This window comes from Aulostomus chinensis, chromosome 21, assembly GCF_037954235.1.
Source record: "Aulostomus chinensis isolate RoL2024-O1b breed Wild chromosome 21, RoL_Achi_v1.0, whole genome shotgun sequence".
In the NCBI taxonomy this organism is placed as follows: domain Eukaryota; kingdom Metazoa; phylum Chordata; class Actinopteri; order Syngnathiformes; family Aulostomidae; genus Aulostomus; species Aulostomus chinensis.
Window position 1 is genome coordinate 9,265,920 of NC_141340.1, and position 60,948 is coordinate 9,326,867.

At 42.1% G+C, this 60,948-nt stretch overlaps 8 protein-coding genes across 12 annotated transcripts; 4 read left to right on the forward strand and 4 right to left on the reverse strand.

Annotated features, from left to right (window-relative positions):
• Positions 1–626: 626 nt before the first annotated feature.
• Positions 627–3,166, reverse strand: LOC147241589 (uncharacterized). Its single transcript, XM_086192356.1, has 7 exons — positions 3,067–3,166; positions 2,775–2,919; positions 2,530–2,643; positions 1,444–1,588; positions 1,122–1,270; positions 903–1,042; positions 627–787 (listed from the first exon to the last, which is right to left on the reverse strand). Exons 1-7 carry the CDS (start codon positions 3,164–3,166, stop codon positions 627–629), a joined length of 954 nt encoding a protein of 317 aa, XP_086048482.1.
• A 2,876-nt stretch (positions 3,167–6,042) lies between these two features.
• LOC147241590 (nanos homolog 2-like) lies at positions 6,043–7,134 on the reverse strand. The gene has a single exon (XM_086191522.1). The coding sequence runs from the start codon at positions 6,855–6,857 to the stop codon at positions 6,375–6,377; it is 483 nt and encodes a 160-aa protein (XP_086047648.1). The 5' UTR covers positions 6,858–7,134; the 3' UTR covers positions 6,043–6,374.
• A 1,736-nt stretch (positions 7,135–8,870) lies between these two features.
• On the forward strand, positions 8,871–15,259 carry kpna1 (karyopherin alpha 1 (importin alpha 5)). 3 transcript variants are annotated; one of them, XM_086190722.1, is made up of 14 exons: positions 8,871–8,956; positions 9,765–9,898; positions 10,072–10,185; positions 10,511–10,610; positions 10,732–10,826; positions 10,938–11,069; positions 11,184–11,272; positions 11,370–11,469; positions 11,590–11,753; positions 12,124–12,202; positions 12,285–12,410; positions 12,498–12,625; positions 12,801–12,976; positions 13,067–15,258. In XM_086190722.1, the coding sequence occupies exons 2-14, from the start codon at positions 9,773–9,775 to the stop codon at positions 13,252–13,254; spliced, it is 1,617 nt and encodes a 538-aa protein (XP_086046848.1). In that variant the 5' UTR covers positions 8,871–8,956; positions 9,765–9,772; the 3' UTR covers positions 13,255–15,258. The 3 variants fall into 3 exon arrangements, with proteins under 3 accessions (XP_086046848.1, XP_086046847.1, XP_086046849.1); XM_086190721.1 differs by having other exon boundaries at positions 8,930–9,051; positions 13,067–15,259; XM_086190723.1 differs by lacking the exon at positions 8,871–8,956 and adding an exon at positions 9,089–9,317 and having other exon boundaries at positions 13,067–15,259.
• Positions 15,260–15,748: 489 nt separating this feature from the next.
• Positions 15,749–18,432, reverse strand: fam162a (family with sequence similarity 162 member A). Its single transcript, XM_086190724.1, has 5 exons — positions 18,262–18,432; positions 17,579–17,680; positions 17,049–17,163; positions 16,574–16,682; positions 15,749–16,414 (listed from the first exon to the last, which is right to left on the reverse strand). The coding sequence occupies exons 1-5, from the start codon at positions 18,302–18,304 to the stop codon at positions 16,298–16,300; spliced, it is 486 nt and encodes a 161-aa protein (XP_086046850.1). The 5' UTR covers positions 18,305–18,432; the 3' UTR covers positions 15,749–16,297.
• A 342-nt stretch (positions 18,433–18,774) lies between these two features.
• Positions 18,775–21,967, forward strand: mix23 (mitochondrial matrix import factor 23). 2 transcript variants are annotated; one of them, XM_086190726.1, is made up of 5 exons: positions 18,775–18,903; positions 20,078–20,203; positions 20,272–20,418; positions 21,153–21,212; positions 21,287–21,780. In XM_086190726.1, the coding sequence occupies exons 1-5, from the start codon at positions 18,853–18,855 to the stop codon at positions 21,335–21,337; spliced, it is 435 nt and encodes a 144-aa protein (XP_086046852.1). In that variant the 5' UTR covers positions 18,775–18,852; the 3' UTR covers positions 21,338–21,780. The 2 variants fall into 2 exon arrangements, with proteins under 2 accessions (XP_086046852.1, XP_086046853.1); XM_086190727.1 differs by having other exon boundaries at positions 18,813–18,880; positions 21,287–21,967.
• Positions 21,968–27,398: 5,431 nt separating this feature from the next.
• LOC147241594 (cystatin-B-like) lies at positions 27,399–28,502 on the reverse strand. The gene is made up of 3 exons (XM_086191065.1): positions 28,331–28,502; positions 28,150–28,251; positions 27,399–27,607 (listed from the first exon to the last, which is right to left on the reverse strand). Exons 1-3 carry the CDS (start codon positions 28,394–28,396, stop codon positions 27,479–27,481), a joined length of 297 nt encoding a protein of 98 aa, XP_086047191.1. The 5' UTR covers positions 28,397–28,502; the 3' UTR covers positions 27,399–27,478.
• A 1,865-nt stretch (positions 28,503–30,367) lies between these two features.
• LOC147241595 (thiosulfate:glutathione sulfurtransferase) lies at positions 30,368–34,690 on the forward strand. Its single transcript, XM_086190725.1, has 4 exons — positions 30,368–30,561; positions 32,888–33,004; positions 33,097–33,259; positions 34,462–34,690. The coding sequence occupies exons 1-4, from the start codon at positions 30,453–30,455 to the stop codon at positions 34,514–34,516; spliced, it is 444 nt and encodes a 147-aa protein (XP_086046851.1). The 5' UTR covers positions 30,368–30,452; the 3' UTR covers positions 34,517–34,690.
• A 1,979-nt stretch (positions 34,691–36,669) lies between these two features.
• drd3 (dopamine receptor D3) lies at positions 36,670–60,275 on the forward strand. Of its 2 annotated transcripts, none has more exons than XM_086191597.1 (8): positions 36,670–37,175; positions 38,812–39,138; positions 45,232–45,344; positions 49,125–49,261; positions 51,905–52,098; positions 54,328–54,390; positions 56,201–56,579; positions 58,447–60,275. In XM_086191597.1, the coding sequence occupies exons 2-8, from the start codon at positions 38,848–38,850 to the stop codon at positions 58,608–58,610; spliced, it is 1,341 nt and encodes a 446-aa protein (XP_086047723.1). In that variant the 5' UTR covers positions 36,670–37,175; positions 38,812–38,847; the 3' UTR covers positions 58,611–60,275. The 2 variants fall into 2 exon arrangements, with proteins under 2 accessions (XP_086047723.1, XP_086047722.1); XM_086191596.1 differs by having other exon boundaries at positions 36,671–37,175; positions 58,386–60,275.
• Positions 60,276–60,948: the final 673 nt, after the last annotated feature.

Consider the following 60,948-nt stretch of genomic DNA (forward strand, 5'->3'; position numbering starts at 1 on the left):
AGTGTGAAAGGGGCTTAATAGGTGTCTTTAGCTCACAGAGATGTTACTCCTGCATCCTTTCTTTGTGAGCCATGAACTCGGTCATCCCCAAATTCTTTAATTTAAGCAAAACACACAAAAAACCCAAAGTATAACATTTAGTATTACGCGGTAGTGCTGAACATGACCAGCTGTCTAATATGACATTCACAATAGCACCAAACAAGACATTTTAAAGGTTTTTTCACACAAATCAAAGAGCTTTTGGATTACTGAATATATGGCTGGATTAAGAGGATGTGGATTATACAGGGTGATGCCCTTGAGACTTTGTAGTTTAACATTTTTAGACAGTTTTGCTGTTGTTTGTCAATGGTGGTTATTGGGCACCATTAGCTTCAAGCTAAATATATGTTGTGATCTCTCTATGCATTCTGGAGTCAAGGAGGAAAAAAAGAAGTAATATAGAAAGGAAAGATGTTTTAATGTCTCGAGACACTTAATTATGAGGAGCCGAGAGACAAAATTCACCCTTTTGTGTTCTCAGATGGCTTCATTAAAGCCAAATATCTTAATTACAACCTGTGTAAATCTTTCAGCACACATCGTAGAGAATTCTCATTGTAATGATGCAGAGATGTTTATATTCAAGCTGCAGTCTCAAACATATTTTTCTTCTGCTCAGCTTTCTCCATGGGAGACATGACGTCTGGGTCTTCATCTTTGTAAAGTGGGTCTCTGTTGTGTCTCCGGTAGGTCAAAACAAGCCGCAAGGGAAACATGGCACAGGCTGCACACAACAACCCAACTACAGAGGAGGGAACAGTAGAGGGACAAATTACAAGCACATGTACACAAACGAAATATTGACATAATAAACATTTAAGCTGTGTAACTGATCAAAATGAAAGTGTGATTCCTACCAACGAAGATGGCATTGCGACTTGGAGCTGCAGGATCATAGTTTTTGGTGTAAACCCCCGTCAGCGCCCAGATCACGGTAGGGTAAACTGTCAGGATGTACCTCACATGTTTTTCAAAGACTTTATTTTCTAGGAAGAACCTACGAGAAGAAACGCACGTGCTCCGGAAAAAATACTTCTCATTAACGTAGTCAAGGTAGTACTGTTTGTTATTCTTACCACACAGACAAGACGACGGCCAGAAGAGAGAGGGAGATGGTGGCTGAAGTCGTCTCAGCCACGTTGGCCTGGCTGGTCATCACAATGGTCAGGTTGATTAGACACGCAATGGTGGTCCATGTTGCATAAGTGGCGATGCCATTCTGAACCTGTGGTTGAGACCAAAAATGAGGAGTCATGAAGAAAATCAGATGTGTGTGTGTGTGTGTGTGTGTGTGTGTGTGTGTGTGTGTGTGTGTGTGTGTGTGTGTGTGTGTGTGTGTGTGTGTGTGTGTGTGTGTGTAGAGGGGAGGTTACCAGGTCACTCAGCTGCCATACTCACCAACATCCGTATAATCCACAGTTCTCTTGTGTGGTGCTTGTTGAGCCAGGCTCCATACTTGTGGAGCCCTTGGCAGCAATAGAAGAGCGTGGCATAGTTAGCAAAGACGATAAGAAAAAGGAAAATTGCTGCAGCCACCATCAACCTTGAATAGAGAAAATGAGAATTAGTATCGTTCCTGTTTGAATGCAGTGAATCTGTAAGAGCAAACTGAACTCTTTTTTTTTTTACATTCATTTTTGGTGCATCCATCTTCAGAATTGTTACACGTGATTTACTGTGCAGATTACTTTTGCCTATCCTCAGAGCAGTACTTCACATAAAAGGGTATTTTGCATTTCAAGCACACTCAAATAAATGTCTTGAGCTCACAAAGACATTTTTTTTCTCTTCTGTATTACTTTATGAATCCAGATTGCAGTGAAAGCCAGTGATGTATATGTGGCTTGAAGCTACTGGTGTGTCATAACCACCAATTATAGTACAAACAACATCAAAAGTAGCCCAAAACTCTCATCATCATCATCATCCGGACCCAGCGCTGCTCAAGTCTCTTCACCTTTGCTCATCATCTGTCATTTATGATGAGGAAACAATGCAGTAAATACGTAATTTATGAGCTTTTTTCCCAGTTGTTTCAGACTTAAAGAAAAAAATCCACATTATTTTCAGTTCATGCAAACTCCACACAGAAAGATCCCGTGCTGGAGCCAGGGCTCAAACCCAGAACCTTCTTGCTGTGAGGCAATAGCGCTAACCACTGCTCCACCGTGCCGCCTGCATCCTTGGAACTGATTATCAAATTGTTGAGAAGTAAAATGAAACATCTCTCCTTTTTCTTGGGATTTATATACATTACACTTGTTTTTTTGTTTTGTTTTTTTCCTAGTTAAGTTAATCAGCTCTATCCAGTACTTGATCTCGTCTTCACCACTTTTTCTTATCTAAAGAGAATATTCATTCAGAATCAACATGATTATAGCTACACTTTAAGTGAATCATTTGCTTGCACCAATAGAATTATCATAGTTTCTCAATACGATGAAATAAACTGTTCTTTGTGTTGATCAGTAGATGTTGTCTCACCTGTTGTACCAAATAAACAACCATCCAACATTCAGTCCCAGATTCACACACCAAGATGCAAAAAATCCATATGACAAAACAGCAGGACTGCAGTAGACGTAGCCATGGGCATTTCTGGAGAGAGATAAGAAAGGGGCATTTACATGATTGCACGGTACATATCTGCACGTATCAGTGCAAAAGAACAAAAACTGTATGTCTCCATTTGTGTAATCGCTTGAGAAGAAAGATAGGCTGGTTCTCACTTCCTAAAGATACCAGACAGGATGTAGACCAATGAGGCACCCAGGAAGGCGTAAATGAGTGGCCAGATGTAGAAGGTCCATCTTGATGGTGTGATCTCAGTAGTAAACTCATCTGAAATATTTTTTGTGGTCCGTGTAAAGGGATCTGGGGGACACAAGTTCAAAAAAACAAAAACAAAAAAAAGCCACAAAAATGACAAAACAAGTATATTTCTGTAACAGCAGAACTCTGAAGGAATTCAAAAATATGCTATATGTTGCAAAAAATTATGCACATATGTGGATTACTTACATTTTCCTGGTGCTGCCAGACCTGTGAATACCATGGTGATGATGAAGGAAACCACAGATGTCACAATGGCAAACAGGAGCTTAACGTTGTGTTCTGCCATAGCTAATATACTGCTGATCTGTAATTGCAATAATTAAAATGTATAACAATCACGTTTGTACAGGAGCCTTGATAAGACTAAATGGTAAATGCCGTTGTCGACAAGTTGCTTTTATTTAGCGAAAGGGGCGGTTGCGAGATTTTTATGGCCCACTTCTGTGAAATGTTCACTAAAGTTTTCCTGTGACCCCAAATGATGGCACAAAACTAAATCATATCTTTTATCAAAGATGCATAGGGATTTACTCTTAGAAACAAATAATAAAAGATAGACTTTGTCCCTATTTAGCAATGGATTTTTTTATTATCAACTCTTCACATCAGTCTATGACCCGGCATGTAAGCACAGTATATTATTAATATTTAACAGATGAATGACCTACATTTGTAAGGGCTTATAAAATGAGACTTGGAGTTCATTCATTCTTCAAGGATGTATAGCTTTCACTGTCAGACAAGCAAACGGCATTGTTATTCATAATATAGCCATTTAAAATGCACTCCGGCATCCTCCCACGGTCCAAAGACATCAAGAGGGGACGAGGCTGATTGATACTCTAAATTGACCGTAGGTGTGACTGTGAGTGTGAATGGTTGTCTGTCTCTGTGTTGGCCCTGTGATGGACTGGTGACCTGTCCAGGGTGAACCCCGCCTCTCGCCCAAAGGCTGCTGGGATAGGCTCCCTGCGACCCTTAACAGGATAAGCAGGAGAAAATGGATGAGTGGAATTTAAAACATATTGTTTACTGAGTGAAATGTTATTACCCTGTACTGCCTCTAATCTCCCTCCTTCTTTTCATCCTGCCCAGCCTTCAACAAAATATCTGCAGTTTTGCAGTAATTTTTCCCCCTCAAGCCAGCAACTGTAACTGAATTTATTAGATGCTACCTTACTCACACTTATCTTACTCATGATGTGCTATACTATTAAGTTTATTACTATATCACCATTATATTTTTTCCATGAACCAGACACAGTTTGCTTACTGGGAAAACAGGTCAACCAAGGACACTGTCTCTCTGCCCTGTGTCACCTAGAAAAGCAGGACAGGATGCTGTTTGTTAACTCTAGCTCCACCTTCTATACCCCTCAATGACCTGGTCGCAACCTTTTCATCAACAACTGGCTGTGCAAGTGGTTTCTGGACTTTATTACCAGCAGACCACAATCAGTGTGCATGGGTATGCATTTCTTCTCCTCCATAGCACTGAACACTGGAGCACCACAGGGCTGCATACTGAGCCCATTCCCTCTTAAGTGACAACATCATCTTCATCAGGTTTGCAGGTGACACCCTTGTGACAGATCAAATCAGAAGGACAAAGGCTGCGTCCGAATTGCCAAGTTGGTCGGATCGTAGGTCGTAGAGTAGGTCGTAGGCTGTCCGAAACCACAACTGGCGCGAGTAGCGACCTACTTCGCAACCTAAATTCCAGCCTAAACACGCCCATATTGTAGGTCGGTTCAGGTGCATCCTACGGAGCTACCTATGGCCCACAATGCACTGCAGACTTCTTCTTCGTCCCCTAAAAACTTGTGGACGCGCAAGCCAAGTTTGCGCCAACAGTCTCCCATTCTTATGCAACACCAACATTTATAGTCATTGTTGATGACTAAAGGCGTGTTCACACCAAACGCGACGGGGGGTGAACACACCTTTACAGGTGCGTTAATGTGCTTTATAAAAGAGAATGAGTGAAAGGTGCGTTCAGAGTGGAGTGCAGTACGACAGTCAGGCCAGCAGTTGGGGGCTTTCGTTGTTGCTGTCTACCTATTTGCGGTATCTGTGCTCTGCCAGCAGAGGTCGTGCTTCACCACCAATCTTCTAGGGTGTCCGAATGGTACCCCCATATTTAGGTTGTCGGAGTAGGCTGTAGCGGTAGGTCGAAGCAGTAGGACGTAGGCTGCCACTTGGCAATTCGGACGCAGCCAAAGAAAGAGGTGGAAAAATAGTGCCAGGACAACAAGCTTGTTCTCAGCACAAAGAGAATAAGCAGCAGCCTGGTCCTGGATTTCGGGAGACTGGAGCGTAACAGTCATAGGCCCAGAACTGATGAACACACAGGACTTACTCATCTCCTCAAACTGAACTTGACCCTGAATACCACACACTCAACCCAACACTAAAGCACAGTTTTCAAATATGCCCACACCAAACAAATGTACACACCCACAAAAAGTCTTTCATTGTGAAAATAACACCATGATCTTTCCTATATTCTGAATATGTATTCTCTTACTTGTAACATACTTTCAAGTGCAATGACAGTATCTTGCTTTTATCTCATATTTAGTTTTCTTTTGCTAAATTTGCTATTTTGTGCTATTTCATGCTTTGTATTTGCTTGTTATATTTATATTTTGTACTTTTATGGCAACTGGGCATCTACATGTAAAGGTGCACTCTAAACAAGATTTACCTGTATACTGATTATTGATCGTATCGGCACTTTACAAGTGTATACATATTACTTCTACTGGCATTTCAGATGCACATTTTGCACTTTTTAACCAAACTACATCAGTTCATGCCTATTTGCTGAGTAGTTTCTTTACATATTGAAGTTTTACACTCAAATATCAAAAGACATATTTCAAAATGCCCTTGAATTACGTGAGGAAAATTACTTTCAAATATACCATAGACACACTGGAATAAACGGAGTGGATTTAAAAAATGATGTCTCAAAATTAACATATCAATTTTGATGGAGAAGTAGCCCTAACGAGAGTAAAAATGGGTTTTTAAGTGACATGAATTTTTATTATGTTAAAATTGAACATAAATGTGAATATAAAGAGTATACGTGCAGGTTTTTGCAAGGATATATTTTGAAATATTATTACAATTATCAGTAAAATGATATACCTCTCTTTGTTCCACTGTCAACTATTGAGCAACAACCGTTTACTTGCACATCAAGGAAACACTGCAACACCAAAACTTTTAACAATTACACAAATAGCCTTTTTTTTATTAATGTATAAAAGCAGTCAGAAATATTTTTCCAGTTTGCAGTCAGGCAAAAATCTTACAATCTTGACTCTTGGTTTGCAGAATGGCACGAACATTTATGAATAAACAACCAGTTAGAAAGTCAAACATTAAACACATCTGGATCACACATCAGAGTCTATAAAACATGAACCCACGGACGGAAACATTTAGGGAATTATTTACAGTCTCTTGGGATTTATCCTCAGCAACTACCAGAGCCGGGAGCCTGCAGGCAAAACCCTGGCAGCTTCCTGCTGCTGCGCCAGCGGGCAGTACCTACGTGTGTGGGCGTGGTCCCCGGTGGCTTCACAGATGGGACAAGTGTAGTTCCAGAGGATGGGGCAGACCACCTTCCCGTCCTCAGATTTCAATTTGTGTGATCGGTATACTCTGGAGGATTCCCCGTTGTGCTTGCAGAAGCGGCAGTAGTCTGAGGAGGTACCGTTGCAGCTGGTGTCCGACAAGCTGCTGCTGCTCACCGAACTCGTCTCCGCGGAGTCCCTGCGACTCACCCACCGGGAAACTTGGATGTGGCCCCGTTGTTGCTTCACGGGACCCTCGGTGTCTCTGCGATCCATGTCAATCCCGTCGCCCAACTTTTCCAGCATTCGTCCCAGGTTCATGTAGTCGCGCCACATGTCGAAGCATTTGCCGCCAGAGATGAGGGAGCTCTGCTTTTGCATGGAGGTCATGTTGGGAATCAAACATTCGTGCAGAAATTGAGCGCATGTTGGAGAGTCCCATATTTGTAGATTCCTGAGACGGCTCTGAAGTGCAACAATGTCGGTGGCGCTGAGACAGGCTGGCTGGGTCACGACCAGAAACTTGCGGCACACCTGGCAGGTGTTTCCAAAAATAGCCTCCTACTGCGCAGGTTGGATGGTTGCCTTTCATCTCTAAAGCCTGTAAATTTGGTTTAAGTGGTTTCAGGAGTCATAGATCCTCCTGGAATACGCCAGACTATCAGGATCTTTCATCAACTGATATAATGGTTTCACATGTCAACATTGTCACATTCATTGTGGACGATGTTCGGCCTCCATGAATGTCTGTTGAAAATAAATGCTGATTCCATTTTAATATAATAAATCGATAGTAATTCATCCATCAAAGTCTTGCTTCTGAATCATCTTTAGACCACACTTCTGAATCAGCTAAAAAAAAATACACATGAATAGAGCTTTTAAAATGATGGAGGTTAAAAGGTGAGCAATGGGTGAGGAGGAGCCTGACACCTGTTTGTGATGGGGGGGACAGACATTTTTGCATCTCCCTTGATACCTTGTCCCCCCCCCCCCTTCTGTCCCTCTCAGTAATACACAAAAACTTCACATTTTTATGCAGATTGCCATTTTATTCTGCTCGAACCTAATCAGATGATATTTCATTGATCATTCATTTTCGAGGGCTGGTGATGAAGACTGAAGTGAAGAGAGTGTCCGAAGTGGTAATTTTACTTCAGTTCAGTGTCAGCGTCATCCATACTTAACTTAAAGAACTTGCATTTTAAGGACCTTTGCTTCTTCCTCTTTTTTCTTTAACCACTCTATAGATTTTAACTGAAATATTGTAGTTTTTACTCCAGTATACTGAAGAACAGTTACTAATTACTTTGTATTATTTTCTTCGCAATATTTTGCCACAATCAATCTGAATGTAAACTAAAAATTTAAACCAAGTAGTCCATGGGCAACACCAGATTTCGGTACCACCCAAGGTGGCAAACGTTACTTATATTTTTGAATAGATACATCTCTGTAGATGAAATTTATATGATGAGCCCTTCCTGGCTGACAGCTGTGTCACAGTATCAGCTCATGAATCAACCACCCCCTAAGGTAAACTGCATGTTAGATGCCGCTGCATCCAGGTTTAGGCTCATGGTTAGGAAATTTCTCATTGTTCAATAACATTGTGCTTGCTGTCACTTTAAAGGGGGCCTCCTTAGCTTTCATTCAAACCCAATTATGAACCTTTCTGACAAATATGGGGGTCCCTGGAGCTCCTCCAACCATCACCAGCACGCACGTCTTCGCAATGTCCACCTAAACTATGTTCATTATTTTAGCCCTGTGGCATCTTGGAACACCAGGGACACAATACACAAAATACTACAATACTCCCATGACTGTAAGGTTCCAGAAAATGTATAATATACCCATATTATCTAATTGTGAGAGGTGATTGTGGGCTTTAATTTATTCCAAGTCAAATATAACCACAGAAACTAAAATTTGGTCATACGGTGGTCTTTATAGGCTGGCGAAACCTGAAATTTTGGGCTGTGGCCAGAGGCCTAAAACTTGAAGACCAATTTTTGAGAAGATGTTTCTACTTTTTAACAGAGAATTTATTCTCAAGGAAAGGAACTGCTTACTTCTTCAACAACAATGACGATTATTTGTCTTCGTTTATATATATATATACATATACAGGTATTTGTCATTGCTTACAGCTGATGACCTACCTGGTGCCAGAGGTCCTTACAAATTTCACTGTGTCACACTGTTCTCTGTCTGCCCGTTCATTTGTTTATGTATTTATTTTATGTCGCCAAGCAGCTTGTTGGTGAAATGTGAGTAATGTATGTTCAGGTCAATCAAAAATTCTTAATATATTGTATTTTGTAAGAGTATTCAATTTATTTACACAAAACGCCCCCGTAGGTGGGGTGGAGCGTAAATATCTAAGGGGGTGTCGCTTCATATCGCGCAGGCGCAGTGCAATACCGGCGACGGTTTTAAGAACTGTGGCCTAACGAAGAAGGGGATTACAGAGCCCAATTTGACAGGTCACAATCGTCTAATTACATTATATTTCTGAGAGACTCTGTGGTAACACTCCTTTTTCCGATAATTCTCCCATCGTTGATGTTAGCAACGTCTGGTAAATGCCGTTCAGTCTCGGTTTTGCCGCATCAGCTCTCGTTATATTTCAGAGCTAACGCAGCTAGCAGCCGATATTTAGCTAGCTTGCCCTCGACAGCAGATTATGCTAAGAACGGATGTGACACTAGCAGGACGAGGGTATGATGACAGTACTTTAGTACAGTGTTTTCCCGCGTTCTGTCTCGATCAAGGGAGGCAATACTCAATCCTCAGAAATATGCGCTCTATACCAACTTGACGTATCTGTACAAGCTAACCAGCTAAGTAAGCTAACGTTATTATCCTCAGATGCCCTCGTATGTTTAGCTGTATTTAGTGAGATCGATGGTGGCCTATGTACCTAAGTCACTTCAGCTGCAGTTGAAGCTTCAGTCACCTTGTAGGTAGTTTAATTAATGTGTTCGGAAGAGGTGTTTATGTATATTTCAATGTGAAGACTGTAACGCGTGGTGCTGCTTCTCTACGCTGGTTTACATAGCATTTGTAATAAATCAGCAAATCCTGAAACACATTCATTTAATCAGGACATTATCATTTTTGAATGGAGGACTTAATGCTTGCTATTGTGTGGTGCTAAATGGTGAACCTGTGAGACTGATGTCATGGTTGATCAGGATAATGTAGATGAATATGTTAAACGTATTCACTCTGGTTTGTTTAAGGCTGTGTAACTAGCACGTACTTGATAGGAATATTTATGCTTCTTCTCAGGCTACACAATGAGTCAGGGTAAGGACAATGCACGACTTAAGAGCTACAAGAACAAGTCTCTCAACACAGATGAGATGAGAAGAAGGAGGGAAGAGGAAGGTCTGCAGCTTCGCAAACAGAAGAAGGATGAACAGGTAAGGGTTGAATAATCCAGACCTCCTCAGCTGTGCTGGTTTCTGTTGGCTTTAGTGTGGAAGAAGGTAAAATGAAGGAATTTTGACTACTGTAAAAAAAACTAATAACCTGATTTAGTCTTAAATCACTTATAAAGATGGTAATCATGTATTTATATACTGTCAAATTCCAGCTGTTTAAGAGGAGGAATGTTGCCACTGTGGAGGATGAGGCTGCCCTGGAAGAGGACAGAATGGCCGATAGCGGCTACCTGGAGTCCCAGGCTAACAACATGGACCCACTCATGGTGAGAGAGAGTAAACAAATACAATGATTTTAATACATTGGAGAAAAAAAATCATGCTTACAGAGCCATAACAACAAGAATTGTAAAATTACTGCCCCACCTTCGAGGCTGTCACAGTATGCACAGTTGTAGTTTGATATCTGCAGATTGTTGCTAGGTGGTGTTCGCCACTCAGCAGGTAGGGAAAAACTGATTAGATTTGGGAACTCCCTGCACTAAAGCTCTCACCCCCGGAGGTGACACATTGTGCACAAACATAATCAGTCATTGATTTCATTGATCATCAGCCCCAGTCTCAACACCATTTAATCCCTCTTCCTTGCAGGGTGGGGTGATCTCTGAAGACATGACTCAAATGATCTTCTCCAGTTCTCCTGAGCAGCAGCTAATAGGTACTCAGCGCTTTAGGAAACTCCTTTCTAAAGGTAAGGAGCCCGTGTTTATTTGGATTTAGGCAAATGTTGTGATCTTTCCTGTAATGCCGTATTCAGTATGGTTATGTTAATTTCTGCCACTTTACTAATTTCTACTTAATGTATCGCACAGAACCCAATCCACCCATCGATGAAGTCATTGCCACTCCGGGGGTGGTGGAGCGCTTCGTTGAGTTCCTGAGGAGGAGAGAAAATTGCACATTGCAGGTACATTTCCTACAAGTCTAAGTGCACAACATAATGTTTTTTTTTATGTGCGCTGAAAAACACAAGGAAATAAATTAATATAATTCATTTGTATTTTGAATCTTATTTCAGTTCGAGGCTGCATGGGTATTGACCAACATTGCGTCAGGTACATCCCACCAGACGCGGGTGGTTATCCAGGCTGGAGCTGTGCCCATTTTCATAGAGATGCTCAGCTCTGATTTTGAAGATGTACAAGAGCAGGTAAGAAGGATTTATCATCACTGCACCCTGTTAGCTAGTTGTAGCCTCTCTCTGAAGGAGTTTTTTTGTGTGTTTTTAAATTCGTCTGACCTGAATAATTGCTTTGGCCCTCAGGCAGTGTGGGCGCTGGGTAACATAGCAGGAGACAGCACAGAATGCAGAGACTTTGTCATAGACTGCAACATTCTGCCCTCCCTGGTGCAGTAAGTAACAAATCTTGGAGTGCAGAGTATTCCTGTACACATAGATTACAGTTTTAACATTGTGTATCCTCAATACATTATAAAACCCATCTCGCAGGTTATTGGCTAAGCAGAATCGTCTCACAATGATGAGGAACGCAGTGTGGGCGTTGTCAAACCTGTGCAGAGGAAAGAACCCACCCCCCGACTTCACTAAGGTCATTTGGCAAGATTGACATATCAAGATTACACCTTCACGTTGCTTACACACCTCTTAAGGTTACAAGCTGTGTGAACCTACGTCTTCTGTCTCCTCCTCTCTTTGTCCACCGGTGCAGGTGTCCCCATGTCTTAGTGTGCTCTCCTGGCTGCTGTTTGTCAATGACACAGACATCATGGCTGATGCATGCTGGGCGCTCTCCTACCTATCCGACGGCCCCAATGACAAAATCCAGGCTGTTATTGACTCTGGAGTTTGTCGCAGGCTGGTGGAGTTACTGATGTAAGTCTTAGTGTTACAGGAGTTTAAATTACAATATCTTATCATTTAACTGGGTTTTTTTTCACAGCAAATATAATAGGCACAAACTTCATTCTATTCATGCAGACAGTGTTTTAGGCAGTCATTACAGCTAAGCTAACTAGCAGTCAGTCGTTCGGCGTCTGTCTGGAGCTTCTCATTGTATGCAGAAACAAAGGATGGGGATCTGTCTCTCAGGCACTAAAAAGGATGAACATTGTGTGTATTTAACCCAAAGTTTGTGTCGTTGTTGTTGTTTTTTTAAGCAAGGGCATAAATTGAAACATTTAAGGCTTTAGAAAAAGAAAAAAAACCCACGAGTGTTAAACTTCTATCGGGAACTTTGTTTCAGGCACTCTGATTATAAGGTGGTATCTCCTGCGCTGAGGGCTGTTGGTAACATAGTCACCGGTGATGATTTACAGACACAGGTAACATCAATACACACCTAAAGTGATTCTTTCTATGCACAGCGTGGTTAAAAGTGCTTGACTGTGGTGTCTTTGGTTCTAGGTGATCCTAAACTGTTCAGCACTGCAGTCCCTGCTGCACCTTCTGAGCAGCCCCAAAGAGTCCATCAAGAAGGAAGCCTGCTGGACAATCTCAAACATCACTGCAGGGAATCGAGCACAGATACAGGTGTGTGGCGTCCCACATTGTGAAAAATGTTTACTCCCAGAGTTCAGCAAGTCAGCTTTTCTTATCTCTTTCTCTCACTCTGGTAAGATGGTGATTGAGGCCGGCCTTCTGCCTCCTCTTATCACCATCCTGCAAGTAGCAGAGTTTCGAACAAGGAAGGAGGCAGCCTGGGCCATCACCAACGCCACCTCAGGGGGCTCCGCAGAGCAGATCAGGTCACACCTTGTTCCTTGGTTATTATTTGAGACTGCATTTTCAAAGTAAACCATGGGATTTGGGAAATGAGATGTTTCACTCAGTGACAAAGATATTCATTTTTAAAACTGTAGAACAACCATTTTTTGACATGTACGAAACAATCTTTTTTTTTTAATATATTGCGCCCTACAGGCACCTCGTGGAACTCGGCTGCATTAAACCCCTGTGCGACCTTCTCACGCTTATGGACTCCAAAATCGTGCAGGTTGCTCTAAATGGCATTGAGAACATCCTGCGACTGGGTGAGCTGGAGGCTAAGAGGGGCGGAGGCATCAACCCCTACTGTGCACTCATTGAAGAGGCCTATGGTGAGGAGGACACGCTTGCTGAATGATGAGCCACGACATACCAACCCTGTGTTGACTGTTAACCTCCATCTTGAACTCCTTCCGTCTCAGGTCTGGACAAGCTGGAGTTCCTGCAGGGCCACGAGAACCAGGATATCTACCAGAAAGCTTACGACCTGATCGAGCGCTACTTCAACACGGATGAAGAGGACGCGTCTCTGGCTCCGGCCGTGGATCTGCAGCAGCAGCAGTTCCTCTTCCAGCAGTGCGAGGCTCCGATGGAAGGCTTCCAGCTATAATACTCGATCCTCCGTGCTCCAACTTCATCCTCAGCTCTGCTCATTTCTCTCTCTCACTCCTCCCGCCGCCGTGACCATGGGCGACAACAACCCCCTAGGCTCCCTTCCCTCCCTTCCTTCTCGTTGTCGGAGAGATTGATTAAATCATCATGATCATGGAAGTTTAAAATTACCGGAGCACGTGTGTGTGCACACATCCAGCGTGGGTCCAGTTCTGCAGTCTTGTCAGCCAGTTTGTGAAGGTTTCACTCATCATTCTGTCCTGCACTGAGCTCACCTCTGCATCTGTTCCTCAGTACCCGAACCCCCTAAACCGCCATCCCAGGCCTCAGTATCTCCTAAAAATTGTCCCTGTAACACTATTCCCATCTTGATTTCTGGATTTCCCCCTCAGCTCATCCCAAATTTGATTGCCGACCACCAACTCTTATGTGGGATATCATAGGACTGCATAGATTGTCTGATTGAAGCATTACTGACTCGCAAGACAGAAAATTAATATTTTACTACCTACCCTCCCACACACAGACACACACACACACACACACACAAAACACAGACACACATGGAGAAGAATGATCTAACCTTAACCACTGGACTGACAGCTGTGGTCACACGACTGAGCCTGCCACACGGGGGCCGCGTGGCCAGTCCCAACCCAAGTACTCAACTGACCTGTACGAAAGGCACTTAAACGACTCAAATACAGAGGCGAACGTCCTCACCCTCTCGTCATCGGACAAGTGACCACAGATGGACAAATTAGGAACTTGACTGTGTTGCTGAGGGGTGGAGCTTGTCAATGACAAACCAGGCTGCTTTCGCTCCCTCCTGGATCTCATGTCATGCATTCCTCCATCCAGTAATGGGACTCTCTCTCCACCTGCTCAGGCTCCATCCTGTAGAGTTTTTTGACTGCCTCCTGCCTCTGGTGTGACGTGAATAATCCCACTGAATGATGGGAAATTGCAGTCTTCCCTCGCACTGAGACAGTTGGATAGACTTGGACGTGACAACAACAACAACAAAAAAAAAAGACTATATTTAACCCTGGAAACTGTCCAGCAGCAGACCAGCGGGGATTTTTTTATTATCTTAACCATAATTTCATTTCATTCGCAGCACTTTAGTTCAGGACTGATGCCAGCTCATCGAGAACATACAGTAGTTTTTACATTAACTATTTAACTGGTTGATGACACGGCTCTTCCCTTCTCAGGAAGCCAGGTGTAGTAAAGAGGTGTGGTCTATGTCTTCGGACCCTTCTGCTATGACAAAGGTTTACACCGTCAACTTTAGGGACTCCAGCAAACTGTTAGCACACTAATTTGAATCAGACAGAGCACCTCAACTCTACCAATCCGACTGGAAAATTGGCCACGTCAGCTGTTAGCAGTCAATCATGACTTCCCAAAACCATGTTCAGGTAGACATTGTCTAATTTGATCCTGCCAAATTATCCAACAGATTGAATCCGTTTTGGGGTCTGATGCTGTTATCTTTTAGGTCTTTATTTTTTGTGGTTATGGGCTAGCATCTTTCATGTTGCTGATGGTGCCATAAGTCTACAGAAATCCTTCCAGATAGTTCAAACAAAATCCAGAATAAACTTGAAAATACTGGTGTTCACCCTAGTTAGTTCAACTGAATGTTTACCGAGTTCTCTACATTGCTTACTTTTGTCTGAATCTCAGTGAGAGATGGCCAGCTCTACATGTTCATTACTGTTTGTTGTCTTGAGTTTGTGCAACTGTCCCCTGTTATGCCATTTGCATAAAAGCCGTTTCATGAAACTTTGTAGTCAGTTTCATTGTAGTTGGTCAACAGCAGATTAACTACGGAGGCCTGGAGTGGCCATTGAGGTTTTGTTTTGTTTTTTTTGCATCAGGCCAGAGAAAAAGTTCAGACTACAAAATAGAGATTGTCCCCTCAATATAATTATTTTTTAACCACAAGATAGAACTTACTTCAGCGTAAAATAAAACTGACAGAAAAAGTTAGACCTTGTAGCAAATCGAACAATTTATAATTTGTGGCCTTAATAACTACGTTGGGAGCAGGGTTTTTTTCCTGGCTTCAAAACATTTCTTCAGCAGCCACGAGATAAAACCCATTCTCTAAATTGAGTTACTTGAGGGCATGGATAGAAATTTGTTCCCTCAATGTAATTTATGGTCATAAGATATAACTTATTTAAAAATAAAAAAGTAACTTGAGTGAGTAGGTTATATCTTGTGGCCTCTATTTTTTTTTTTCCTTTGTGGCCTCAAAAAGTATCTATGGCCACAGGATTGAACAAAAATATAAAATAACTCAATTTTAGTTAGAAATTTAGTCTCCTGACTTCAAAGTAATTTTTTTTTCCCCACTCAAAACTATTGTACAGCAAATTCATGTTAATGACTAAACTAAAACTTCATAACTAGTGGGACTAAAACTACATAAAGCAAGAAGTATGAGTACTGAAGATACCACTTACCACATGACACGCATATCAGAAGTCAACTATTACTTTATTAAACTTGCTGACTTTGGTTCTGCCTATATACAAACAGATGTGTAATTACATGTAAATCAGGACAAGACATTCTTGGTATAAGAAACAGAGGAAACCCTTCGGGGCTCAGGCTTTCCTCTTTCTCTAGGTGAGTTAAAAACCAGGATCACTACGGCCTTTCTGTTGGAGAGGTATGTGCTGGGAAAGAAGTCCGTTCTTGTCCGAGAATGATGTTCATCCTACACAAAGATATAAGTTGAAGTCATCTCTGCTGATAACTGCGCCTGGTACCTCAAAAAAAAAAAAAAACCCTGCATCTTTATCTTCATAAATCCCCGCAAAGGATAAAACAATGCATGTCTCTTAAAGTATCCATAATCGTGTTCAACCGTCAAACCTGCTGGTTGCCATGGTGATGTTAGACTATTACTGAAATCTTTAGCCGGCTGGTGCTACCCTCAAAAAGGACTGTGATGAATACAGCAGGAAGAGTGACACTACTGGCCCAGTATTTGAGGGAAACAATGGTTGGGTAGGAGCTGTTCATCACTGAGCCTTGCCAGACAGCGCCAGAGAAGCCTCCCTCTCCTTTTGGAGTTCCTCTCTCCATTTAGCCCTCTTCTCCATATTTAGATTGGTCAGGGATTGTTGATCGTGGGCAGCCTGCAACATTGACAATGTTTGAACAGAACAGCAGAAACTTTTACCAGAACAATTGTAAAGGACAGGTTCTTTTTCATTCTAGGTGTTCCATCCAGCAACTGTCCAACCCAGAGTTGAACAATGCATATCAACTCAAAGCACTCCTCTATTGTCACTCACCTGTCTGCCTAGGAAAATCATCAAAAAGCAGGCTCCTATTGTGGCCGCCATCATCACAAAACAGATTTTCACTCTCAGTTTGTTTCTGGCAGCCTCAACCATTTCAAACCTGTGACACAAACAAGGGTGCAAACACTCATCAGCTGATGAGAAATCTATGCCAGTTCAGACTGTCAGCTCTAAAAACCCACTTGATGTGGGGTCTGGGTTCCTGGTGGGGCACTGTCTGGAGGGTCTGCTGTTTGTATGCGTGACAGTCAGGTTTTTGTTTTTTTTGTTTTTTATCAAAGCAGCACATCAAATGCGATCTCCGCCCTGATGTCAGTAATTACCACCAGTTGTCTTGCAGGAGCAGCCACCCACAGTAGCGCCAGTTTTAGCTAGCTCTGTTCCTGTAATGTCAATTAACTTAATCAAGCAAAAGAGCCAATCAGACTCCAGGGAGGTCTGGTATAAACAGGAAGACCCTACTTACGACACAAGCTCTGGTATCTCATCTGTACTTTTAAATCGTCCCGACCAAACCAAAGCCTTCTTGTCCAGCTTGGAGGGCCGGGTGCCTGGGATTTTGAACCCTAAACGCTGAGATGCTGCAGGAAAAAACATAGCACACAGCAATAAACTATACAAATCTGTCCAAAACAAACAGCAGAGAAGCTAACATTCACAAGCCAAGTCATTAGCTGCATCACCCTAATCTGTGACCCCTATTTCCTGTGTCCCTTCTTCCTTTGGGAAGCTTTCACACGCTATCTATGACAAAAAACATTTTGAGAAGAAAAAAAACATTGAGTGAAATTCATTTAATAATGTAAAAACCCATTTAATTTATCTCCTTTAATTACAATCCTTCAATCCAGATTAAAGGAAAACATTACTTTGACAGGGTTGTATAAGAAAAATCAACCAAGGACAACCTTGGAACACTCAGTCAGTCATTCATTCACGTGTAAAAATATGTTATGAGTGATTAAGTTCTGTGATTTAATTAGATCAAATCTCTACCTGGTGGTGGGACTGCAGGTGGAGGATCTGCTTTGACCTCCTGCGGTTTGTTGCACATCCTTCTGTAGCTCCATGTCTCACTAACGTGCCTGCACCTCTGACCTGCTCAAAACCGGTAAAAGACGGCAGAAATACCACAATTAGTCCATGGAAACTTAATTAATTAACAACCGTAATTGGAGTAACTATTAAAAGCTCGTCTACCACTTAAAGAAAAAAAAACAATAAAAAAAACAGTGTAATTTGACTTTGGGCTGGTAGTTGCACAAGCTTTTTCAATAAATCAGCTACCATTTTTAAGCATCTCGCAGCTTGACCAGAAAAGTGAAAGGAATTTCAAAGTGTCCCAAAATGAATAATTCAAAAATCACACGTAACTTTACAATAACAAATATATACATGGTTCCGATGTTTGTAACGCTTTAAAACAGGTTGCATACTGTTGCAACACATTTCACAATCCTAACAGAAACGTCAATGTACCTTTCATAGTCATTTAAAAACTAGCAGCAGCCCAATCAGGGGAAAAAAGCATCAATAATTGTCAAATATGTTAGCCAAGTTATGTAACGTTGCCCTGACACATGCAGCTGCTAATACCCCGTTCACAAAGACGAGTTGGAAAAGGTGTGTCAGCCTGGCAAATACCAATCGAGGTGTACATTTTAGATACTAATACGTACCTAAGATGTTGCGAATGGAAAAACGAGACGTTATGAAATTCATGTCGTGTTTACTTCCTAATCAAATATTCAATAAATAAATCAAGCCGTCTAGCCGTGCTCCATGAAAACACAGCACCTCCTCTTCGGCTGCTGAAAGTCAACTAGCCATAATAGTGTCGCTGTGTTGCAAAATGCCTAAAAGGATCCTACGTCAGAAGTAGAGGAGCCCGCATCGTATGCCTGATGAAAAAATACAGGTATTGTACCGCTTCCACTTGAATTACATGTAGTCGCTGTGACAGTAGTTTTAGTTATTTTGTGGTACTTTTATTTTTATCATTACATAAGAACTAGTGTGGGTTAGACCTGGGGATATATATACGCGGTGAAAGGTAGCGTTCCATGTCAGGTTATATAACGCTAAAAGTTGAGACTGTTGATATATTAAAACCATGTGCGTTTTCGACCAAGATGTCCCGAGTTCCGAAATTAATCCGTTGACACCGAAAATCTAAATAAGAACTATGTCATTGGGTTGTTAAATTTACAGAAGGCACTTTCTTGGACAGCCTCCTCGCGCTTGCGCTGGAGAGGACCCTGCAATCCACTATGGCGGCGCCCGGTGGAACTTTAAACTGTGAGGACTTTTCATTGTTTCAGGTAATTTGAACGAAGGATTCTGTAATGCATGCAAAACCTTTCACGCAATTAAAGCGAGCCTAAACACAAAAACCCGCGTTTTCGGAGCCTTGGCGGCGTGTTTCGCATATACTCCCCCTAGAGCAGAGTGACCCCTCCTGATAATGCAGTTCACACTGCTCAGAAGGAGTTTCAACAGGCTACCAGATCAATTCCCTTCTCTTCAGGATATGTCAAACAGTTGTCTCTTGGGTCACGAGTAGACGTGTTTACATTAAGTCTCTCTTTGTATAAATTTGAAATTATATCAGGATGTTTTCATTGAGTGAATTATGGAAGTTGTGCAATGTACTTGCATAACCTAAAGTTATCTTCATATGTAAACTTGGTGGAGGAACTAAACCTTGACCTCTCCCCTCTACTCTCCTTTCATATTCATTGAGAAAAGGTCTGTCCACAGTGACTTGAAAGACAGAAACAACGCTCTCGGGTGCAGAGGGAGTAAACCGAAATACTTTATCTGCAAGAAAAAAATGCAAAGAGATTAGTTTCTGTGATACATGATGATTGAAATTGGAGAGGGCCAACCTTGGTCTGATGGCAATGGTGGCTTGGATCAGCCTCATACAACTACACGTGTGAGATGGCCTTGTGAGTAGGCCTTTTATTGCCAGAAAACCTGGTGGAACGATGTGGGGGTGAAACTATTAGGTTGCAAACAATCTTAGGGAATTAAAAGGAATAAAGTGCATGTTGATGTAGTTTATACTCTCTTATACATGCATAAATGTAAACTTTATTTTGATGAGCAGGCACATATTAAAATGACAATTCTAACTCTGTTTATCTGTGAATAGAATTTAAATATCCTCAAAACCCCTGCTGTAGAGTTCAGGATGCTAATAATCTGTGCTTGTGATGGAAGACTGCCCAATCAAATACAGCTAGTATAGATTACCCCTAAAATGTCCAGTTTACTCTGCGAGTTCTGACTAATTTGAATGGAAAGTTTCCAACTCTTGCATCAACAAAAAAGGAGAAAATTCCCAACTTTACCATTGAGCATTTCAGAGACTTTAAGAACTTTTACCACTCTGAATAATGATTGAAATGTTTGGCATTTGATTTTCTTTCTAGCTTACATTAATTTCTTGAATGATGCTTCTGACTGTCACTGTGTGTGTGTGTGTCTCAGGAGGTCCTGAAGGCCATGCGTACCATAGATGACCGCATCATCCATTCCCTGAATACGACTGTGCCCACAGTCTCCTTCTCAGGCAAAGTGGATGCGACACAAACATGCAAACAGCTCTACGAATCAGTGAGTGTGACCATTACAACTGAGTCTCTGTTTGACTTCCCGTCTCATGTTGTCCGTGTGCTCCACAGTTGATGGAGGCCCACCTGAGCAGAGACAAAGCTATCAAGGCCTGTATAGCCCAAACGTCTGAGACGGTGGGAAATTTACGTGAAGAGAGAGCGAAGGACAAGGACAACCTGGTGCTCATCAAACAGCTCAGAAAGGAGCAGACCAAAGTAATTCATCTGTCTAATAACTCATCTGTAAAAGCAAAGCTAGCCATTGTTCTTAGCTTTGTCTACATATTGTTGCTCCTCAGGATGTGGGTAAATGTTAAATCCACAATTTGCCAGTGGTTCATCTCGTTTGCCACCATTATGAGTCAAACAAGTAATGAAATGTCTGTCTGTTTAAGCACCATTTCTTTAATAGAAAGTAAAAAGAATTTGTTGATAAGTTTGGAGGAGAAACAGGGACTTTTGGTCACTGGAAAAGTTCAGTCTAAGTCAACATTGAGACTCTGCAAGTACTCAAAGTTCATTTCAAATCACAATTTTGGCTTCCAAAGAAGAAGACAGAACAAACTGAGGTAAACGATTATTGTGCAGTGTTCCATTTCGCAACGACTGTAATTTGTTTTCTCCTGGTGTTAAAAAGCCAGTGAACCCTCGTTCTTTCTTGCTATGAAAAAAAAAAAAGTAAGATGTGGGACCTGGGTTAAAAAAGTCAATTAGATTGCATCATGGGAAATGTAGGACCCAATGTTTTTGGAGCTTAACCATGAAATTCCAGCTTGTCTTTGTAAGATTTTTCAACATTGTGTTATTGATTTGCCTCTTGGGAGTGTTAGCTATGTTTACAGGGCTGCAATTGAGAAATATCTATCTACACATATATTAGTTTTATATTGAACATTCCATCGTCTAAATCTCACCGCTTGGTTCATTAATGGCATCTTCCTCTCCTCCAGTTAAAGCTTATGCAGTCAGAGCTGAATGTTGAAGAAGTTGTCAACGACCGAAGTCTGAAGGTTTGTGTACTGTTGCTAATCCCACAATGTCCTGATTGATGTTTTTAACAATGATGTGACTCATTTTACTCCAGGTTTTCCGTGAACGCTGCAGGATCCACTACACGCCTCCTACAGCGAAGTGATGAGAGGCCTTGAATCAAGACTGGAGCTGAAACAGAGACGTGCCACTGCCTCCGTCGGCGCGTCAACCTCGCCACTCTGACCTCCTCTTCACCACACGTACTTGTTCTTTGCGATTATTGTCTCGTCTCTCACAGCCGCTGTAAAACAGTCATCCGTGTGTTTCAGTAATGGGAAAAATTGTACAAAAAAAAACACAAACAGTTTTTTAAGATGATAATGAAATGTTTTCAAGTGAAGTGTGTTGTCCTTGATTTCATGAGACGAGATGTCTTTCTGTTCCTCCTCTCTTTGACAACCAAGAGGTAACGGACAATAAGAACAGCAGTTTGTTCTTACAGACAGGAAGACTGACTGTTATTTGTAACTTCTTTCTCCTGACACTTGTGGTGTAACTTTTGTAACATTAAAGTTTTTGAAAGTCTGGGTGATTGACAGTGACAATAAATGTCAGGAGGAAGGAGTTACAAATGACCTTAAGAACCGTATTCCAACGTATTCCATCAATGACAACATTCACAGCTCCTGCTAGCCAAGCACATCAGAGATGTGGGAGGCCCCTGTAATAGAACCTGAAGATCCACAGCAGCCTCAGGAAGGAAGCCATGAACTGGCAAAAAAACAAAGAAAAAAACCTGCTCTTTGATCAGACTGATGTGATTCATCTTCTGAACACTAGAGGCGCCGAACCACCAGAAAATATCAGGTGTCACAATAAAAATAAAAAAAACTGAAATGGTAATCATGAAGGATAGTAAAATCCCCCAAAAAACCAAAGTTCATCAATTTATGAAAGGTGCTAAAACACTGGTTTTGTTCTTTAAATGTCCGTTAGTTGAGGGAAGTTGTCGAGCTCACAACAAAAGGTTTCACAAAAGACAATACAATCTGCCGGTGCACTCTTTATTATTTCTGTACAAATCAGGACATTCACCTCTCACCAAACTGTAAAGAGGCCCACAAACTGAATTTGTCTTAAGAATGAAACACTGATTACAACATCTTAACTCCTTGACGATGAAGAGCCAGCAGGAACAGGCTGGATGCATCAGAAAGGTACCAGAGGGTCGTCTTTGCCCTTCTCCTGCAAACGGACAAATATTAAGTCTCCCTGAAGGCTTTGGAAGACAAGCAGGTGAAGGTAATGTTGTCCTCCCACATGAACCTGCAGGAAAGGCAAAGAAAGATCAATTCAGAGGGCTTGTCTGTCTGTCTGTCTGTCTGCCTGTCTCTCTCTCTCTCAGAAATATCAACAGTTATTACCTTGATCAGGTAATTGATTCCTTCAACAACCTGACTCCTGTATGCTTCTGCTTTGAATTCTCCATACTTCTGCTGCTGCTTCTCCTCTACTTGGCTTTTCACCTGTGAAAATGAGATGATAATGAATCAGGACTGAAAATCAAATGTTTGGTCATGTTGTAACTCCTTTCTCCTGACATTTATTGTCACTGTCAATCACCCAGGCTTGCAAAAACTTGAATAATAGTCAGTCTTAACTTCCTGTCTATAAGAACAAACTGTTGTTCTTATTGTCTGTTACCTCTTGGACCTCTTGAACCGTAATCAGCAGATTATGCATGTATGAACAACGTTGTTACTTTCTTGTGAAAAAGGATGCAGTTGACCTGGAATTATAGAAGGAAGATCAACCACCGTCACAGGGTCAGTGTTTGCCAGCGGGTCACAGAGATTCCAGTATATAAAACACTGAAACTGAGCAGGTGAACCCAGGTGGCTGGCTTCAACCATCTTGTCACAATGTCTAGGATTTGAGGAGGATTCACTGAGACCAGGGCTGCCGACTGGGAAATTCTGGTGATTTCTGATCAGGTAAAATTGACCTGTGAGTAGTTAAGCTGGGGGCCAGGGGAGGATGGGTAGTGTGACTGGTCATCACTCCGGGACCCACCAACTGGAGGGCGTTGTGGTTCAGGGTCGAAACACCCGATGATAGATTTTCTCCGAGCCATTCGCTGTCGTCACTGCCCAAGGGACTGAGAAAGGGAGCATGTGGCTGTATTCAATAGGTGGAGGAGTCCATAGTTTCATTGATATTATGAGTGAGACTGGTTTCAGGTCCTAACCTACCTGTAACATCCTTTTATTTTTATTCAAAATTAAGAGCATTGATGCATGCATGTGGGGTCCCATGAGGACAGATTCCACTAACCTACTCCCTTGATAAGTTTATATCATCACCCAGAAAGGATGGTCTCGTTTCTTGTCTGTACAAGAAACTCCAGCAAGGTATGAGTGTGTTAATGGGCATAGTTACAGCGTGGAGAATCGACCTGAAACTTCATGTACAAGATATAGATTGGGAAAGGGTCTGTAATAACATCGATGTCACATATACGGCGCGTACATCTGTCTCACCTCCAGTACTTACAGCAACCAACTGTCACGATCCCTGTCTCGTGCTTCCTGTTTTATTTTGTAGTCATGTCCTGTCTTCCTGACCTCCCTCCTGTGATTACCTTGTGTGTCTCACCTGGGTGATTGCACCACCTGTGTCTTGTTTTCCCTCATGTATTTAACCTCTGTGCTTCCCCTGCTCGGTGTGGGTCCATTGGCGTTTGTTACCTATTGTTGCGTGTTGTCATGTTATCCGTCTCAAGTCAAATCTCCAGTCGTCAAGTCTCCAGTCTACTTCCCTACTTCCTCCACTACACGTGACACCAACTGATTAACTGTCAACTTAAACATGGGTATTATTACCTGTCCATTCCTCCTTTTTCTTCTGCTTATTCCTGCTTAGGGTCGGGGGGGCTGGAGCCTGGTACAATTACCTATCACCGTGTAAATGCTGTCAACTTAGAATAACTGCAACTCCAATTTGTGCTTTGTGCACTGTTGATGTGGTGGGAACTGATGTCCATACAGTATGGGAGTGCCCAGCAGTTAAGGCCTCTTGGAAACAGGTCATCACAATAACTTCAAATATTGTGTTGTTAAACGATGACGCCACTCTGAAACGAACTAAGCATGAAAGATTCTTATTCAGTGGGTTATCAGTTGCAAAAAAGATGTTGGTCATGAGATTGAAACCTCCACACACACACACTGGACATTCAACAGTAGCATTGCTCATTTTTAGATGTACTCTCATTCGGTCTATCTATATCTATATTTACACACATGTACACACATATTTACTCATATACACGATGATGATAAGAGCAGGAGAGGAGAGAGGGAAAGGGAGGCTCAGTCACAAACAGGGAGGTTAGTGGGAGGGAAAGGGTAGGAGAGGATGTAGTGTGTGTGTGTGTGTGTGTGTGTGTGCCTTCCTGCATGTGTGTGAGTGAATGTATATACCCATGTATGGTGCATTCCTCTATGCCGTATGCCTTATTGTTTCCCTTCATTGGGGTATATTCTTAAAAAAAAAAAAAAAAAAAAAAAAAGATCTCAGCAGCCTCCCAGAGAACCATTACCTGTCGAGAAAAAAATGCTCTCGTGTCAACCCGCTGTGATTCGTCTTTTGACCACTAGAGGGGGCAAGCCACCAGAAAAATGAGACGTCACTATCAAAACTAAACTTCTCAAATATTGTCATAATGCAGGATATTAATATGCAATAAAAAACAAAAAAAAGTCCTTTTGGTGTTGGTAGGGAGGTTTGTGGTGTTCAAGTCTTTTTCTCAGCAGTCTCGCTACCCTGTTCTTGATTTTTATAGCCATTATGCTAAAATAAACTAGCAGGGTTGATGTACTGCATGACTAATTTCTAAATCATCTTAGCTTTCAACAACAAATTAATTTATAATGCAAAATGTTTAAAAAAAACGTTTGAATTTAAACTGGAGCAAGTTTTTATTATTATTATTATTATTATTATTATTATTATTATTATTATTATTATTATATTGAATGGCTCTTTTGCCTTTTTATTGTATTGACAAAGATTTTCAATTAAAAAAGAAACCTTTTCGTTTTAATCCCAGCAGATCAGTTCTCATTTGTACAGTCTCTATTCACATTTGTTACACATTTGCACACTTATTTTTGTACATTTGCACTATCCCTTATATTTACCTTCTTATATTCATCTTCTTCTGATACTTACCCTCAAATACTATTTGGTCAATTCTCCTTTGATCTTGCTGCTGTAACAATGTAAATTTCCCCACTGTGGGACGCTTAAAGGTTTATCTTATCTTATTCAACTGTTTGACTTTACATTTTCAACCAAAAAACTTTGGTAATTTCCCAGTTCGAGGAAGAAAGGAGGTCAGCACTTTACACCAAAGAACTTCTTTAAATTCTGTTGAACAAGGAACACGTTTACTCCCTTGGAAGAACGCAGCTTGGCGTGGGAGGTTTTCCTATCCATATGCAAGAGCTTTGAAACGTCCTTTAAAAAAAACACGCTTTCAAATATCAGGTTGAAATCTTTCCATCGTGTTACTTTAAGGCTAATTCAAATGTAGTGATTGATGTTTTGTTACAGTATTGTGAAAGCGAGCAAAGATTCAGCACCCAGTCAAAGAGGAAGAACAGTCACAAGGTGCGGCTGACATTTCAGGGCAGCGATGAACCAGGGAGGAGGGACACCTCATCAACTCGTGATGACTACAAAAGACGAGCCGTTTGAACTGAGTGCGGACAGTAAAATCACATTCAACCAAAACAAAAGACGCGTTAAATGATGTTGAAATTATGTGGCCGGCATATTTAAGCGTTTCAAGCATAAAGTTCTTAAAACGAAAAAAAAAATTGATCACAAATTCAAACTCTGATCTGCGGATGGAAAACCAGGCTTAGAAGAAAGTGGAGCGCGTTTGCTCGGGTAGGAACCAAGAAGCTGGTTTCGGTCGAGGCAGCGGGACTGTTTAAAGTATTGAAAGGTGCTGCAGCTTTGAATAGGAATCTAAATCTTTTAAACGGCTGAAGGAAAAAGTGAAGGCCAACACTTTAGTGAGTTTGTGTAAAATTTTGTGATGTGATTTATGATTACTCTCTTTTTTTTAATATTGTGTGCTCTTTTGCTGCTGCATGGGTGCATTTTTTTTTAATTCATCATCATCAGAACTGCTGATTTTAAGGTCACATGACCGTGTGCGGACATGAGTTACCTCTAGCCACTTCTCATGCTTCTCTTTTTGTGCATCGTCCATGTGAGATTTTCCAGAAAATGACTTAGTCACTTTAAAAAAAAAATAATACAAAGATGTTGCACAATGTTAGGAGAGGAGCAAGAACAAGCCTGAGCCTCCGGCTTCTGTCACGGGGGTTTATTCTTTGATTATTTGTGTGGCAGTTAGGCAGGAATCATACACACACACACACACACACACACACACTGTACAAGTTGTGCATTTATTTTTCCAAACTGAACCATTCTACTTTTTTTTTTTAAATTCTATTCAAAAACATTGTTTTATTATAGGAAAAATTAAAGTCAAATAATGAGAATTATTCCTTTTTTGCTTTTCCCGGTTGTTGATTTTGATATATTAAGACAGATGATGTTACCCACTCCCCGTGTCTGCGTGGGTTCTCTCTGGTACTCCGGCTTCTTCCCACCATCCAAAAACATGCAACTGGGGACGAAGCTAATTGGACACTCTAAATTGACTGTAGGTGTGACTGTGAGTGTGAATGGTTGTTCGTCTCTGTATGTTGGCCCTGCGATGGACTGGTGACCTGTCCCGGGTGAACCCCGCCTCTCGCCCGTTGACGCTGGGATAGGCTCCAGCCCCCCTGTGACCCTTAATTTGTAGGAATAAGCGGAAGATGACGATGGATGGATGGATGGATGGATGTTACCCAGAAGTTGACAGTAAATGTCAAAATGGACTTTTTACTTTTTCATTCAGTAGAAACTTTTTCTTAAATTCAAGTAATATTAATGGAGTGGTTTCTTGTGTGCCACCATGGTTAAGTGTTCATTTTTTTTTTATATATGTCAATGTGATGCTGATTATTTCTACTGGTGTAGGACCATAGAGTTCCCCACCAGATAAATCAAGCCACGCTACCAGTGAGCTAAAGAGAGGCACCCCATCGACTAAAGGTCATTAACCCCCCACCCAAGTCAAAGACAAGAAGCAATGGTCAGAACCAATCATGATCATTTATTCATTCATCTTGTACAAAAGTGCAGCTCTAGGGTACTGACGAGATGCGTTGCCGTTTCAGAAGTATTCAATTGCGTCGCTGTCGCTCTTGCAATGCTGCATGTCAGCCAGTGACAGAGCCGCTCCTGCATGGGGGAGGGATCGGAAAACCCTGAGGTGAACGTGGTCATCTCCTCCCACGTGCACCTGCAAGAAAATAAAAGGTTGTTGTTGTTTTTTTTTTTAAAAAAGACAAATTTGCATTGATCCGCTTTTCAGAGTGCACGAATTAAATCGGAATATGGCAAATCCATTATCTGTAATAGCAAACCTGCTCATACACGGTTGCTTAGTTACTCAGAGAAGAAAAGACTTCCTGATGACTGACATCTCAATAAATGTATGAACCCGCATTATTACACACTGGTTGCCATTATTCTTATTGTGGGTGGGTGGGGGGGGGGGGTTATAAGTTAGAAAAATACAGACAACTTCAGTTTACCACTAGATGTCGATGTTCTCAGTAAACATGCGCTGTGATTCAACATCTTCTTTTTAATCTATCACATATGTAGGAATTAATCCCTTTATTCTTTAACTTATTTGTGCTGGTAGCACCATTGAGAACCGGGTTCTAAAGAGGGACATAAACAAGGGCGTCTTGTCGTTGAGGAGCTTTTGTACATTGAGGTGTGCCTGGAAAAGAGGAGAGGAGGGGAGGTGGGCTCCTCCAACTTCGCCACCCTTACCTTGATGAAGAAGTTGGTCCCAGCTACAACCTGCGACTTGTATTTCTTGGCGGTGAAGACGTCATAGGTCTTTCCAGCTTTAATTTCGGCGTCTGGCCTCACCTGTGTTAAATTACGGGAGACGGATGGGCTCCGTTAAATTGGTCAAAGTAAACATTTGGCGAAAAGACGTTCCACTCACCTCGTCACAGATTTTCTGAACTGCCTCGTCGGCGTCTATCTCACTGCCCGTCCCTCCGCAAAGCATTTTGACAAGTCAGGGGTGTAACAGCACAAGCAGTCGATGGGTCGAACCAGAAGAGTTCCGGGTACACGACTGACTAAGAGCAGGGAATGTGTCTACCATTACTCACTGAATCACGTGACTCGGTGTTTTGGGACTGTACCATCAGTGTAGGGGTGCAGCTTTCATTAAATTTAGTGCCTAAACAGCAAAAAATATCCAACTTCAATATTTTTTCGAGTGTATACGCAATTATATTCATAGATACACTGTAGGCTTTTTAGAGTATCAGAGACCGAGGGTTAAAATTGTATTTTGATATTGTCTTCCTCCTTGCAGACAGCTTCGATGAGTCTGGGGAGGGGCTGAGGTTTCGTTGCAAGAACTGAAAGTCACATGAGTCAGAAAAAGAGGCTCATCCCCACCTGGTTTAATGCAATGCATCAAAATTAGCATTACATTTAACAATTACATTTTGAAAGGTTATTTTTGGTGTGCTAATTTCACACCAATTAACACAAAACTGAAAAAATAGTCGAGTGATGACAAATTCTAAGTTATTCTTTATCAATTTTACTTGCTTATAATTTACTTGCCCATCATTTTGCAGAGTGGTTGATTTATTTTCATCATGGGATTGAGTCCAAACTGGGCGACCCTATTAAGTTATTTTCATTCAGGTATTTTAAACTTATTTATCAAATGAGTCATTAGGGTCATGTGATGTTGCAGGGTTCAACTATGTTCCAGTAGAAAAAAAGCATGTAGGAGTGATTCACTGTGTAAAATGAGACCTCCTCCACATATAAATTTGTGATATTGACATGGCAGTAAATCATGATTTTTACAAGAAACCAAATGAAGGAAACAAACTGAGACAAATGTGATGGAGACAGAAAATCTAGGTTTATGGTGAACAAACCTGCCAAAGAGAGGACTGCCAATAATACCCAACAGCAATACCTGATTAATCCAAAATTCGCTCTCAGCTGTTTCAGAAATCCTGTTTTTCATCCATCAAGTAAACAAGATCCATCAATGGAAAACAGAGTCAACTAGCTCCAGCTCTATATTCAGCCACCTGACCCAGTTAGAAAACATTGTGCTTTGTGGCTTTTGTGTTGAATCAATCCCTGCTGACGTCAATAACGAATCCAAAGATAGGCGGCGAAAAGGATTCTCTGAATTCAGACCAGCAACATGTTTTACTGTATTGGACTGTATGAAATTATGCATTGAACGGATGAAGTAAACATCAAATCCATTTAATTACAGGCTGCATTTGTCAAACCGTTAACCAATATAATTATGAAAAATCTACAAGATCGTTCCCTTGCTTGTTTTTCCATGTTGTGATTAGCGTGTCCCCTCAAAGCAGTTCAGCGGCCTCAGATACTCGCTCACATGCTTGTGTTCTTCTGGCCCAGTATGCACACTTCCACAGCCCAAGTCTGGCTGTTAACATGAGGATTGTTAGATCAAACTAAAATGTGTCCAAAAATGACATTTTATATACAATCAAATTATTGCTAGTTCTACATCTGGACCAGTTCTGGCCTGGACACAGATAATCTTGCCATTTACATTCATCGTTCGCAGAGCAGAGCCAGAATTTGCCCAGAACCGACTGCTATCTGGAAATACCCAAAAAAACCTTTGTAATGCAGAGCGACCGAAGTTCTCCTTCAGTCAGAGGAACCTTCATAACTATAAGAGACATTTTAGGAGCCTATTCCATCCCCTATGTCTTGTAAAGGTTCATGACAGCTGTGACCTTTAGAGACAGAAGCGCTGACAATCTCTCTCTCAACTCCAGAGGTGTTGAATATGTTGTCTATCAACTGGTTGTCAAATCAGCACTCATTTGTCTTGAATCAACTCAAAGTTTCTCAGACTTTCCGGCGCTCATGCTGTTGATGCTGTGCTGACACAGTAGGTCTACGCCCTCTGGTGACACCCATTGTGCAAGAGGCAGTGGGCGAGGAGACATAAAGTAAGAAAAAAAGTATCATTTTCTTAGTTCTGTAGATAGAAGATAGGTAGATGTTTGACAAACACCCTCCAGGGCTAACAGGTTACCATGGCCCCCCTCTGCACAAGTCTGCACCGCAGCACTCCAGTTTTTACAGTGCTGTTTTACCTGCTTTCACCACGTTTATGCATGGCTGTCAAGGAAGCATCTGACCAGGGTAACTATGAGCTCTTTTACTGTTGTCACTTACATATGCCAGCCAAATATCCTAGGAATTATAATCTCATGTGAAAGAGATGTTTGCTTTGAAAAAGGCCGCCTAGGATGCTGAAGCTGAATGATAGCCAGGTTGCACCCAGTAGAACAGTTAGACTTACAGATACCACTTTTAAAATAAGAATGATAATTAGAAATACTTCTAATTCAACTTCTTTAGGCAAGTAAAAGTAACTATTTGACATTGATTTTTTTTCCCTGCATGGCTTTCCTTTAAACCATTCTAGATTTGAATAAAGACAACAAAAATAATGAATAGGTCAACTTAAGCATTAAACGTGGGGAAACATGTAGATGATTGACATAAAAAGATGATCCCTTTGTTTATCTATGTTACTATGTTGAGTGTTGTGTATTATTTTGAAAAATGCTTAGAAAATTAAAAAACAAAAATCTTGTCTAGAATATTCCTTAGGTTCCCCATCGTCCATCGTCGTCTTCCGCTTATTTGCTTACTAGTAAGGGTCGCGGGGGGGCTGAAGCCTATCCCAGCATCTACGGGTGAGAGGCGGGGTTCACCCTGGACAGGTCGCCAGTCCATCGCAGGGCCAACATAGAGAGACGAACAACCATTCACACTCACAGTCACACCTACAGTCAATTTAGAGTATCAATCAGCCTCGTCCCCTCTTGATGTCTTTGGACTGTGGGAGGAAGCTGGAGTACCAGAGAGAACCCACACAGGAACAGGGAGAACATGCAAACTCCACACAGAAAGATCCCGCGCCCGAGCCGGGGCTCGAACCCGGAACCTTCTTGCTGTAAGGCCACAGTGCTGACCACTGCACCACCACGCAGCCCTCCTTAGGTTCCCAATACTTTAAAATACTTGAACCTTATAATTTGCATGTCCAGAGTAAATTTTTACTTCCCCCGTGTCACCACGTTAAAAGAATCAGAAAGAGCAAGGATAAATGTAATACATGGATTCAAAACAGGAAAGTTCTGGGAAATTACTGAGTAACACTAAAAAAATCAGGCTGTCTTAAAATAGTGTTAGGTCTTATACAGTAATGAGTATTTGCTTAGTAAATTGTACCTTATATTCCCATGTACATCCAAGGACTGCTGCTCTTGTAAAGAGAAGCAAATAGAGCAAAGCAAATATGACTTGCTTGAGGTTTATGGGTGGACCAGTTTCTCAGAGTAACTTTGAGAAATGAAGTTTTAATGTTGTCAGTTGGTCATAATTTGCTGTTGTTGTATTTTCATATATCCATCCATCTTCTACCACTTATCCTGTTAGGGGTCACGGGGGGGGGGGGGGGGGCGGGGGCTGGAGCCTATCCAGCCTTCGGACAAGAGGCGGGGTTCACCCTGGACGGGTTGCCAGTCCATGACAGGACCAACACATAGAGACAGACAACCATTCACACTCACAGTCACACCTACAGTCAATTTAGAGTATCAGTCAGCCTCGTCCCCTCTTGATGTCTTTGGACTGTGGGAGGAAGCTGGAGTACCAGAGAGAACCCACACAGGAACAGGGAGAACATAGAGACTCCACACAGAAAGATCCTGTGCTGGAGCACAAACCCGGAACCTTCTTGCTGTGAGGGGACGGTGCTAATCACTGCTATACTGTGCAGACCTCTTATTGTATTTATTGTATTGTTTTCGAAATCAAAAAAATCAAAAAGCTAATGTCAAGGCTTCTTAGTTGCTCTCTTTATGTCAGTCATTGCCAAATAGGAATATGAACAGAATCGACACTCATACACTCATTGAACAAGGGTGTGTCATCAGCATATGGATTGTTGGATATTCTGCTTTAATTCCCTACAATACCAAGAGGGATTGTGTCTAAGTTAAAGAACAGTGGCCAGAGGGCTGAACCCTGTGGGACCCCAGCAAACATTTGTGTGTCAGCAGATTTCGAAAAATTAACCAGTTCCTTGTTGTCCCAAGTATGAAAACTATACTGAGTTCAGTGTTTGGAATAAAAATGAACACAACTCTGGTGCTCCCAGAAAACTATTGTCCTTTTCTTTGCCCACAATAAAGGAAAGCAATTGTTTTCTGAGAGTGCCGGAGTTTGGCTTTTTGGAAAGTGCTGACGCAAAAATAAAATACTCATTTAAAAGAGGGACCTTTCTGTGACCTGGGAAAGGTTGCGTTAACTCTCAAAGCAGGCGACAACATTTAGCAATGCCAGCACCTGAATGAACACATGGACAGTGAGGTTAGGTTTTTACCGCTGCACAGAGAGACAGCGGACTCTAATTTGGCTCACTGCGATGTGAAGTGGTTTCAGTCTCTGTTTCCAGAGGTCACTTACTCCCAGCTGAAGGTTCTGCTGTCCGAACATGACGTTCAGCTTTTTGACGTGAGAACATCTGAGGAATACCAGGCCGGACACATTGAAGATGCTGTCAACATCCCGGGTGAGTGTTAACACGTACAAAAGGGTACAAAGACTGATTTTCCAAGAGTTTTCACAACCATGATCTTTTTTTTTCTGTTTTTTTTTTTTAAGTGAACATTCTGGAGGAGTCCCTGAAAATGCACCCTGACCAGTTTGAGGAGAAATTTGATGTGAGACTTCCAGGGAGAGATGACCAAAATATTGTGTTCTACTGCAAAAGTGGCAACCGCAGCTTGACAGCGGTCAACACCGCCCGTCAGCTGGGATTTAGCAGGTACACAACAAGCTGGAGTGTATTTGCAATCATATGACAATTATTAACACTGGAGCTTCGAAAATTTCTCATGTTCTACTCCCCTTTTTAAGGGATTTTGCTCAGTTTGGACCTTCATATTTTATGGTTGAGGCTGCATTCAGATGCTTCTCATAAGAATTGTAGCGATCGAAGCCACAAGCATATCAATTAATAATTTTAAACAAGATTTTGTATTAGTTTTAAAGGGTGTTTTTAAAAATATATATATACATTGTCCCAGTCTTTTACTAATCTATTCAAACTAATGTATAAAAGATATCTAAAAGATTAAAGGAGAAAATGTATGTTTAAAAAGGTCAGACAAGTGATGCTCTCCCATCTAAAATCAAAAAGGGAAATTTAAATAATCCTCCATTTGCTGGGATTCTCAAAGAGAGCCCCTGTATTGCATGATACAATGAAAGCCACAGGCAATCTAGTAATGGTTACATTCTTAAATCCCAGTCCCACCCCTCTTAAACAGTCATACCAGTAATGGTGGGCACTCCCAGTAACACCGAACTGGAGCATCCTGCACAAATGTGCCCTTCGTGTAGTCTAAAGACAGCTTAGCATCTTGACAACACTTTGCTATCAAAAAGTGTTCTAACAACAAATATACGATTATGAAAGAATTATGGAAGATGGCACAGGTTCACTCCCAGACCCAGGTCAAGGCCCTGGGGTCAGACCGGCTTTTCACCTTACGAACGAATTATGAGGATGAGGCGCAGGAAAGTTGAAACAGAGGATATCTGATCAAATTCTTTACCAAGGAGGAAATAGGAATATTCATGCAGGAGCATGCAATTTTAAAATGACATTAAATAAATACAACTCAAATTGTGTGTTAGGTTAAAATACAGTGAATGTTAAAAAAAAAACCAAATGACAGTTTTTAAAAGCTAATAAATGCATGTAACTGTGTCTTAGTGTTAGAGTTCAGACAAACCGAGACTTCAATCATGTTACTAAAAGTTGATAAATGGGTTGTACGGAGCACTTGGCATGTTTGACTTCGTTATTTAATCATTTATCAGAGTTAAGCCCCGCTGCCACTTCAGCACAATGTCCTGAAGAGTTGCTGAACTAGATGCAGCTTTTATTGGATGAACGCTGGATGACCTTTCAGAAGAAAAACAAACGGGACAAAGCTCTTTTCTTGTGCTTCTTTTTCTCAGGGCGAGACATTACAAAGGAGGGTACAGTGAGTGGAGCCGGCTTGAGGAAAAATGAGACCGGCTTGAAGATCCACACAATCAGAGTTCTATTAAAACAAACGCAGAACTATGGGATATAAATGAGTCACAGTTAAACATTTGGTTCCAATTCAATATGACTTGTAATTTAAATTTTCATCCACCATGTTACAAATATTAGACATCAGTTCTATTGAGGGTTTGCAAGTTCTTGTGGACGTTGATTAAATTTCATAAAACCCTCCACACGTTTCAGCATCTTTGTGGACTCAGTTTACTCATTTCTGAAGGTACTGAAATTATTCTGTGTTCACAATGAACTGACATTTCTGTTGGCAGATGACAAACAAAAATGAAACTTCCAAATAACACTGCAAATTCAACTAAAGATTTAAGTGTTTTCTGAGGGGTTTCGTCAACAATCCATTCCTCTGTGTGACACATTTACGAAACTTTTAGTAAACTAGTAAACTTTTACTACATATTTAGGGAACGGTAATGGATTTAGGTGCCAATGTACCAATGTTCCTGCTCATTTTTGTTATTCTTTCTTATTTTGTCTTTTTGTAAGGTAAAAATCCAGGAGGCATAAGAATTATTTTTCTCATAATTTGATCAGGCAGTAGATTGACACCTGCGTGCCTGGCATGCGTGATGTGAGAAAGTGACATTATTACAAGACAAATATTCGTTTAAATTTGGTCCATGACCCACCCTTTAGTTTTAACTGTGGGCCACCAAGGGAAACAGTCAGGGAACGTCTGTTCTGGAGGCTCCATTTCTAATAATTATGTGAGACAGGACTGTAGAGTGTTGGGGGGCATCGTGTTTAAATCAGGGAGCAGTTCAACTCTCCAACCATTAGATGGCAGCAAAATCTTAATCTACATCCTGTCTTCTCCATGTCCCACTGTCCTGTATTATCATGCCCTCTCACACCTGACCAGTCACACTGGTATCAGTCTAGACGGGTGTAAGCATCCCGTGACTAACCGCTCTGTGGACAGCTGTCAGGAGTCTGATCTGCTCAGTGGGAAGCAGATCCCACTTCACGCTCCAATTTCATGGGTCCAAGCTATTTGTAAAAACATCAAGACAGCAGGAGTGTGTGTGTGTGTAGGAATTAGTCGACAATCTCTGGATGAAGGAGTGTGAAAAGATTGCATTTACTGGAGTAACAGAAGAGTTCCAAAATTATTTTTTTGTGTGCCTCTATATCATAAAAGCTGGCAAGGGCAAAGCTGTTCCTGATAAGAATGACAATCCCAGCCGCTGCCATGGATGCGACTTTTACATAAAAAGGAGATAAGACAGTTTGGTGTTTTGAATACCTTGAAAAACTGTGCCCTATAATATCATTCTAACACAAAACTGAAGGTGTCTTACAGCACTTCTCTCTCTCTCTCTCTCTCTCTCTCTCTCACACACACACACACACACATACCTACTCTCTCTCCCTCCATGAATCTCCCAAGCAGCAACACATTAGGATTCTCTCTTTCGCACACTGCACGGGAATTATTTGCTGGCATTCTTGTCTCAAGATGAAAGATAGGTCAACTTTCCATTGTACACCAAGGACACTTCCATAAAACATAAACTGACTGCAGTGACTTAAGGTGAAAAATAGGGCCATTTGTCAGTTATAGCGGCTTCATAAAACAGGTCATCAAGTTCCTTCTGTGTTGGAGAACACTTTGATTAAAGCTTTGCAATAATAAAAATCAAAATTAAAAAAAATACAATGTGGCTCACAGAAAATGAGAGTGGGCCTCATTGTATCTAAAAAAAATTAGGTGTGATGCCACAGAATTAAATTTTTTACAGCTTTTTACAAAAAAAGTGATTCACTGAAGATGGAAAAAAGCCAGACTCCCTTGCATAAACTTGGTACCAGATCTCATTGCGTGTGCGCTGTAGGAGCTCCTGCAGGGTGTCTAGTCTTATCTTAAAATGCCATGTAGCAGATAGGAGAACAAAGCACATTGCCTGGGAACGTGAGATAGGACTACATAGGTACTCTGTATCTGCAAGGTGTTTTTGTTTGTGGCTTTGCTTTTTTTGGGGGGGGGGCATCTGTTCCTGCATGGGACCCAGAGGATGGCAGCCACTTGCACGAGCCTATACAATTTGTTCCTCATGCATAGACCTGCACTTACCTCATTTCCAGTCGGACGGCTTCTGGTACACATAAGGTCAACTATTTTTATGATAATGCAACTTCCGGCAAAGTGACCCGGACTTGTTCAGGGTCAGGGATTGTAACTTATTACTTCACAATGTAAAAAAGAAAAAAAAAAAGATTCACAAGTAGGAAAGACTGGATTTGTCCTTGTCCTCAATTTTCTACTCCATCAAACGGACACACCTGAAAGTCTCTCCAGCCACATGCTCGCCGCTGGTGTGTGTGTGCGCGCTTTAGTGTGAGTGTGCGCGCGTGAAAATCAAAGCGTAAAGAGCTGAACGTGCGTTGCCGACCGTCACACGACCACACAGAGAGCTTTGGTGTAAATGAAGTAAGTGCACAGCGATTCATCCGTGAGCATCTCCCACATTCGCCTGCGCGCAATGGCACCGAGCGCACCAGCCGCTCGTTTGGCAGTGCAGGACGCGATGACCGGACAACTTTTAAGTCTGCGCCGATGATGCTGTCCTCCACGGGAGCTGATGAATTTTTCACTAGAAGACAGTAACAGGTATGTTGACTTTCTAAGGAGGGTATGAAACCATCCTGACGCACCTTGATTCCATCCTTTGTGTTTAATCTGATTTGCGCGTATGGTGGTGCATGTAAATAGATCGTATGGATAGTCTGTCCCGTTTTTTTGTGCATAATTACCCTTTTGGAATGTATTCGACCCCAATTTTAATAGAAGCGTGATTGTGGGGGCTGATTAGAAGCTCCCGGTCACCGGGTAATTTCATTTCACGATTAAGGTTTATTGCTTCGCTTAAATTCCCTGGAAAACTGAAGTGATGTTTCCCAGATGACAAGTCAATCGAAAAACAATTAGTCCCTGTCAGAAGGTCCTGTTTGGCTCCGGCTAATTGATCCGTTATGAATTATCATTCTTGTGATAATGTAACCAAGTTGTGTGTAGTTCTCGGCTGCAGAGGCAACTGATGGATTCAGGACTTGTATGCATTTTTGACACAGCAGGAAAGTACATGCAGTGTGTGTGTGTGTGTGTGTGTGTGTGTGTGTGTGTGTGTGTGTGTGTGTGTGTGTGTAAATTTCATACACCCTTATTAGGAGGTCTGTGTTGCATTGAGAGGATCAGGTGGTGGATATTATGAAAGAGGTCCAGACAATAGAGGGAAATCAGTTCCAATTAGCACTTCCTATAGCGCAATATAAATCATTCAAGGGAGATTAACGTACATCCAGTGTCCAATCATGTAGAATTCATATGTGAGGATTCCATTTTGTGAGCTCATACCTAAAAAGGTTTCATGATTTGTCTCAGTTCTCTCAGAACCTTGCTCCAACTAGATGAGGACACTTCAAGGTGCTCTCTTTTCTTGTGGACAATCATATGATATACAAGAGGCTTTGTTGAATTATAGACAGAGGAAATCTTTAAAAGCCTGCTGGATTTAGGCCAGGTCTAAACATGATCTCCCAGCTCTCTATTTCTGCCACAGAAGAGAGCAGGAGCCAGGAGAAGATGAATCTGTTTGTTTACCATAGACACAGGTGGGATCATTGGGCTACCACAGCGTTGCTCTCTGAAGCAAAGCCAGATAGGGAGGTTCGGTAATAAATGAGAGGAAGGATAGAGTGCAAGGAGCAGACCTTGGGACCAGAGCCAACCTGACCGCTCAGGGTGGCATCATGGATTTACTCCCCCCTCCCCCCTAATGAGCGACCCTCACTGACAGAGCAAAGGCAAAATGCCAGCCCTCTCATTAAAGTTACCATCTTTGCTTTGTAGTTTCTGTTAGTTGTGTTAAAAACCATTTACAGGAAGGGGCGGCATTTAAAGAAGCTGACAATCATAGCTGCACTCTGTGCTGTTAAGAGGATTTTTCCATCGAGTCTTTAAGGCGTTTCTATATTCCACCAGCATCCATTTGGGGCTTCAAATTAACTTGAGGAAAATAAATGCAAGCATGCAGAAAAACAATGCTGTGTTGCATTTATTTATCTGTTCATATGACTACTGTTGCTAGGAGCCAGGCGATATCTCCCACTAGGCCTCTGACCTGAAGTGATGCTCTCACGATGGCAAATGCTTTCATCTAACAAATGTCAGAAATGTGCGTTTGCACGACACTCAAGAGCAAACTGATGAATGGGGGAATATTACTACGCTCTTCTCCTTTTGACAGGTCTTCTAAACGTCTCCCCTCCCATGTCACCGGGAAATGGCGATGTTCAGCAGCACAGAGCGGCTCTGGAACGAGTCAGACCGCCTCGGGTGGGACGAGAGGAATGAGAGTACAGAGGACAGAGGGCAGGATGATGGGGAGCGTAACTACTATGCCATGCTGTACTCTCTTCTCATCCTGGCTATCGTGTTTGGAAATGTGCTGGTGTGTCTGGCTGTGCTGAGGGAGCGCTCCCTCCAGACCACCACCAACTACCTGGTGGTCAGCCTGGCGGTGGCTGACCTGCTGGTGGCCTCGTTGGTCATGCCCTGGGCTGTGTACCTGGAGGTGAGGGCGTTTTTATACTTCAGCATTGAGCGCTCATCTATTCATGACACCATACATCATTGTTTATCATATGAGTTTACTTTTTTGTCATACAGTTTATTTTAGTCAAAAACATTCAAACACTAACTTAGGAAATAATAGTTTTGATGTCATCCCAAGGTCATCTATGATGCAGAAACATCTCCTGAGTCAACATGCTAACTAGCATTCCAAAGGGCATTAAAGTATAGGAGACATCTATTGAGAAGCATCCCGAATGGTTGTGATGTTGCTTCTAAAGCACTAACCAGGAGAATGAACATAAGATAGTAGATCAAACTTTGAAGAGACGTAAAAACACAATTTTCATTTATTTTCTGGTTAAGTGTCTATCGGAATGAAAGCTACTATCTTCCTAACATGTTGCTATCCCCAAACAGTTGTACTCAGTCTGTTTGTGATGCATCCTTTAGGCTACTACCCTGCTAGAACTGTGTAACGTTCTGGTCAAGTTTTTGGGGGTAAAACTCCCACCTGCTTGCTTGGTAGCTAACCATAGCTGGCTAGCTTATGTTACTAAGGGTGCTAATATCACGGGTTTGCTGACAGCATGAAGTGTATTAAGAATTCTAAAAGCCAGTTTGAAACATCTTTCAAAGATACTGAAATTGATTTGATAGCAAAGGCCACAGCAAGATGGAAAAACCCCTTGAGAGGAATCATAAAGGGAAGTTGCCTCAGTAAGCTAATGCAAGCTAATAGTTGAGATAAAAACTGGGGAGCAGTAGAAGAAGTCTTCCATCTAGCTTGCAGTTCCAACTGGCTCTCTTACATTTGGCTTGTTTTTTTAGAGTTTATATTTACTTCAAATTTTCGAATGCTTATCTACTCTGTTCTCTTGCTATGCTAGTTTTCACGCTTCAGCTAAAACAATGACCTTGAAGTGAGACAGCTGTCTTGGGTTATAAAAGGTGCATATAAACAATCTTGAGTAACTTATTGCCTCATTTGATGCAAGATTTATTCATATTAACGATCAGCATAGCACCAGTTAGTGGTTTTAATTGGATTATTTCCTTGCTGTAGAAGTGCCCTCACTGATTTACAGTACTGATGAACGGTTTAGAAACATTGATTTCTCAGATACTGAAGGAAAACTGTAAGAAAGTGGAAGGAGGGTGTTGAAGCAGCAGAGGCACACATTAGAAAGTGAAATACAAATGCTTGGGAGAGTTAAGAAGACAAAATTACACAGACAAAAAGCTGGATTCATGGAGGAAATGGATGAGGGTCGTTAGGAGCTTATTACTTAGTGTCAACTGCATAGATGATAGGAGGACAGTAAGGATGACGGGTAGAGGCTTTACTATTCATTTAAATTATACACATCTGCTGACGGACATGCTGAATATTAAATAATGACTTCATCTGCTTTGGATAATTGACTGAGATTCAAATTCAAAGACATAAACGCACATCAGCGACTTTATTTGTTATCAGACCATTAGGACAAATTGCCATGTATGATTGCTGTTCATTTATATTCCCACTTGCTCACCAGTGTTTCGTAATTGTCAGTTCTTGCAGCCCTCTTCCTTGTGACACAGACTGTTCAGAAACTCCATTAACTGTCCCACTGCAGCCCGGAGGCATTCACATTTCATCAGCATAATACACTGCGCACCGTCCTGTTTGTATTAGTGCAAGGAGACTAAAGTGTGTGTATCAGTGTGTGAGCAGAATACCATCACTTGAAGCTTAACAGGCCAAGTGTGTTGTTCAGGAGCAGGTGTTTGCCCACATGAGGTCTAAAAATCCTCTATTTGAAGTCCAGTAATGTTTAACAAGCAGCCACCCTGCTGCTTGAGGTTTGCTCACCATCAGCACAATGCTTGATTTCTCTGTGTGCCAAAGATTCAGCCGGGGGTCAAAGAAATTAACTCACTCAGTGTGCATGAAAGGTGATTATATCCTAAGAAAGGCAAGCTGAGATGTTCAGGAGTCTAGACAGGATTCAGCCATGGGTTTCTTCCATGAGAGCAGTCATGCTGCAAAATGCAGGTTTCATTCCAAATTCGGAGCCAAATATTACAGTCCCATAAAGGAGATGTCTTCAAGGAACAGAAGGTACAGGATTCATTCATTTGGTGGGGATGTGGAGGTACCATCTTGGATAAGACTGCTAAAAAGTAAAACAAGCTGACCATGCGAGGTCTAATTTGATGGAATGAAGATTGGCTTGTTGTGGTTTGAGGGTTGGTTGTTCAACAGGCAAGTCTAGAAAAGTAAGTATCACCACACGAAGCAGTTACCAATCATGTTTCCTTGAGCGAGCCCCCTTTCCTGGATCTGATCTATGACTTGGACTTGCTGCACCAACAGCAGCGACAGAGTGAACGTTCACTCACAAAGTAATCCTAAATGATGTTATGCCCCAGCAAATGTGCGACCTCACAGCTCAGTGAGGAGATAATTCCTCTATTTGTGCAAAATCTGGCAGGGGACGAGTGTGAGGGGATCTAGTGGCATCCAAGGGTTGTGATATATAATGTTATGGATCGCAGCTCCCTCGGGAGAACCTACAGTGGCCTGCAGGCTAAGCTGCTTACACAGCGCTTTCAAAATGTGGGCTCTCGTTTTCACAACCCCGGGCCGCTACTTCTTCAGAATCGAAAATAGGAGAAAACTTTATTGGACCCAGCAGAAACACAAGTCAAAGCACAGTTATGAAGGAGAAAGTTATGGTCCAGTCATTTATGATTGATGTCTTTGGAGAGATTGTAAAAAAGTGGAGGGCACTTGGGATGTGCTTACCTCTGCCAAGAAGACACGTTATTGATGTTGCTGACAAATGCCCAGGAAAGGTAGTGTCACTTCACCAACACAAGGGAAGCTAGTTCGGTTCCCCGTGATGCCTCTGGCTTGGTTGGGGATCCATACTGACAAAACTGGCCATGTTTGCAAGCCAATGACCTCCTGTACACTATGTCTCCCTGCCATCAGGGGAAAAGATGGGGTAGATGACTCAAAGTGGGACAGAGGAAGCATCCCATCGTTTATGGTGCTTCCCAGGGAGGCAGGGGGGTGGAGCAGTGACCAGGACAGCTAGAATATTGGGTGAAATTGAGGAAAACAAAAGAGAGCAATCTAGCTGATGACTTCATCCAAACCCAATGTTCAGAAATGCTTCTTTTTTTGTCGCTATGTTAAACAGATCTGTCCCCAAATGTAATGGTTTCTTCCTCTGCCCATGCTGCACCTCTTCACCAGGATGATGAAAATCATCCTTATACGTGATCCTGCTAAGTTGATCAAATTATCTCTATGGTGTTGGTACATATAGGGCACAATAAGATCCACATTAATTTCAAAATAAAAAAAAAACCAGATTGTTCCCCCACCCGAGTCCCATCATCCCACCACATTTAATCAAAGTCCATCCACAACTTTGAGTAATGTGCCTACCCAGCATTGTGTGACCTCATTACAAGCACTTGAATGTGAGCAACATTACCAAAACGCTCTTGCTTTATTCCACAGTCCTCAAAGCCTCCGTGAAATGATGGTATTGGACTCATCTCTGGTCATTTTGGTCCTTTGTGAAACCATCATTTCCAAATGTACTCGCACCTTTGATCACAATCCTATGTTTTGTAAGCGGAAGCACAATTTGAAACCCAGAACAATTATTCCCTCTGCTTTCCCCTCCCTAATTACAACAACATTTGCTGTCCAAGTGTCCCAACAATCGACGCGCCTGCTGTGTCTTTTCACCGAGACATTTTGCACACTTCACTGCTGTGAGAACATAGATCAGGCACAGTATGTTCAATACCAAGCGTCTGCAGAGCCTCTCTAAGTAGCCATCATATCCCCACACACTGTTCAATATTTCAATACATGTGTGCCCTGGCTTGTGTGGGTGGGTGCTGTGTTCAAAGACGATACATTATACTGTGCGTCACTTTTGTCCCCCCCCTTGCATGTGGAGGATCAAAAATCCTGAATAAAACATAGCAAAGTGAGGACATTTGTCCCACCTTTGCACCTTTAAATCAGTCCTTCAGAATATGTATGGGATTAAAGGAAGGCTTTGGGACTTTAGTATTGATCTCCCACAACTATTGGGCTGGCCTCGGAGCGTTTTGAGGGACAGTTGTCAAAATCAATGCAGCAGTAAACAGGAATGTACTCATTTGTGGTCCTAGAAGCCCGTATTTTGTCAATTGTACACCAAGTGTACTATTATTAATTGTTATGTAACACTGTTATATTTAGCATGAGAAAAGAATCAACATGCTTATGCCTGAACATTTTGTACCTATAAAATCAGATGTGTGCCCACAGATAAATGGCAGCCTTGCACAGAAAAGAGTGTTTTTTTTTTCCCTTTCATGGTCTTTCCATTCCTTGCAATTTATTTCAGTTCTCAACAGTACACTCAGAAATCAAATATTTTCTTTTGTATGTGCAATGACTTTTTGGTGTATGGTCATTTTCTTTCTTTTTCCAATGTGAATATACTAGATAGTTGCTTTGAAGTGATATGTGGTGTGGGACTTGGAGACGGCTTCAAAAGGCTAGATTTTGCATTCTGGAACGCATCAAGACAGAGGCCTCGCCAATTCCCTATATCTTTAAAACTTCATACTCCCCAGTTGGGAATAAATGTGTGATTATAATATGTCATCTCAAGGCCAACCCTGGCTCATCACGATGACATCTTTAGAGGCTATTCTGTCCCTTGCCAAAGCCACTTTCACTCGTCTTTGGCTTCAAAATTGGCGAGCTATCCCTTTAATGCTGCTTGGGGGGAGGGTGTGTGTTTGTGTGTGTTTTAAACCAGGAATTGTCAAGTTTTCCTACTTCAAGGCCTACCCTAGTGTCATATATGTGTTTACGTTTAGTCTAGTCTATTCTAATCTGATCATATTTTTGAGGCGTTTTAATGAAATCCAGTGAGTCAGGTACGTCGTCAAAAAATGGCATTTAAGTGTGAAGGTGTTGGCATCTTTGGGCTCTGCATTGGAATCTCCAGTGGCAAATCCATGTTTAATGTCATCTGATTTGTATTTATGCACAAACATAACATGTTCAGGCGGAACAGTGATGCTACCATTGTTTTCTCCATTGCTCCTCCTACCATCTCCAGGTGGCGACTGCTTAGCTTTGCCAAATCGAGCATCTCAGAGCGATGTTTGAAATTTATATGGAAATAAAATCACAATTTCACTAGCGTTTTTTAGTAAATATGCTACTTGACTAAAAAAATAATTTCCCTTGCAAAATGAACATAATTTGAAAGCAGTTTGTTGTCAGTAAGAGGACACCCACCCACTGAAGTCACTTTCCAAGGCACAGACCGAAGACCAGTTGATTGGGGACAAAACCTGTGCCCAGGAAATGAATATAAGTTTATGTATACAACTCAAGTTGGAATTTGTGTGTGTGCTCTATATTTTAGAGATGTCTGACTGTTGATATCATTTGTACTGTTCGAGTATGTCTGTGTGTATTATTCCCATGTGTGCTTGCAGCATTTCTGTGTGCATAGGCAGCAGGGCGGCAGCGTAAATTCCCACCCCAGGTTTAAGAAATTCAGTTGTCAGGCAATGGAGCTTGGATCCCATTTATCTCTATCAGACGGTTATTACCAGACATTATGGAGCCTAGAGTGAAAGCCTGATGGCCTAAGCAGGTTGTTTGGGGCGTTGTGGGTTTAGCTGGGGTTTAATGTCCTTTTAGAGAACAAGAAAATCCCTCAAGGATAATTAGAACCTGTGTTTGACAGACTCCCTTGTTGCTAGTCTCATTACATGCAAAGAACAATGGGTCTTTGTTGCACAACATTTATCATTTTAGCACTTTGCACCTTGTGTCACCTGAGGACAAGAACTATGCTAACATAGGTGCTAATTCCTGCATAAATTAGCCTAATTAATATCCCAATTAGCACGCACGCTGAAGTTCAAGGCATTTAATGCAGTCGTCCTTGCCTTTCCGTCACATGCACAAGCATGTGCGTTCATGTGTGTATACTTCACATTTCACGGTGGAAAAGGCGAAGAGAAGTGTGTTGCTTTGTTCATGTACCTGTCTGTCTGTCCTGTGCAGGTGGTCGGTGGTGCCTGGCTTTTCAGCCGGCTCTACTGTAACATCTTTGTCACGCTGGATGTGATGATGTGCACTGCCAGTATCCTCAACCTGTGTGCTATCAGCATTGACAGGTGAGTGAACAAAGTGTGTGTGTGTGTGTGTGTGTGTGTCACTGCTGTAGTTATTGTGTATGACTGGAGGATGTTGCCATGACATCACTCATAGAAATCTCATGCGTGCTGTGATTCTATATTTCCAGGCGTTGTGTTTGTTCACTTCATAGATATTTCAAACCTTCCCGGAAGAAGAGTGCTCACACATTTTGTTTATGTCTTTTTGATATGTGCGTGTGTGTCAGAATGAAGGACAGCACGGATGAGACAGAAGATATTAAACACACCATGTGGTTAAGGTTTCGTGTGTTTAGCTGGTGATACGATTATGTCTATTTGCATTAAATTGGAGGCATCAGTGCATCATTAACCTTTGCCATAAATCTAGATCTAAAGAAGTATTTACATTATTCATTCACTTAGTAATCTTGTCAGAGTTAATTTTTAAAAGCTCTCTTGGTTCTTTCAACTTATAGCCTGAAGGCATCAGGAGTTCAACTAGTCTCATCAGGACTGGGGTGTCAAGGGATCTATTTCTACACCTTGAATGTAGAGAGAGTATTTGCCTTTCTTGTGGGTTCCTGAGGGGTGCATTTATCTGACACTGAAAGTGTATTTGTAAGAAACTAAGTTACCAAGTGAGTGCAGCTTGCAAATGCATCCCATGCCCTTGGTGTTTATATGTGAAGCATTAGCATTTCCCCCAAGTATAAAGCTAAGTTTGGTCCTCCATTAGTGCCTGATAAAGTTCCTTTTTCGCAAAGTCAAAATCAAATTATTAAGGTTTATGTTTCGGCGAGACTGGTGGGACCAGTACTGTTTTTTCACTGAGTAGCTGAGTAACCAGAATCCATCACTGGTGTAGTTATCACATATTCAGAGTTGTTGCTCTTTTACTACATGTAAAAGTGGTGATTGGTGCAGCAGTGAGGTGACGCTCTCATCCCAGTGGCTACAGGGCAGGTCAGGGAGCCATTGTGAACTGGGAAGGGGATCTCAAAGTAACCAACAAAATAGTGAACTCTGGAACTGAGGGGTAATATAATTCTGTAATGGAACCACCACTGCTGTGCAGCTGAACACTAGGAACCCAACAACCCGATGAAAACAAATCTATCTCGTGGCTGAGCAGGAGGGAGAGCTCAGAGTCAAAGGTGAACAGAATACTTTGAACAGGGAGGAAAATGATGGCTGACACAAGTGGGGGGTAAATTATTTGTGAGGGACCAAGACACAGGGATGTTTCCCCAGCTCTGCTAAAGAGCCACCAGAGCACTGGCTCATTGGGTTTTCTATAACCTTCCCACACCTGAACCTGATTGTGGTGGTAAGACTCACCTGCCTCTCATCAGGAGTCATCAGTCCACAGAGCCGACTGCAATCCGTCTGAACCAGACGCAGGTGACCCTCACATCCAGAGTATTTGTTGCACCCCATTTTCTCAAAACATGTTCCCTTATTGATAGTTGCCGTGGTTGAGCTGAAGGTTTCCTAACAGCCACTGTGAGAGGTTGCATGGGTTTGGTCAGCTGCAGGGGGGAGAGATGGGTGGTTCTCGGGGACAACGACGGTGCCAGGTGAGTGTAATTAAGAAGCACAGCTGCATGTATTTGGCTAATTATTCTCTCCCTTTTTTTTTAATACAGTAGCAGGTTGGTGCTCAGATGGCCTGGGCACACGGACCAGGAGGCAGCACATCAGGCTGGCACAGTGACTTTTTCATCCTAACTTTGAGACAGAGCCACGTGCGCTCTAACGAACCGGGCAGCTGAGAACACACGGCCCTTTTGTGGTTGTAGTTCTTACTTGTGGACCTCTACAACCACATGTTTATCTTAGGAATATTTCTTCAGAAGTTGCCTCACCTTTCTAGGAAAAAAAAACCTCCACAATTAATCTGCCACTTAATATATAGGCTACTGATCAGGGGGGAACCTTAGGAGATACCTGCAAATCCTACAGGTACTCCTGTAGTCAGTTCAAGACTGGGGGACATAAAACATGCCTGGGGCTCAGCCTCGGGATGACTAGAAGTCACTCTATCTCCTACTAGTTAGACCCCTGAACCCCCTAAATGGCACAGTGAGCTTTCACCACAAAAGATATGACCGTATAAAGGTGCTAGAAATGCAGCGTCTTTTTTTTCCCTTTTTTTTTTTATACAATCTCTTATGCCAATTTTAATACATAGGAGCATGAACAGAAGGTGAAGTCTATGCATGCACAATGCAGCGAGGATGGCAGATATGGGTGCCAGCTGGGGCCCCAACACAAAACTGGTTCATAGGTTAATCAATCTCTTCTTTCATCATATAAGGAGCTTTTGTCTGTGTGCTTGCTCTGTAATCATGCCTGAGAGACACAGGAGCAGGGGGTTGGCGTCAGCACTAAAACATCTACAATCTTTTTGAACATATGAAAACATTATTTTTGAATTTCCTGAGGTATGAGTCAGCCGTAGATGTGAGAGAACCGTAGCTAAGTGCTTAATTGAACCAAACCAGGATCATTCCCTGAAACTGTTTTTTTGTTGTTGGTTTTTTTTTGTGTGTGCCTTGAACCAAATTCGACTTCATCTGTAGTTTTGATGATTAAACCTCCTTATTTTTCTTTCTTTTTTTATATCTATCTCAGATTGGTGAGTGATAAGCACCAATGTAGTAAACGATGAAGCATCATGAAACCGCTTGGGATCTGACTGAATTAATTTGTTTGTTGTTTTTGTTGTTGTTGTTGTTGTTTTTTAGTATTCTGGTAATTTGAAGCCCTGTGGCGCTCAGAATGGATTATTGAACATGTCAACAATGCCGCTGCACTAACACTTGCTTTGTGAGGTGTTAAATTAAAGCGAAGCACCACGGGGCATTCTATATCACTGAACAACACACTGTACCTGTACTACCTTTGAGGCAGGATGGTTTATTTACAAGTACATACTGAAGGTGTAGCATATATCGCAGTGATGGCAGAAAAAATGTGTTGCTTGAGAAACCGAGACGCCAAAACCAGGATACCAGGATCCTCAGCTGCATTTAAAAAAAGAAGTTTCAAAACCACGAGGTGAACTCGTGTTGTGACGCTACTCACAACCAAGTTTTGATTGACTGATTCATGTTTTTCACCCTCGACTATGTTAGTGGTTTTTGATCAATGAACCATGATCGTTATTTCTATTATCTATTTTTCCGCTTTTGTATTTAACCCAAAAGCAGCGTGGTAGAGGAAGTAGAAAGGAGAGGGCAGGGTATTTTTTTGTGTGTTTGGCTCTGTCTGGGTTCACCCTGCATTTTGCCCAAAGAACCAGAGTAATTAGTCTGATGAGGATAAACAATTATGGCAGCTATCTGGCTCTGAACAGCATAACATCGCATCTATTTTGGGTCGGAGTCCAGCATATAATTGTTGCTTCCTCTGAGCCATTGAGGAACCTTGTTTCCCCAGTTGATTATACACTCATGTATAGAATGATGATTAAATCAAAGTTGCATTAGGTTCATTGCAGAATACCAAATTGTGCCTAAATCCCTGGCCTGGTTTGCTTGGCCAGGGGTGGTCTCTTATTCACTGTTTAGTGGCACTGTCAAATGAACACTGCCCCTTTCTGAAGATTGGAGATACGTGGATTGTACAACCATCTTTGAAAACTCTTTACCTCTCGAAAATACCAGAACTACACAGAGCGATGGCTCCCACTGGTGGGAAAACAGGAATTCAGAACACTTATTATTCCTTTTTAGCACTTCTCATTCAAATGTCATCATGTTAAAGCTGGATATTTTGTAACGTGTGTGTCTGCAGGTATACGGCGGTGGTGATGCCCGTCTTGTACAACACCACCCATCGTTCCAGGAAGAGAGTGTTCACAATGATCGCCACGGTTTGGGTCCTGGCTTTCGCCGTCTCCTGTCCCCTGCTGTTTGGCTTTAACACCACAGGTCAGGTCAACATCGATTTGACTGTCAGCAGCCAAATTATGCACCATCCAAAACTGAGTTGAAGCAAGAGGACATGGTTACTATGATATCCAGGGTCAAAATCTGGTCAGCCTGTGTGTGTGTGGGCTGTGCAGTGGCAAGTAAAAAAGTGCACTTTGCTGATTTAGCATGGCAGAGTCAATTTTCTTGTTCTAGGGCGCACCTTTCAGTGCATGAAAACTCTGTTCCTCAGCTTGGTCTTGACTTTATGTCAGGCTAGAGGAAAGGGCACTGATGGTGTTAATGGTTTGGATTTCAATCCCGACAGGATGAGTTTGAAAGAAATGTATATTTTAAAGATGGTAGGTTGTCTTAACATTTTATCTATACAATCCTTCTCAGGGAACTATGTTCCACATGGTCTGCTTTATACAGAGTGGATGCTACTTAAAATAACACTGAAAAATGAAAAGAGCCGTCTAAATTTAATTGGATTGGAAAATAACTATCATATGTTCTCTGACTCTCGCATGTCAGAGAAGCACTGTCTTCACGGATCCATGGTTTGAGTTTCTGATTGACAAGCCTGATGAGACCATCCTAAACTCAAGAGTTGAGCCTACATAGCACCCTCTCCAGATCTGGATTCTCCTTCAAACAAGCATTATCATATTTGGTCTGCGTGCCTTTTTCTAGCCGTTGTGGCACTGGTTTAGCATTTGAAGAAAGTCACAGACCAGTTGCAAGCTTGATAAATGATCTCACATGACAACAGCCAGGAAAAAAAAAAAGTATTTTCACTCGGTGACATCTAGGAAGACAAGAGCAGAGAGCAAGCAGAGCTTTTAATCAAGAACGGGTTACGTATCCAATCCATTCACTGGAAGTTGCGATCATTCAGTGACAAAATGCCACTATGAGGCAAAACACTATTATAAGCCAACCTCTCAAATCCACAGCGCTGTAAATAACCTCACCGCGTGTGACATGTTTAGTAGCAGTGCCCACCAGAAAATAGAGCTCCATAAATGTCACTTCATTCTATGCAGATGGTAGCAGATGCGTAAGGTGTCATGTAGCCCAGCGCTTTGCGAATGTGAATTACGAAAGTTATTATCTCGCCTGCACACAGCTGCAGATGACTGCTGTGCTAAAGAGGAATTTTCATCATTATTGGGTCTTTCAACATAATACCTTTAGTTCTGCCTCGTGTCGCTAGGTTATGCACACAGAATCTGAATCATCCTCATTCACCAGACATTTCTGTAAATGAGCATCTGAGGGGATGTTACGGAATGCACAACATCCCTGAATTAATTATTTCATTCTGTGCTATGTAAATGATGCTTACACACACACACACACATTGAAGGGTAAACTGAACACTGACCTCTTTCAGTACTAGTATTCCTGAAGGCAGATTTTTTTTTTGGGGGGGGGGGGGGGGGTGTGTGAATGCATCAGCAAGATTAAAAAATATTCCATAAGTTTGCATTTATAAATTTGCTGCTTTGCTTTTTGGAGGCGTGATATCATCTCTGACAGTTCAAAGGCCTGTCAAAATCTGTGGGAAACAAAAGCGATGAAAAGGCCAATGAACGCACCGCCAAATATGACATGAGAATCTCAGACAGTGATATCATCAGTTGCTATTTTCATTTCAACTGATTGTCGCGCAGATGCATGGCTGCACACAACAATTAAGAGCATTAGTCACAGACAATGCAAAGATACTCCAAGAGACACAGGCCACTTGGTTGAGTCAATTTAAAATCAATGGAAAAACAGTGAGCGATGATCGCTGGAAGCCTACTTTTTTTGTCGGTGAGCAATCGAGCATCACAGCTGGAAACGAGGCATCAGGAGGATCACACGAGGTCCGGGATCCTTCATCATCCTTGAAAAGAAAAGATGTGACAAAACACCGTATAGAAACAAACACTATATAAGAGCGTAGATAAAGGTGGAATAATTGGAGTGCAGAAAGGGTTGATGGGGTTGCTGGAGAGGCTGGAAATAGATTCTGTCTGTCCTTGTTTCATCTCTCGGTGTACTGAGGTATGTGTTATTGATCCAGAGGCACGTCCAAGGAGGAGGAATCATTTCAAAATGCTCATGCCTCTGACGTGCAATTTGCATTTCTCAGCTGCCCTCATTGCACAGGTCTGTCATTTATTTTCATCTTTCTGATTTACAGTACAACCGGTTTACCTGACAGACATTACACTTGGAAGCTTTGATTGAAAAATTGGCCCATTATGCCTATTATGATGTCAAATGGGGTCTTGTACTGAATTTATAGCGCAATTATTGTCAAGTGCATCATTACTCTGGCCACTGGGATTTGCCATGAGGTTATATGTGTGCAGGTTGTTGAGAGTATAAACCACACAGAATATCAATGAGGGCGAGGCACCAAGGTCGTGGAGAGCATGCACCAGGGTCAGCGGGCAGCTGGAAGCCACACTCACTGTGTGTATCATTACCGCCGCCAAAGAGGAGTTTTCTGGTGCTGTTTGTCTTTCTGTTTGTATGTCAGCCACAATTTATACAAACTATGAGGAAGAGTGATACAACTCTGTGAGGGGAGGCGTAGCATTTTGATCCCGATCCTAGCCGTCTGTTCTGTGATTTTGATTGTGTATAATTTTCCTTTTAATGCAGATGACCCCATGGTGTGCTCCATTTCCAACCCCGACTTTGTGATCTACTCCTCAGTGGTGTCCTTCTACCTTCCCTTTATTGTCACTCTGTTGGTCTACATCCGCATCTACATCTTCCTCAGGATGAGACGGAAGAGAATTGCCTTCGGTCAGGCGAGCGGAAAAGTCCGACCAGGCTTGACTCCACCGTCTGTGGTGAGATTGTTGTTTCTTGTTTTGTCTTTTCTGTTTTCTGTATTTGCATTTTCTTTTCATCGCTTTCTAGTACTGAGACACCTTTTACCAAGGAAGCCTAAAATACAACTGATGGCTTTTGTTAAGTCAATAATTCAGGTTAACTCCCCCAATTTTACAAATGATCCTCTTGAGCTGCAGGGTCTGTATGTGGATTTTAATGAACTTAATGAAGCTAATTTTATGAATCCCTCGGATGTAACTAAGTTTGTCAGCTAGTCCAGAAAGTTGAAAACTTTTTGTTTGTGATGACTCCACATTTCTTCAAACCTTCCCCCTCGAATGCTACTTTTCTCTGTAGCTTATTTCTGATCTATTCTGTGTTATATATTACAAAATCCTTCACATGAACACAATTGGATGCCATCACCTCAATTATAAAACCCAGATTGTATAAATTGTGGTCACGCTTAGAGTAATGTTGCTATTTCAGCTCCTGATGCAGCTGATGTTGACGTGATATTTTCCCTGACAGCACATAAATTATGCACACGCATAATAACATTTACCTTAACACAGGACCTTCACTGTCGGCGCACACCTCACTGAAAGGCTTCATCAAGTACACAATATGAAATGGGACATGTAATCACAGTCGTGAACAAAACCGGGGGGGGGAGAGAGAAAACCACTGGATAATCGCCAAGATAAAGGTTGTTTTTTTTTATGATTTTCGATTAGTTGGAAGAGATGTCGAAGCTGGAAAAATTGCCTTTTAAATTAAAAGGGGAGAAAAGTGGTGTGAAAATTCTCAATTCATTATGTGAGCAAAGGTTGAAATATTAAAGTCCAAGAGGTGAAATAGTGTTATTTCTACTTTTTGAACTTTTGGGAACATTGTGTATATTTTTGCTCGCACTTTACATGTTGAGGGGCTGACTTGAACTGTTCTAGTATAATTTCGAACTCTCGTGATTGAGCGCAAAACTGGAAGTGTTCGTTTTTAGCGTCCGTCAAAGTGTTTGTGGATTACTGCTCATACGGCTGGATAAAGATGTTAATTATACTAGACGATGCGATTAAGAGTTTGAATGAAGGTTTTTCAGAATGTTTATAGTTGGTGGTCTTTTTCCCCTTCTCTTTACTTAAAACAAGTAAAAACTCTTATTTCTGGGGCTCAAAAGAATGAATATTTTGACGGTAAAAATGTCATTGTTCTTTAGTAAACTGATTTTATTTGAATCCACGCAGTTCACAATGTTCAGTCTACAGTATATACTAGAGCATCATGAGTGGAATTAAATCCAAATTAGACTTGAGGAGGAAGTTTTTTAAAGTCAAATGTCAAAATCAGTGAAACACTTTTCTTTGAGGGGGCAAGAACTCATACGTTGGTTAGATCACAACACAACATCACACATTTGGCTCATAGGATTAAATGAGAAACCCATGACTCTTCTTTTGTACAGGTCAGCTTTACTGTGACGTCATAATATGCAAATGTCCATTATTGATGAAGTCATACAAGCGCGAAGCTGTCAGCTCTTTGATCCCAGCCGTCACTCGTCGATGTGTCCCAGTCCCATCTGTCGAACGCGAGATGGTTTTATCTTCCTGATATCCTCAGGCGAAGACATATCAAGTCATGATCTGTGTACCTGCTGTATTTTTAAAATATGATTCCTAAAAAAAAAGTGACAACTTATCTGGAAGCTTGTGTTCAGATTCATTCCACTCCATTGCTCTTCTCTTAATTAGACACACATTCAAAGCCAAGTCCTCTATCTTAACAGCAGGTTAGGCGTAATTGGCTGAGCCCCCCCCCCCCCCCCCCCCCTCCTCCCCGCCCGGAATCTCTACCCATAAATGGACACACGCCTTATAAAATCCCAGCCCTGCAGGAGTTGAGGCTTAGATAATAGGAACACTCTCTTTAAATATGATTACAGGACTGTGAGGTCAGTCAGCTGATTAGATTTGAAGAGTTCCCATCGTTTCAGAGGGGACCCTCTTCATTGCTGCACCGTGTTTTGATTGAGTTGCGCTTGTGTTCAGCTGAAATCATGACTGACATCCTAATTTATTTAGTTTTTCTCAAAGTCGAGGGAGATTTGTTGTGATGATTTTTGTTTGAGTGTCCTCTGTGACAAATGGAGATGAATTAATGAATTTCTAACAGGGGGGGGGGGGGGGGGGGGACTGTGTGTGTGCGGATAAAACGATGGGTCTTGCTTCCTTCTTATCCTCCAGGAGACGTGTCTACAAGAGACCCCCAAAGCCAAACAAGACCTGTCACCAATAAGGATTAAAGTGGTAGGTGTTGCTTTAATCTAAATATCCAACACTACCATCAGTAGTTTGGTTTTGTTTTTTGGGGGGGGTGGGGGGTGTATTTGTATCTCCTGCGGTCTATTTTTTCAGAATGCAGAGCAGCCTGCTGCTTGTCTAACCCTCATATTGATACTCTTGGCGTTTATTTGACAGGGTCACACTCGAGGTGCGTCTGTTTTTAGCTTTTCAACTGGTTCTATCCCTGTCTGTGTGTTCCGCTCGACGATCAAAGCCCAGGGGTTCTCTGAGAAACAGCCCAGATTTTGTGGCTTGTTTTCTATGCTGGTCACTGTTTAGCTGATCAAAGCGCGTGTCTGATGCATTGCAGCACCTGAATCATGTACAGAAAGAAGGAAGAATCACAAACACTCTGTAATTTTCCCCTGAGGAAAATATGTGAAGCTGAAATTAGCGCGTGAGTAAGAAGACTGAACAATCTTGTTTGTGGCAACACTTGAAATAAAGATTGAACAGGACTTTGCTTCATGCCTACGGAGAAGAAACCACTCTTTGGAGCGGTTACAGCCTTAGAACAGAGTGCATTTACATGTATTATGCAGTTGTCTTTTCTATTGATGTGCTGTGAAAGAAACTGATACATTAAAAAAAAAAAGTGCATTTCAGCTCCTCATTTTTGAATCATAACCTTCTGAGTTGTAGTCAAGCACTTTTATACTGTAGTTTCATGAGAAACCTTCAACATGGGATTCTCCTGAGTATCCCGTGTTGAATGTCCCACTAGATAAGAGGAATGTTTTTCTGAGCTTCAAAAATTGGGTCTTATGTCAGTGGACACCTTTTAGGGATGAAAGATGAGAAATGTACTGACAGAGTCTAAGTAAGGCTCCTCATTGTTGATTTAGGTTGTATTCATGAAGCTTTTCTTGTCTTTTTTATCTCCTGGGTATCATTTAATATGTCTATACAGGCGATTAGGTTGCTCCCAACCCCCTAAACACTTTTGCTGTATTTACTTGAGAACTTTCATTTTATGCTCATTTCAGGGGGAAATATTCTACATTCTCCTTCTGAGAATTATCACCGTTATGCGTTGGAGGGGTTTGCGCGTCTCTGAGATCCTAGTAGCCCCCTGGGAGAGTTCCCTCAAGGCAAAGGGACTCTTGGTGAGGGTCGCGACCCGGAACAGTTCAATAAAACTTGACGCAGAACAATCAGCAACCTCACAGGTTGTCATGGTCCCATTTGTGACCAGCTTCATCACATACTGGCTCTTGAGTCGGGGGAGGAAAACCCAACAAGATTTCCTCATCGACATTTTGCTGCTTATACTTGAGCACTTTAAGTAGGACTTATCATGCTGGACTTTCACTTCTGTGGGATATTTAATATCGCTGAATTGGCTACAGGATGGAAATACATCCTCCACCATATTTGGCTTTTGAGCAGCTAAATGATCCATTATGTTCACCAGTTAGTCTCTAACTTTGTCTGTTCTTATAAAGGAAGTGTAATGGGTTTATAAATAGCTTTTATTTTGGCTGAAAACAGCTGCCTGCTAGAGCTGAAAATGAGGCCGTCAGAGCGTTGAGAGGGAACTGTAAAACTAAAATGATGAAGCGGAAGTTCTAAAAAGGCTCAGTGGAGTAAATGTGCTGATGATAGAAGCGGCATTACAAGCAGCCTTTTCTATGTATTTTCAGTTACTGTTTTCATAAAAACTGGTGCAGCGATGTCTTGATGTGATAGCAGCACAGCCAGTGCATTAAATATGTATGTAGATTGTGTATCTAGTCGGCTGCTCAAGTTGCAAATGATCATGTGTTATTTACAGCAGAGCATCGAGCCATCAGCTCCCCCCAAACCCAACCTCCTGTCGGGATGCCTGTGGCGTAAACACCCGAAAACAGGACCTGTGGAGAACTCTGTGCTGCCCCCGGTGGACACGCAGAACTACTGCAGCATCAGCCATGCATCCTGTGGCCACACCGAGCTGGATGTGGAGCCAGAGCGAGGAGATGAGGAGGAGGATGTGGGTAGCAACGCGAATGTTCCACCTCCAGTCAGGGTGAGCTGTGAGGTGAAGGATCTGTCCAATGGACAAACACACACATCCCTGCGGCCAGCGCCTCACCTTCACGCCAGCAATACTCGATTCAGGAGCATGCACGCGCGGGAGAAAAAGGCCACTCAGATGCTGGCCATTGTTCTTGGTGAGTGTCTCACAGAAGATAAGATGGGGAAATGAAAATATAAATGTCAGGGCAACACTCATTACTGCCTATTTTACCGGTTCACACGATTGTTGCTTATCCCTGTCTATCTACACCTTATCCTCTCTCATCCTCCTGTGACAGCACCAGCACTTCTGCTTACTCCACATTTCCTGCATATCTTGCAAAGCCGTAGAAAATCGAGCTGAAATGTCAAAAACGTCCAGCTATCTTGAGGTTCTCAGTGTGAGTCCAGACTCATGCTGGAGATCCAGACATTGTTCCCACCCTCTCCAATTATCAGCCAGCACCCTGTAAGCCTTTTCCACTTAGCTGTGGCAGAGCACAGACCTCGCTGACAAAAAAATGTAATCAGAAGTGTCTTATTTCATTACACCGGTGTCAGTGAAAACAGCAGCGTGCACACATAGAAGATGATCTCGGTCCGGCTCACCTCACACCTGCTTTTCAGCCAGCTGACAACTGCTTTCTTGCGATGTTGTGGCCCCAATTTAACACAGAGTGTGAAGTAAACTGCAGCCATTTCCAACTGGCTGTTGCTCTGTATTTTAAACGCAGTGGGTGCAGCTACATCGGAAAACGAGTGCTTTGCATGACCCTCAGCCACCCCATTTTCTTTTGTTACTCATGTGGAACTTCATTCGAGACGCGAAGTACTTGCGTGAGCCTTTCGTTTGTGACATTAACCTCATAAGTTGAAACGATGCCAGCCGATTGCAGTTCGGTTTCGCAGTCGCTTAAAAAAGGAGCTGATTTTATAACGTGTGTGTGGGGTGGCCTTAAATGATGAATGGTGATATATTACATAAGCTTTTGTAATGCTTCAGAACTAATGGTGATGCTAACAGGTCCCTAGAAAAACCTCAGCATTCTCCACCTGTTGCTGACAATCAGACATTTGGAGCAACTGTCTTTGGTATTGCAGAGACCACAACTCAAGTAGTTTTACCACGCATGGTTGTCATGGAAAAATGGTAATGGCTCCAACTGATTCCAATGATTGTTGGCTGCATCGACTGTCCCTACACTTAAATGACACATCGAGGATGGACCTGGATTAGTTTGGGTCTTGACCTACTCCAAACTCAGAAAACTGTGACCGCTGTTGTCCAGAGGAAACACACATTTCCACTCAGGCGTATTTCTGCCCACCTACTTGCTGTTTGTGGATTGAAGACACTTTTAAACTTCAGCTGATGGGTGGTTTTAGCTGATCATTCCACCATCCATCCCCAGCGAGCGTATTTACTATCATGTGGTCAAGCACTGTCGGATGACAATTACCCCAAATTAATTTCAATGCCGAGTGTAAACGTGAATCTGCAAGAGCATCCAGTCAAAGGTCACAGTTTTGGATTGTAGTAGTGGTGGTTCCAGCTGGGAATATAAGCCACTGTGCCAGTTTACTTAAGCTTTGATAACAACAGCATCAAACAATCACCAATGTTTCAGTCATGCTTACGTTTCCCTCAGCTTGAACACAGTTCTAGAGAGTATCGCAGGTAATTCTGGCTGGTGTTTGTCGAATGTTAAAACGATCACAAGTTAGTGAGGGGTTATGTGATGATGAACATGAAGTATCTCTGCGCCCCCCCCCCACCCCCCCCCCAATCTTCTCTACACTGTTTTCAACTATTCCCACTCTCTCCTCCTCTTTGAACACATTTACACCATATCAATGATTTCGCCACCCACTCACCGTTTTGGATGACTTTGTTGAACACACCGTCCCACTTACACCCTCAACTCGTTTTCTCTTTTGCTCTCTCTCTCTGGCTGCTCCAGGGGTGTTTCTCATCTGCTGGCTGCCTTTCTTTGTGACTCACATTCTGAACACCCACTGCAGGACATGCTACATACCACCTGGACTTTACAGTGCTTTCACCTGGCTTGGGTACGTCAACAGCGCCCTCAACCCTGTTATATACACCACCTTCAATATCGAGTTCCGACGGGCCTTCATCAAGATCCTCACCTGCTGAGGAGGACGGCGGTGTAGCGGGGGATTGAAATGAAAAAGACTGAACTTTTAGTAAACCGAACACTGGTCCTGGTCAAGATAAACTTTTTAAATTTTATGAGATTTTCTCCAACAGAGACAACATTTTGCTTATCAACAGGGCTGAAGACTGAACAGTATTACTCCTCAAATAAGAAGTCACAAGCATATATCGTCTTGACAGCACAGAGCGGGAACTACTCTCTGCATATGTGCTGTTGGTTGGCACAGTCCCTCACTGTTGAGGACTTTCTGATCAATTTGGAAGCTCTTAACAGCCAACATGGAGCCTGATAAAGGCTGTGGCCTGCTGCCAATCGCACTGTGTGGACTAACTGATATAATACCCCCGTCCCCGTCCCCTCCTTCATCAACATCATCAGTTACTCACCAGTGCATGCAAAAGTCCAAATTCAAGACCAGTCACTTCAGTTGTGCTGGAAGGATTGTATTGGACCCTGCCAACACTGCCATTATTTGGAAGATTGTCATATATAGTATATATATATTGATGTGGAGGCATTTGTCCTCGATGTGAATTAATTAAAAATGTGACATTTTGATGTAATGCACAGTAGAAACATTTTCAGTGTATTCTTTTTTGAAGGAACATGACAACTTTTTAGGGAGGGATGCTTATTTGTTGTCAGAAAAGAAAAATGGATATTCTTCTCTCCTGTGTGGGCGATATGGAGCTAACTGCCAGCTCAGTGCAATGAAGGGTAGTAGATGGGAAGTGTTGGCATACGTTCGCCTCTATCCTCGCTTACAAAGTCGCCCATGATTAGTTGAAGCAGCCGCTCTTGTCAGCAACAAATATTTTGTTGGCCAAAGTTACAAGAAGGAGTTGCATCAAATCACTGCACGCTGTTCATTTAAACCCACTGACTGTCGGAACTACTTTCCTGACAAAACCAGAGATTAATTACACCTCAGTTGGACTACAGTTATTCCAGTTTACATGGATTGGGAAGAAATTATATATTAACCAAAATATTGTATGTTTCTGGTACAGTTGATGCTGTCTTACAGCCGGCTGCAAGCAGATTAAGTTCTGGTTCACTTTGTGCTTCACCTGCACAAGTTAGCAAGCAGTGTCCCTCTTGAGACTTCAACTCAGAGACTGTTCCATAGTTTTATTAATCCAGGCAAAGACCGTTTTGGACAATAGGGTACTGATGACCTACTGACTGTGGTACGCGAACACTTCCCCTCCATTATAAATCATTGTGCTAAGCTAAGTAGCAGTGAGGCAGCCTCTGTGAGTGTCAGTGCATTCACAGAGGAGAGAGGGACATCTCTGTACTTGTTGGGCTCTGGGGAGACAAATTATCCAAATTCTCAAATAATTGGCATATCCCTTTAAGAGACTGCATGTTTATTGGCAAACCTCCCTGTGATTAGCTGCCTCCTGGCTGTTCCCATGAGCTGATGAAGGCAGAAGCTTTGAAATCTAAAGTTAAAAATGATTTTAAACCATGTGGTGGGCAGGTCTGTCATGGACATGTGTGTTGTAAATAAAAAAGATGAACCATTTCCCCGGCTTGCCACTATTTCCATACATACAGAACCATACAGCTGATGTATGAGTGGATGTGTGAATGCTGTCTGTGATGACAGGAGCCGTCAGATTTCGTGAATATAAATGCCGCAGGGTTTTCTAGAGAGAACACAAGACGAGCTCATCTAAGTGAATATTGGAGATTTAGAGTAGGTTTGGGAAGTGGAGCAACAGTGACGAGGATAAGTCTGGAGAGAAAAACACAGGAGATGAGGGATGATGGGAAGGCTGAGTTGAAAGCAGAAAATCCCAAAAACCTAAAAAAAAAAAAAAAAAAAAAAACGGATCGTAAAAGAATATATATAGGAAGGGGAAACTGGCTGATCGCTGCAGGGTGGGTTGGGGGAGGTCTTCTCAGCATACATCTCAAGTGCTCTTGTTCTCAGAGAGGCGTCAACACCTGCTACCCTGCCACTTTGTGCCGTTGCGTCAACTCTGCCTCGTTCCGCTGAGACTACTCATGGTGGTGACGCACCAGCTGTGTGTGTGCATACTTTATATTATGGATGCGGACCGTGACGTGAGAGGGACCGCCAGTCCGTGATCAGCACGAGGCAAATGTCAATACTGGCCTGTCACATAATTCACCAAAAAATACTCTGAAATCAATATTTAATATGATGCATAACTTGAGTAAATGCATATTTAAAAGGGTTTAATCAGGTCATATAACATACTGGGTTGGAGATTTCATGGTAATGAGAGGAGGTGTTTGCTCTTTTCTCCTTTAATAGAATTTTAATGGGGTTGATTTAAAAATTTCAGCATGTAAATACAGTGCAGCTGTG

Excerpts from the sequence above, each read along its gene's own strand:
- LOC147241590 (XM_086191522.1), bottom strand. The coding sequence starts at position 6,857 with ATGACCTCCATGCAAAAGCAGAGCTCCCTCATCTCTGGCGGCAAATGC.
- LOC147241589 (XM_086192356.1), bottom strand. The coding sequence starts at position 3,166 with ATGGCAGAACACAACGTTAAGCTCCTGTTTGCCATTGTGACATCTGTG. Across the intron at positions 1,589-2,529 it reads TTGTTTATTTGGTACAACAG|GTTGATGGTGGCTGCAGCAA; the intron begins GTGAGACAACAT and ends TCTCTATTCAAG. Across the intron at positions 1,271-1,443 it reads TGTGGATTATACGGATGTTG|GTTCAGAATGGCATCGCCAC; the intron begins GTGAGTATGGCA and ends TCTCAACCACAG.
- LOC147241595 (XM_086190725.1), top strand. The coding sequence starts at position 30,453 with ATGGCCCCCCTCTGCACAAGTCTGCACCGCAGCACTCCAGTTTTTACA. Across the intron at positions 30,562-32,887 it reads CAAGGAAGCATCTGACCAGG|AGGTCACTTACTCCCAGCTG; the intron begins GTAACTATGAGC and ends CTCTGTTTCCAG. Across the intron at positions 33,260-34,461 it reads CGTCAGCTGGGATTTAGCAG|GGCGAGACATTACAAAGGAG; the intron begins GTACACAACAAG and ends TCTTTTTCTCAG.
- mix23 (XM_086190726.1), top strand. The coding sequence starts at position 18,853 with ATGGCGGCGCCCGGTGGAACTTTAAACTGTGAGGACTTTTCATTGTTT. Across the intron at positions 20,204-20,271 it reads GCAAACAGCTCTACGAATCA|TTGATGGAGGCCCACCTGAG; the intron begins GTGAGTGTGACC and ends TGTGCTCCACAG. Across the intron at positions 21,213-21,286 it reads TCAACGACCGAAGTCTGAAG|GTTTTCCGTGAACGCTGCAG; the intron begins GTTTGTGTACTG and ends ATTTTACTCCAG.
- LOC147241594 (XM_086191065.1), bottom strand. The coding sequence starts at position 28,396 with ATGCTTTGCGGAGGGACGGGCAGTGAGATAGACGCCGACGAGGCAGTT. Across the intron at positions 28,252-28,330 it reads TTCAGAAAATCTGTGACGAG|GTGAGGCCAGACGCCGAAAT; the intron begins GTGAGTGGAACG and ends AATTTAACACAG. Across the intron at positions 27,608-28,149 it reads GGACCAACTTCTTCATCAAG|GTGCACGTGGGAGGAGATGA; the intron begins GTAAGGGTGGCG and ends ATTTTCTTGCAG.
- kpna1 (XM_086190721.1), top strand. Across the intron at positions 10,186-10,510 it reads ACAACATGGACCCACTCATG|GGTGGGGTGATCTCTGAAGA; the intron begins GTGAGAGAGAGT and ends TCTTCCTTGCAG. Across the intron at positions 10,611-10,731 it reads TAGGAAACTCCTTTCTAAAG|AACCCAATCCACCCATCGAT; the intron begins GTAAGGAGCCCG and ends TGTATCGCACAG.
- drd3 (XM_086191596.1), top strand. The coding sequence starts at position 38,848 with ATGGCGATGTTCAGCAGCACAGAGCGGCTCTGGAACGAGTCAGACCGC. Across the intron at positions 45,345-49,124 it reads TGTGCTATCAGCATTGACAG|GTATACGGCGGTGGTGATGC; the intron begins GTGAGTGAACAA and ends GTGTGTCTGCAG. Across the intron at positions 49,262-51,904 it reads GTTTGGCTTTAACACCACAG|ATGACCCCATGGTGTGCTCC; the intron begins GTCAGGTCAACA and ends CTTTTAATGCAG.
- fam162a (XM_086190724.1), bottom strand. The coding sequence starts at position 18,304 with ATGAATTTCATAACGTCTCGTTTTTCCATTCGCAACATCTTAG. Across the intron at positions 17,681-18,261 it reads TTCCATTCGCAACATCTTAG|GTCAGAGGTGCAGGCACGTT; the intron begins GTACGTATTAGT and ends GGTTTTGAGCAG. Across the intron at positions 16,415-16,573 it reads TGATTTTCCTAGGCAGACAG|GCTGCCCACGATCAACAATC; the intron begins GTGAGTGACAAT and ends TCAATGTTGCAG.